General features: G+C 44.7%; 1 protein-coding gene and 1 long non-coding RNA gene across 2 annotated transcripts; both read left to right on the top strand.

Moving 5' to 3' along the window:
• The first annotated feature begins 17,264 nt into the window (after positions 1–17,264).
• Positions 17,265–33,066, top strand: LOC115394592 (uncharacterized). Its single transcript, XR_003932121.1, has 4 exons — positions 17,265–17,326; positions 29,417–29,521; positions 30,442–30,546; positions 33,013–33,066. It is a non-coding gene; the product is annotated as an uncharacterized LOC115394592 (long non-coding RNA).
• Positions 33,067–33,346: 280 nt separating this feature from the next.
• On the top strand, positions 33,347–33,949 carry LOC115394089 (NLR family CARD domain-containing protein 3-like; the record flags this gene model as incomplete). Its single annotated transcript, XM_030099249.1, has 1 exon — positions 33,347–33,949. A coding segment is annotated over one exon (603 nt), but the record flags the coding sequence as incomplete, so codon positions are not given.
• Between the last annotated feature and the right edge of the window lie 38,140 nt (positions 33,950–72,089).

The following is a 72,089-nucleotide window of genomic DNA, read 5'->3' as shown; positions in this document are numbered from 1 at the left end:
GGTCCTACGGAGCGAGCCCGCCAGCGAGCCTCCGCCTCGGAGCGGGCCCGCTCCGGGCGTCGCACCGAGGCGGCCCCCCGGTGCGGCGCGTCACCCCAGCGGCGGGCCCGCCGGCGAGCCTCCGCCTCTCCCGGGCCCAGTTTGACGAGCTTCTGGCCCGCGTCAGCGCTCAGAGTGCTCGTCTGTGATTGGATGACGCTCGGCGTTGACGCTTCCAAAGTTCAATTTTCCCAACTTCAGGCGTTGACGCCTTCAACGCGTGACGCGCATGGCGCGCGTCGGCAACGCTCAAAACGCTCAGAAAGCGACGCTCGAAAAGCGCCTGATGCGCGTTGGGTGCGTTGAAGCTCGTCCACCGTAGACTTTGAATGTAAAAGCGACGCCCGTGACGCCTGCAACGCGTCCGGTGTGAACGTAGCATTAGTAAAGCTCTTCCTGAGGCCCTCAGGGGTCTGGATGGTTCACATTCTGCCAGGAAATCTGACATGGATTTCTTCTACAAACCATTCAAAGCTTTACAGACCAGCAGTCAGATTTTGAAGTCAATCCTTTGACTCACATGCAGCCAGTGCAGAGACTGAAGTTGGTGCTCCACCCTCTTTGTGTTGCTGAGGACTCTGGATGCAGCATTCTGGATGAGCTGCTCCTGTATCACACATTTTTTTACTGAGACCTGTAAACACACCGCTACGATAATCCAGCCTGCTGAAAATGAATCCATGAAGAAGCTTTTCTGAATCCTGTCTGGTAAGAAATCATTTCTTTCTTGTGATATTTTTCATATGGTCATTTGTTAAAGCTAGGGTTGGCGATTTGAATGAGATACCATCCATCCATCCATCCATTTTCTACCGCTTATCCGGGGCCGGGTCGCGGGGGCAGCAGTCTCAGCAGGGATGCCCAGACTTCCCTGTCCCCAGACACTTCCTCCAGCTCCTCTGGGAGGATCCCAAGGCGTTCCCAGGCCAGCCGAGAGACATAGTCTCTCCAGCATGTCCTGGGTCTTCCCCGGGGTCTCCTCCCAGTGGGACATGCCCGGAACACCTCCCTAGGGAGGCGTCCAGGAGGCATCCTAAACAGATGTCCGAGCCACCTCAGCTGGTTCCTCTCGATGTCAGGAGTAGCGGCTCTACTCCGAGCTCCTCCCTGGTGACTGAGCTCCTCACCCTATCTCTAAGGGAGCGCCCAGCCACCCTACGGAGGAAGCTCATTTCGGCCGCTTGTATCCGGGATCTTGTCCTTTCGGTCATGACCCAAAGCTCATGACCATAGGTGAGGGTGGGAACGTAGATTGACCGGTAAATCGAGAGCTTCGCCTTTCGGCTCAGCTCCTTCTTCACCACGACGGACCGATACAACGACCGCATCACTGCAGCCGCTGTACCGATCCGCCTGTCAATCTCACGCTCCATCCGTCCCCCACTCGTGAACAAGACCCCAAGATACTTGAACTCCTCCACTTGGGCTAGGGTCTCTCCACCAACCTGGAGGGGGCAAGCCACCTTCCTCCGGTCGAGGACCATGGCCTCGGATTTGGAGGTGCTAATCCTCATCCCTGCCGCTTCACACTCGGCTGCGAACCGCCCCAGTGCATGCTGTAGGTCCGGGTTCGATGAAGCCAACAGGACAACATCATCTGCAAAAAGCAGAGATGAAATCCTGTGGTTCCCGAACCGGACCCCCTCCGGCCCCCGGCTGCACCTAGAAATTCTGTCCATGAAGATTATGAACAGAACCGGTGACAAAGGGCAGCCCTGCCGGAGTCCAACATGCACCGGGGACAGGTCCGACTTACTGCCGGCAATGCGGACCAGACTCCTACTCCGGTCATACAAAGACCGGACGGCCCTTAACAAGGGGCCCCGGACTCCGTATTCCCGGAGCACCCCCCACAAGACACCACGAGGGACATGGTCGAATGCCTTCTCCAAATCCACAAAACACATGTGGACTGGTTGGGCAAACTCCCACGAACCCTCGAGCACCCTATGGAGGGTATAGAGCTGGTCCACTGTTCCACGGCCAGGACGAAAACCGCGTTGTTCCTCCTGGATCCGAGGTTCGGACTATCGGTCGGATCCTCCTCTCCAGTACCCTGGAATAGACTTTCCCGGGGAGGCTGAGGAGTGTAATCCCCCTATAGTTGGAGCACACCCTCCGGTCCCCCTTTTTAAACATGGGGACCACCACCCCGGTCTGCCAATCCAGAGGCACCGTCCCCGACAGCCACGCGAGTTGCAGAGACGTGTCAACCAAGACAGTCCCTGCACATCCAGAGACTTAAGGTACTCAGGCGAATCTCGTCCACCCCCGGTTGCCTTGCCACCGAGGAGCTTGCCACCACCTCAGTGACTTCAGCTTGGGTGATGGACGAGTCCACCTCTGAGACCTCAGCCTCTGCTTCCTCCACGGAAGACGTGGCGACGGGATTGAGGGGGTCCCGAAGTATTCCTTCCACCGTCCAACAATATCCCCAGTTGAGGTCAGCAGCTCCCCACCTCCACTGTAAACAGTGTTGGCGGAGACCTGCTTTCCCTCCTGAGGCGCCGGACGGTTTGCCAGAATTTCTTCGAGGCCGACCGATAGTCCTCCTCCATGGCCTCCCCGAACTCCTCCAGACCCGAGTTTTTGCCTCCACAACTGCTCGGCTGCAGTTCGCTTGGCCTGCCGGTACCCGTCAGCTGCTTCGGGAGTCCCATGAGCCAGCAAGGCTCGATAGGACTCCTTCTTCAGCTTGACGGCAGCCCTTACTTCCGGTGTCCACCACCGGGTTCGGGGGTTGCCGCCACGACAGGCACCAGAGACCTTACGACCACAGCTCCGAGCAGCTGCTTCGACAATGGAGGTGGAGAACATGGTCCACTCGGACTCAATGACCCCAGCCTCCCTCGGGACATGAGAGAAGCTCTCCCGGAGGTGGGAGTTGAAAGCCATGCCGACAGAGGGTTCCGCCAGACGTTCCCAGCAGACCCTCACAACACGTTTGGGTCTGCCAAGTCTGTCCGGTTTCCTCCTCTGCCAGCGAATCCAACTCACCACCAGGTGGTGATCGGTCGACAGCTCTGCCCCTCTCTTCACCCGAGTGTCCAAAACACGCGGCCGGAGGTCAGATGACACGACAACAAAGTCAATCATCGACCTCCGACCTAGGGTGTCCTGGTGCCAAGTGCACTTATGGACACCCCTGTGCTTGAACATGGTGTTCGTTATGGACAAATTGTGACTAGCACAGAAGTCCAATACAGAACACCACTCGGGTTCAGATCGGGGAGGCCGTGCGATCCAATCACCCCCTTCCAGGTCTCACTGTCACTGCCCACGTGGGCGTTGAAGTCCCCAGTAGAACAATGGAGTCCCCAGTCGGAGCACTGTCCAGCACCCCTCCCAGGGACTCCAAGAAGGCCGGGTACTCTGCACTGCTGTTCGGCCCGTAAGCCGAGACAACAGTGAGGCACCTATCCCCGACCCGAAGGCGCAGGGATGCAACCCTCTCGTTCACTGGGGTGAACTCCAACACATGGCGGCTGAGCTGTGGGGCTACAAGCAAACCCACACCAGCCCGCCGCCTCTCACTGCGGGCAATGCCAGAGAAGTGGAGAGTCCAAGCGCCTTCTCGAGAGGTTGGGTTCCAGAGCCCAGGCTATGTGTGGAGGTGAGCCCGACTATATCTAGCCGGTACCTCTCAACCTCCCCTCACAAGCTCGGGCTCCTTCCGCCAACGAGGTGACATTCCATGTCCTAGAGCCAGTCTCTGTGTCCGGGGATTGGGTCGCCGGGCACCCCTGCCGTTGGCTGCCACCCATCCACACTGCACCCGGCCCCTACGGTTCCCTCGGTGGGTGGTGAGCCCACCGGAGGTCAGGCCCACGTCGTCCCTTCGGGCTGAGCCCGGCCGGGCCCCGTGGGCAAAGACCCGGCCACCAGGCGCCGCTTACGAGCCCCAACCCCAGGCCTGGCTCCCAGGGTGGGGCCCCGGCTGCTCCATACCGGGCGACGTAACGACCTTTGTTCTTTTTCTTCTCATAGGGGGTTTTGAACTGCTCTCAGTCTGGCCCGTCACCCAGGACATGTTTGCCATGGGAGACCCTACTAGGGGCATAAAGCCCCCCGGCAACATAGCTCCTGGGATCATTTGGGCTCTCAAACTCCCCCCACACGTTTAAGGTGGCAGTTCTAGGGGAGTGAGATACATTTTTTTAATACTGGTTAAAATGATTCTTTATGACCGGATGGGAAACAATCATAGCATGTTCTAAGTAGTTTGGAAAATATCCGCTTTCTACAGCAGGAGGTAAAACGGGAAAAACAGCAACCAATCGTCTTGACGGGACACCTTTTTTTAAAACCAATCAAATCCCTTCGCCGTTTGACCTGCCCCCTGCGCGTACATGTCAATGGCGTGCACTGACCCTGATTCAGTGCGTGCGTAGAAGCCGGAGCGTCGTTGCAGAATGGCGGAGAAGAATGTTTGGGGGTTTACTTACCGGTGAAGTGCGCCATACTTGGCATAGTGCAAAATAAAGAAAACGAACACTGAGGACAGGTTACGCCAGGACCGCACTGGACGCGGAAGTGCCCGCGCGCACCGCGCGCGCGGAACGTCTCTGCGTCTCCGCTCCCAACGGAGCTCCTCCAATGGGGTGGGAGCTGGGCGGAGCCTTGGGAGATGCTACATTCGTGCTACCTGCTAGTTTTCCAAGATCGCCAACCCTAGCTTGTAATTTTGTGACTGCCTTTATGTTGGTTTCTGAATTTCAGGTCTGAGTCCATATTACACCCAGATTTTGACTTGTTCTGATGTCCTGAGTGACATGGAGTCAAGAAAGGAAAAAACTTAGTTTTTGTTTCCATTCAACACATGCCTGCTGACATACAATGTCAGAAAACTTGTATGGATTGTTATATGTGTGGAGCATGTCTTTCAACTGATTACATTCTTCAATGTTTGTCATCCATTCCTCAAAACAAAAAGGTTGACACGATCCACGAAAACATGAAAGCAAGATGTTTTGGTGTTCATCCAAACACCTTGATCAGCTGTAATACTGAAAACAGGAGATAGATCCAATGAATGCACCCAGGATGTCACTGAATGTGACCTCACAGAACACATTACATTTCATCCATTCCTCAAATCCAAGTTATTCTGACAGTCAATCTGTCAAAATCAGCATTAAGACAGTTTCGTCCCTGCTGGTAAAAACTGTTACCAAGTGTTAAATGTGCTCTAAACAGGGAGAACTAATTTAATGAGAAAATCAGAGACACATGAAATTTGCAAAAAAATTATTCAGGAATGTTCTTTTCTACCATTATTTTTGAATAACTCTGACATTCTTGAGAAGTTTCAAACTTTAACTTTAGTTAGTTGCTGATGAGTCCCCAAATCACTATGGGCATGTTTCTAGAAAGTCTACAACTGATCAGAAAATCCAGACATTATCTTGATTTCAAAAAATGTAATTACATGTTGATGTCTCACAGATTATGATCATTAAGTTGATAGTTTAATAAAACAACTCGTCAATTGAAAATCGAGCTCCAACCCGGTGCAGCTGAAAGCCTGCAGTTCCCCCTGTGCTCAGTAGGAGTCAGTATGAAGCTGAACACTGTTTGTGAGCCTCCAACACTGGAGGAGCTTTTGCAATACAGTGGGCAGGGAAACGAAAGTTACGTAGGTAACTACGGTTCTATGAATCCCGGATGACCGCCAGAGGCGGTGCATAAAGCACTGAATGATCATCCTTTCGCATACGCAGGTCGAGAATTAATGACAACAAAGTCACACGTGACCTCCCGGTGGCTGACATGAGTCTATATAGCCACGTCACACCGGAAGCTCAGTCCCTTCCACTTCTCGCAAGCAGAAGATTCCGAGGGACCGAACGCTCTGGCGGTCATCCGGGATTCATAGAACCATAGTTACCTACGTAACTTTCGTTCTATTTCATCCCTACTGACCGCCAGAGGCGGTGCATAAAGCACTGGATGACATATACCAGCGAAGTCACGAGGAATCGCCGAACAACAATGACCACCAACCCCACTCACCTCACAGCGTTGATGAGTGCTGTCGGAGAATCCCGTCAAGGGGGTGGGATGTTGCCACATTCACCCTGTAGAACCGTGCGAACGTTGACGCTGATGTCCATGAAGCCGCTTCACAAATAACGTCCAAAGGAACGCCGGTGATCGCGGCCCAGGAGGTGGTCAGACCCCTGGTCGAATGGCACCGCACCCCGTCCGGTGGTGAACGACCCTGGGAGAGATATGCCTGTTTGATAGTATCCACCACCCAGTGGGCCAGTTGCTGTTTTGACAGGGCCTGGCCCATGCGAGGCCCGGCGTGGCAGACAAACAGGCGTTCAGACTGACGGACACCCGTCGTAAGCCCGTATGTACAGTTTAAGTGCCCGAACTGGACACAGCGGTTCGTTTGAAGTCGGAGACCCGAAACGCGCCAGTCGGAGGGGGCGCGTAACCATTGTAGAACCAAGCACTTTGGGGATGAAAGAGGCGTCAGGCCAGAGTGTCACCCCAGAGCCATCGGCATTCCACCTGCAGCCCGCGTCGCCAACCGACAGCGCCTGCAGTTCCCCCACTCGTCTACCTGAGGCCATCGCTAAGAGGAACGCAGTTTTCAGCGACAGCCATTTCAACCCTGCCTGATCCAGGGGCTCGAATGGAGGGGCCCGCAGGGACTCGAGCACCAAAGACAGGTCCCACGTCGGCACCCTTCGTTGACTGAGGGGGCGGAGACGACGCGCACCCTTTAAAAAAGATGAAACCGTCCTTTTTTTTTTTTTTTATTTTTATTTATTTTTTTTTTTTTTGATGAGACCGTCCTGTGGGCCGCACGGTGGCGCAGTGGTTAGCGCTCTTGCCTCACAGCAAGAAGATCCTGGGTTCAAATACCGGCCGGGGCTCGGGGGCCTTTCTGTGTGGAGTTTGCATGTTCTCCCCGTGTGTGTGTGGGTTCCCTCCGGGTACTCCGGCTTCCTCCCACGGTCCAAAAACATGCATGGTAGGTTAATTGATCACCCTAAATTGCCCCTAGGTATGAATGTGTGAGTGAATGGTTGTTTGTCTATATACTGTATGTCAGCCCTGCGACAGACTGGCGAACTGTCCAGGGTGTACCCCGCCTTCGCCCACAGCAGCTGGGATCGGCTCCAGCCACCCGCGACCCCGAAAGGGACCAGCGGCAGAAAATTAATGAATGAATGAATGAGACCGTCCTGTCACTGCCCACAGAACGGCCATCAAAACCCTGGTGCCAGCAGGAAATCGCAGCCGTATACACCTTAAGTGTAGATGGCGAGCGACCCAGGTTGAACAGCTCCTGCAAGAAGTCCAATAAGGACGGCACCGGGCATTGAACCGCAGTCAGACCTCTTTCCTGACACCACCTGTCGAAGAACCTCCACCTGCTGGCGTACAGCTGTCGTGTGGAAGGAGCCTGGGCATTGGCGATGGTGTGGCCTATGTCCCCACTGAACTCGGAGAACGAGACCCCCGGCCCTCCAGCAGCCACACCCATAGCTGGAGGCGGTCTGGACTGGGGTGCAGGATCCTCCCCCGAACTGGGACAGAAGATCCCTCCTGGATGGCAGGCGCCTCGGCGAGCTGCAGCAGAGCCTGCGCAGCAGAGGAAACCAGGTCCTCGCCGGCCAAAAAGTGGCTATCAGGATCAGTTGATGCCCCTCTCGAGAGACCCTGAGTATTGTAGGAAATATCAGGGGAAAAGGTGGGAAGGTGTATAGCAGCGTTTGGGGCCAGTCGTGCGCCAGCGCATCCAGGCCCAGAGAACCCGCGTCGTCCGTTATACTGAACCAGCGGGGACAGTGGGTGGACTCCCTGGACGCGAACAGGTCTACCTCCGCCCTGCCGAAGGTCTGCCAGACCCGGTCCACGACCTCTGGGTGAAGGCGCCACTCCCTTGGTAGCGGTGACTGCCGGGACAGGAAATCCGCTGATGTGTTCAACACTCCCGGAATGTGCAGTGCTCTCAGGCTGGCCAGATGTGGAGCCGCCCAAGTCAGGATTTGAGTGGCCAGCCTTGTCAAAGCCACGGACCGAGTGCCCCCCTGGTGGTTGATGTGAAAAACCACGCTGGTGTTGTCGGTCCTGACCAGCACATGTCGGCCTCGTAGATGCGGGAGAAACTGCTGCAGCGCCAAAAGCACAGCCCTCAATTCGAGGACATTGATGTGCTGCCCTTGTTGCCATGGCAACCATGTCCCCTGCACCATGCGCCCCTGCCATGTTGCTCCCCAACCCCGGAGAGATGCATCCGTATGAACGATCTCCCGACAGCTCGGTAGGGAACCCATAGGAACCCCTTGTGTGATGAAGCGCCTCTCCCACCACTGCGAGAGAGACGTCAGGCACTGAGTCGACACGCGTAGGCGCCTGCGCCTGTGGCTGTGTCGCTCGGGGCTCAGGTGTAGACTGTTCAGCCACATCTGAAGTGGACGAAGAGATAGAAGACCCAGGGGAACCACCGCAGACGCCGCCACCAACTTGCCGAGAAGGCGGAGGTAGAGAACATACGGCGGGGCTCTGCCGCGCCGGAAGTGTGGGAGCATGTCCAAAATGTCCTGAACCCGCCGAGGTGAGGGGCATGCCATCATGGTCCGAGAATTCAGGACCATCCCCAGAAAAGTGGTCACCTGTGTGGGGAGCAGGTTGCTCTTGGCCGTGTTGACATGCAAGCCGAGAGCGGCAGTGTGCTCGAGCACCGCCTGCGTGTCCCGAACGGCGTCCTCGCGAGACGGGGCACAGATCAGCCAATCATCCAGGTAGGGCAAGATCGTCAAGCCCCGAGTCTGCAGGGGGGACAGAGCTGCAGCCACGCACCTGGAAAACACCCAAGGAGACAGGGAAAGCCCGAACGGGAGGACCCTGAACTGATAGTGCCTCCCTTGAAACGCAAACCAAAGGAACCGCCAGTGTGACGGCGCAACAGGGACATGAAAGTAAGCGTCCCTCAAATCGATCACTGTGAACCAGTCCCCCGGCGATATTGTATGGAGAACCTGAGGGATGCGCAGCATCTTGAATGGAATAACTTTTAAAAAGTCGTTTAGACCCCGAAGATCCAGAACGGGGCGCCAGTCGCCTGTCTTCTTCGGTACGAGGAAATACCTTGAATAAAATCCCCCCGGGTCCCGCAGGGGATCGACAGGAACCACAGCACCTTTAGCCAGCAAGGTGTGAATTTCCTCGGACAGTGCTCGTGCCCTGGCCCGGTCGTGGATTACAGTCATTATGACCTGGCCATGCACGGGAGGCCGGCGGCGGAACTGAATGCGATAACCCCGGGACAGTGTGGCCAGCACCCAAGCATCTGGAGCGTGGGTAGCCCAGTGTCTGAGTTGACCCGGGGTAAAAAAAACGACCGCCGGCCGTGGAGTCTCATCTGCGTGCCCCCTGCCCTCTGGAGGGCTTGGGGGGGCGCTGGTGTGGCTGCCCCATCCGTGATGAGCGGGTGGGCAGAGATCCAGGCTGTGGCCTCCGGTCCGGAACCGTTCTGTAATCTTGGCGGTGAGTTTCCGGAAGAGGGTGCGATGGCCCAGCAGAGTACCTCCGTGAAGATGATGAGGCAGACCCTGGACCCACCCGAGGGGGGGACGTCTCTGGAGACCCACCAATTGCTGCCGAGTACGGTTTGCCTGCGCGGTGCGCTCCAGGGCCTCCAGTGCCGCGGACCCAAATAATTCCCCAGGAACCACTGGCACGCTCCGCAGCGTCCCCCTACTGGACTCTAAAAGTGGTGACTGTGCCAACCAAACCTGGCGTCGAGTCTGCACGAGCGTAGACATCAGGCGACCAAGCTCCCTTGACATTAGGGCGAAAGCTTGTAGGGACACGTCCATTAGGCCCTGCGTAGATGGGTCGACAGAAACCTCCTCCAATGTCGACGACAGACCCAGCAGGAGGTGGGAGAGGGAGTTACCAATGCGGCCCATGCGCGCACCGGTGTCATAGGCTTTACAGAGTAGATCGTCCGTGATCCTACACTGCGGTCGCGGGCACCTGGCGTTCGTTCGTAGCGTCTCCTCCGGATGCACAATGAGGGACGCGATAGCCCAATTCCACAGCCGGCATGCGTCCCAGGCCCAACTTATCGGCATCCTGCATCGCTGCTAAGGCCCGCCCATCCGTGGTGGGCCTGGAAAATGCCTTGTTATCCGTCCAACACGCATGCAGCTCCTTAACGTCTCCTCTGATGCCGGGACCGCAAAGGACTCAGCTGCGTCTGGCGTCGGAAGAACGCGCTGGAGCGGACTTGGTTTGACGTGGGGGACATCCAACTGCAGGCGGGTGAGAGCCGTCAAATAGCCACGGCCACAGACACATCTCCAGTGCCCCGGGAGCCCGCAGAGGTGTGGGACCCGGACTCAGAAACTCGGGAGCTCAGCTCATCGAAATCACTCCTAAATTGAGTGTCCGACGCCACCACCGAGATCACGTCCTCGTCTGCGATGCCAAATCATGGTCCTGCTGAACCGTCGCATGGCGTCCTGTGTCGGCCTGAAGGTCCTGGAGCATCGCCTTCATCTGCGCCAATTCCGATGAAAGGTTTTCCACTCTACCAAGACAACCCGTCCCCGGGGTCCTCCTTTCCTGCGCCTCTTCCTCGGACGCGCTAGTGCCTCCGAAGAAGAGTGCGTCCGCATCCGTGACTGTCCAGCAGGCAACACCATAGACGTGGGATCCCCCTCCGGGCGACCCTCAAACTCAGCCAACCATGCAACCTTCACGGAATGCGGCATAATGAAGCAACTCGGGCAGTCTGTGCCCTGGAGGGCCTCCCGTAGGTGGTCCACACCCAGGCAGGGGGGACACAAATCATGGCCATCCTCAGGTTGGAGTGCTGCCAAGCAGAGTCTGCAACACAGCTGCTCCAACATGGCGTCAAAAAGAAAAACCTTCAGCTGTCCTACCCACTAAGAAACTCAGTGTTCAGAAAAGCAACTACAGAGTCAGGTCGAGCAGAGAACGCCACTAGTGACTCCTGAATGTCCGAGCGCGGGGTCACAAACCGGGTCGAGCAGAGAACGCCACGTGCGATTTGCAACAGGCTCACAATGAGGGAAAACAATCCTGCAGTTGGTTTTTCTTCTTTTTTTTTTTTTTTTTGTGTGTTTTTAATTCAGTTATATTTATCCTTCCTTTCAACAACTGAAGAGACAGTATATGAATCATAATCAGACAAACACGAGCTGACAGACAGCCGTCTTCAATAACAACGGGGCAAAGTAACGCCTCCTAATCAACAAATTAACAATTAAGCCGCACAGGCAATAAATCAGAGCAGCGCGCACCACACGGTGGGCTGTTACAACAGAAAAAACCGTCTAAAAGACACGGCGATAAACGATACCCGGTTTTACGGGAAAGAAGAAAAAAGAGGAGATGTGCAGCCCTTAGAGGGCGAGCAAGCTCGCAGCTCTGACTTACCCAAGATCGCAGGGCTATCAGTCACAAACAGAAATCAATCGTAAGTGGAGTTAAGCTCAAATGCTCACCACCAGACCCAACCAACCTGCGCGCGAGAAGTTTAAAGGGACTGAGCTTCGGTGTGACGTTGGCGATATAGACTCACGTCAGCCACCGGGAGGTCACGTGTGACTTTGTTGTCATTAATTCTCGACCTGCGTATGCGAAAGGATGATCATTCAGTGCTTTATGCACCGCCTCTGGCGTCAGTAGGGATGAAATAGAACTCGAGTTGACAGGATATGGACCAATGATAAAGCGAATGAATTGTGTTAAGAAAAGTTTTACTTATCCTGTAATTGATAATGGAGTGATAGTGGCAATGGAGGATCGGCTTATAGCAGTTTAATCGTAGAGGCATTTGCTAGAAATTCATAGTTCAGGAAACTATTAATGAACTCGGCAAGTCTGGGAGGGAATCTACAGTAGATCAATATAGAGAGCTGCTCATGATTGAAGATCAAGATGACTTGCTAAACATGCCTTTTACTAAGCAGAGCTTAATCTTGCCCTAAGAACAGCAAAAAAAATCGGCACCAGGCAAGGATGATGCGAGTTATACTATGTTAGAACATCTCAGTGAGAGTCGAAGAGGGTTTTGCTGGAGCTATATAATAAAGTTTGGAGCGAAGGGAATATTCCAAAGGACTGGAAATCAGCTGTGGTGATTCCTATTTGTAAACCAGGAAAAGATCCCACAAAGCCTGATAGTTATAGGCCAAATGCACTGACTTCTAATGTTTGTAAAGCTATGGAGAAAATGGTGAATAGTAGACTGATGTATTATATGGAAAGTAAAGGATTCCTTGCAAATTACCAGAGTGGATTTAGAAGGGGCAGGACTTCAATGGACCCAGTTGTTTGTCTAGAGCATGAGATCCGTAAAGCGCAAGTCAATAAAGAAACTGTGGTGGCAGTTTTCTTTGATATTGAGAAAGCTTATGATATGATGTGGGTGGATGGACTTCTTATTAAGCTAAGAAAAATGGGAGTATGTGGACGAATGTTCAGATGGATAAGAGATTTTTTAACGGGGAGGAAAATTCAAGTACGAATTGGTGACAAGTATTCTAAAGTATTCGAGGTTGAAAATGGTACCCCTCAGGGAAGTATAGTCAGTCCATTATTGTTTTCAGTCTTAATAAATGATGTTTTTAAGCACCTGGATCATGGTATGGGGTTTTCACTTTTCGCTGATGATGGAGCAATATGGAGTAGGGGGAGGAACATTGATTTTTTGGTAAAGAAACTACAAGGAGCTCTTGATAGGATAGAGGAGTGGTCATACAAATGGGGCTTTAAATTTTCGGTTGAGAAAACCAAAACTATGGTTTTTACAAGGAAAAAAATTGTAGGAGATGTTAAATTAAAACTTTATAATCAAGAGCTGGAAAGAGTAAGCAGTTTTAAGTATTTGGGGGTCTGGTTTGATGAGAGGATAACATGGGTTACTCATATTAAAAAGGTTGTAGATAAGTGTAAAAAAGTTGTTAATGTAATGCAGTGTCTAGCTGGAAATGACTGGGGAGCTGATAGGAAGGCATTAAGTGCAGTTTATACAGGAATGGTTAGGTCCACGCTAGACTATGGGAGTGTTGTATATGGATCTGCGGCTGTTACAAATCTGAAAAAAGTTGGATGTCGTTCAAGCTCGAGCATTGAGATTATGCACAGGGGCTTTTAAGTCTACCCGACGGCAGCACTACAAGTTGAAATGGATCAGTTGCCTCTTGACTTACGAAGGAAACAACTGTCATTAACATATTGGTTTAATTTACAAGGGCAAAAGCGTGATCATCCTACACTCGGGGTTCTTGAGCCGTGTTGGGAGAAAGAGAAGAGTCAGACAAAGAGTTTTGGGTGGAATATCCTGCGGTCTGCTGCAGAATTTCAGGTAGGAGATATCCAGATTAGTCCAGTGTTTCCTTTGCCAACCTTTCCTCCGTGGGTCTGTCCTGAGGCCAATATAGATGATTCTCTGATGGAAAGAAAACATGATAAAGATTTTGTATGTAATAGGCATTCAGTTCAAAAACATATAGGCAGCTACTTGGGGCATGTTCAAATATATACTGATGCTTCCAAAATTGTGAATGGTAAATTGGGAGTGGCTGTTGTAATTCCAGAGTTTAATGTTAAAATTGGGAAAAGGATTAGTGATTTTGTGTCTGTGTACACGGGGGAAATGTTGGCAATTTTGTTAGCAATCGAATGGATTGAGGAGAACCGACCACTGCGAGCAGTAGTATGCACAGATTCAAGTTCAGTATTACTCAGTTTGAAAAGTGGTCATTCAGATAGTAGACCAGATCTTCTAATTGAACTTCGACAGGCATTGTACAGAGTGATCGGGATGGGACTAGTGGTGGTGTTCCCCTGGGTTCCGGCACACATAGGGGTCAGAGGGAATGAGTCTGCGGATAACCATGCAAAGCAATTGGTTAGGAAATCTATGGTGGATGTTGAGATGAACTTGAGTAAGATGGAGGCAAAGTCAATTGCTAAGTTAAAAATTAAGGAGAAGTGGCAGGCTGAATGGGACAGAGAGAGAAGAGGTCGGTGGTTCCACAGGGTTAAGGGGAAGGTGGGGCCAATGAGGAGCACATGTGGAAATAGGAGGTTTGATTCAGTTTGCTCTAGGTTAAGGTTTGGGCATACAGGATTAAATATTTCATTGTTCAAGATTGGAAAACACATTTCAGGCAATTGTGATTATTGTGGACAGCCAGAAACAATAGAACACATATTCATGGAATGTGAGCGATATGATTCTGAACAGAAGAATATGTTAGACAGCATCTGCAATCTCAAAATGGAATTTAATTTAATAGAACTTTTACAACAGCATCCGAGTAACCGTAGTTTTAAAGTTTTATTTCAGTTTTTGATTGATACGGGTTTAGTCCGTCGGATTTAAGTTTATCTTTCCTTATTCAGATTTAGTTTAGCTGTTCCATGTTCACACTCCTTATCAGTTGGTGGGGGCAGTGCACCTCAAAGTTGTTTGCCAACCGCCAGTAAAACTCCACAAGAAGAAGAAGAAGAAGGAGCCTCCGACACATGGAGAGAAGAAGCAGCAGCTCTCTGCTGTGTTGTTGTGTCTCTCAGAGGAAACATTCATCTCCTGCAGCAACAATGACTTCAGTTCAGGCTTTGAGGAGAGTTTATCAACGAGCGACTGACTGCTGCTGCTGGAGAAATATTCACCGTGTTTGAACAAACTATCGTCCAGTTCGAGGAGGAGATTGATCGACAACGCAGACTTTTGGAAACCAGCTTTAAACCTCAGACCAGCTTCAAGAGAGCAGGTATGAAATGAATGAACACGTGAATGTGACTGGTGGAGGATCGATACATTTCTTTTGAAGCTGCAGACAAACTGGTTCTCATTACAGTTTTAACTTCTACTAGTAAAGTATTTGGAGTTATTTTGAAAATATATTATGTAAATTATTGAATGGATTTTTTTCAGTCTGACGTCCTTTGCAGTGGACATCAGGAGCTGGGAGAGTTTCATTAACATGTTTAGTGCCAGAATATAAAGAAACTAAATGCCTGCAAGCTTTTCAGGGGTAAAATATGAGTTACAGTTTATTATTCATGATTATTATGCAGCTCATAAATATATATTTGTGCAAAAAATTTTTGTAGATAAATCTGGTCAGTAGAGTGATTCAAACTTGGCTCCATCACTTCTGCAAATGGGGATCATAGTGAGATCAGAGTGTGTAATTTCTGGACTTCATCAATTAATGCATTTAATTGTATTGTGTTGGTTTTATTCTCCACCTCCCCCTGTCCATGTGCCGAGGTGTCCTTGAGCAAGACAGGTTTCCCTGAACTGTGTTTTTCAGTTTATTCCATCTCTCTTCCTCCACAGACACCATGGAAAGCTCCAAACATAAAGACATAACAAGTCTCTAAAATGAAAGTTCCTGGTTCACCTGCTGAACTATGCAGGCTATTAGTATTTTTCGGCTGTATGTCGCCATGTTAGCGCTCTGCTCTGTACCCATGATGCCTCAGCTGCTGTACTGCTCCATCCATAATGCCACAGGTGTGATGTTTGAACTCTGGTAATGAGGAAGGTCGTATATTTAAATCAGTTTTTAATGACCATGGATTGATAAATTCATGACATTATGAGAAAATGTAAAAATCACATTTCAATTAAATTTCAGAGAAAGTGTCTCTCAGACAGTTACACTGACTGAGACTTAGATTTAGAAAACCTTTCTTGTCATTCCAGTATGCACAGTTGTCTACAGAACGCAATTTTGTTGCAGCAGCTGTTGCAGAACCGAGTTGTCTTTCACCGAATGCTGCAGAACCTCCGTCCAGAGGCCGTCAGGGAGAACAGTCCATGGCGGGGAGTCACTGCTGATGTTTGAGGCTCGGGATATGCATCGCTTCTGTGCGATGTCTTGGATGGAGGAGAGAGAAGTCCCGAGGACTTTTTGTTTTCCTGCTGTCTTCACCACTCTCCCCACATTCCTCCAGTTATGACCCGATGGGAAGATATTCATAGCGTGTTCTTAAAGTAGTTTGTAAAATATCCGCTATCTACAGCAGGAGTAAACGGGAAAAACAGCAACCAGTAGTCTTGAGGGGACACCTTGTTTTAAACCAATAAAATCCCTTCACTGTTCGACCTGCCCCCCTGCGCGTACATGTCAATGGCGTGCACTGACCCTGGTTCAGTGCGCGCGCAGAAGGATGGAGCGTCGTTGCAGAACGGCGGAGACGAATGTTTGGGGGTTTACTTACCGGTGAGTGTGCCATTCCTTGGCGTAGTGCAAATAAAGAAAAACGAAGAAACGAAGTGCTGAGGACAGGTTACGCCAGGAACGCACTGGACGTAGAAGTGACGGCGCGCGCCACGAACGTCTCCGCGTCTCCGCTCCCAACGGAGCTCCTCCAATGGGGTGGGAGCTGGGCGGAGCCTTGGGGAGATGCTGCATGCTAACGCTAGTTTTCCAAGATCGCCAACCCCAGCTTTAAACTTTATGTAAATATATGTTCAGCAAAATCAGTGTTTATTGTCAAGATGATCAACACCTTCATATTGTGATTATAAAAAGGTTTATTCTTCTGTACTGTTCCCATCATGCACTGCTTTCTTATCAGCAGCTGCAGGCCGAGGGCCTGTGAGGTAAAGAAGTTGTCACAGTTATTCTGCTCTTCCACTGCTCAACATGACAACACGATTCTATCAGTTATTGCACAAATTTACCTAAATATTAACAACGTATATCAGATGGAGGCTGAGCTGCACAGACAGGAGACACAGTCTCAACTCTACTTCATTTATTGTCTTTATTGAAAACGATAAAACAATAAAGGAATAAATGGCAACAATAAACCAGGAGCAGAGTCCCCGTTGGTGGAGTTGGACTCTGGAAGTTTTCACAGTTAATGTTTAGCCTTAAAGACCAGCCTCAGTCAGAGAACTGGAGGACACGTCTCAGATTTCCTGTCAGCATAAAGGAGGAGGAGCAGCTGTGTTCAGGTGATCCAGGTACAATTATGTCTCTGAGGACAAGAGTCCAACCAGGAAACCAAGAAGTCCAGAGGACGACTTCCAGTCAGCGGTGTCAGAGGAGGAGAACCAGGTGAGAGTTTGTCCAGTTTTTGTCTTCTAATGTCAAAGAGTGACTGAGTTTTTTCTCCGTGGACGTCAAAAGAAATGATCTGTGCCTCTTGAACAGGTTTGTCCTGATTCTCTCTCAGCCTGACTGAAGATGAGTGATGTGGGTGAAGAGGAGGACAGAGCAGAGTCTGTGGACAGGGACGAGACGCCAGCTGGTCCTGCAGAGTCCAGGTACAGAATCCACAAAGACACCAAACACAAGAAGAGATGCAGCTCTCAGTGTTTCTGTTGGCTCAAAGTGAGCTTCTCTCAGTGTGAACGTCTCCACGCTGCATGATCACCGAGCTCATGGAGCAGGCGTTCATGGTGAGGCTGGTCTGGAACCTTTGAACAGACACAACCATTAAAATGTGCTTCTGGAGGTGAGACTGAGTTCAAAGTTCAGCTGCGTGTTGATAAAGTAAAACGTTTATAACTGCACACTTCTTTATCTGCAGGCCGTAAAACATGGAACAAAAGTTAATCTGTGACTGCAGCAATGAAGATTGAGGAATATTTGGTCCAAAGTGATTCAAAGCTTGAATTTTATGCATGTTTTGTTTGTCAAGTGCGTGTAGGTTTGTGCAGAATCCCCACTTGAAAGGATGTCCCCCAACTGAAGCACGCAGGACTCCACTCGTTGCCGTTTTAGTTTCTTTTATTGCAGTTGCAGCGTTAGTTTTAACGGCAGGGTTAGGCGTTTGGCGTTAGGTGGAAAAACCTCAAAAGAAAACAAAGGGAATACAATATCAATACTTGAATACAGACACAAAATTTATATTTTTAACACAAAATGTTATCATTCTTGTTTTTAGCTTCAATGCATTTTAACAAGTACATTTCAAACCCTTATGTTAATTAACAATATTTTACCAAACCACATTTAGCATTTTAAATGAAATAAATCAAAGTTTTCTATTTCCACTTTTAATACTTCAAAATCTATATTACACCTTAATCTTTATTCCTTCTCGATCAATTCAGAGGGCTTTTAGCAAATAAAATATAAACATTGTTTTAGCGTTTTTAGTAAATAATTATTTCTCTCTTTTTATGAAATAACCAATCCATTAATTTTTTACAAAATAAACACAATCCGCAGCAACTCCAGTGTCCAATCTTCACTGAAGCAATCTCAAAATGTCCCAGCGTGCCGAGACGCTGAATCGCCAGCGCTCCCAGTGCTCCTGAACGCATCACAGAGCCGCACTTCTCCCACAGTAAACAGCGAACAAACATGGCGGCTTACCGGCTGTTCTTCAGGTGTCTTTTTTGACCGTGTTGGGGAGATCGCCTGCACGATCGCTTTGAGGTAAGTACAGAACTCTCCAGGCTATTTTGGCTCGCGCTGCTCGCGCTGTTGAGCCACCCGTGTTCCTTCCTCATCTGGGCTCACCGTGCTCTGCCTAATAAGGTCCAGGTGCGCTCAGGAGGCTCCGCCAGCTGACGTGGTGACTTCGGATAGGATGAGGGAAAGTGGGGTGAAAGGCAGCTCGACTCCAACCAAACACCTCCCACTCGATCTTCACACGATGCACCTTGGGAAGGTCGCCAACACTTGAGAGCTGCATCCGTTCTTCCATCACCCTTGCTCCTCGACAGGCAGAAGGACGACCAACCGCCTGACGTCTCTGTGCAGAGTGGTGGTTTGAGAGTTTGCTGTGGGATTGTTGGATGTTTGTTCTGATCTTGGTTTTGTCGATGGAATCGAGCTTGAGATGACCTTTACATGCACATCCCGTACAACGCCCTTTTTGTCAGGATTTGTTCTTGTGACTCGTCCAAGTTTGAAGTGGCCTCTCAAAGCATTTTGATCACACAGCCAGACGATGTCACCTACTGCGACGTTCCTTTGTGAAGTGTGCCATTTGCTTCTCACAAAGAGGTTAGGACCTGCAAGTTGGCTCCATGATCTCCAGAACTTGTTCACCACAGTTTGCATTTCCTGCAATCTTTTATATGGATACTTTTCAAAACTGAACGTCTTTATGTCACCATCAGGAGAAGCACGTCCTAGCAACAGCGAGTTTGGTGTGACGTATTGGACAACCTCTTCCCGATCCTGTACTCTGGCATCGATTGGGCGCTCATTTGCAAGATTTGCTGCTTGCTGCAAAGTTGTTTGGAATTCACTGTAGGTGAGATTGGTTTCACTGTCCAGTCCTTGTAGTGCCCTTTTCACGATACGAACGGCAGCTTCTGCAGCACCGTTGCGGTGAGGTGAGTCTGCTGGTTGTATTTTCCATTCCCAGATGGTGCTGTTTTTTGCGCAGGTTTCTTCCAGTGCTGATTTGCTCTGCCTTTCCAGGAATTGATACAGGTCTTTTAGAACAGGTTTGGAGCCAATGAAGTTCGTTCCAGGGTCCGACCAAATCCTCTTCGGGTGTCCTCTTATTGCAGTGAAGCGAAGGTATGCCGTGAGGAAGCTTTCTGTGGAGACTGCATTTACAAGGTCGACATGGACTGCTCTGCTCGCCATGCAGCTGAAAACGACTCCCCACGCCTTCATCTTTACTCTCTTTTTCACTTCATCTTTCACCAGATAGGGTCCAAAGAGGTCAACAGCTGTGTATTCAAACGGTGCAGCTGGGCTGGTTCTTTCTAGCGGTAGGCTTGCCATTATTTGTTGACACCTTTTGGCTCTTGCTTTTCTGCAGAAGAGGCAGTTTCCCACCACTTTTTGGACAACTCGTCTCCCTTGGACTACCCAGGCTTTCTTTCGCATCCTCAACATTGTCCCAGCCACTCCTTCATGGCCTTCATCATGCGCTTCACGTGCAAGCAGTGTTGAGATCCATGCATTGTGAGGGAGGAGTGGTACAGCTGCAGAGTCTTCGTCAAAATTTTGGATTCGTCCACCACAAAGCAGTAATCCAGAGTCTGGTGCTTTGTAGACCACCAAACGGTTTGTCGTCGAGGTGGGAAAAGTCACCCCTTCTTGGGCTGCTAGAAATATGTCCCTGAGAGCATCCTGCCGTTCTTCGACCGAGACAACTCCACTGTCCAACACAGCCTCCCACTTTTGTGACTTCAGGGTCTTTGTCGGTCCAGCAAATTTCTTGGCAGCTCTCCACACCATTGCAACTGTTTTTACAAGCCGGGAAAGCTGGCTGAAGCGTCTTTTGTTCACCAAAATTTTGACTGCTGAACCAGCAGGAGGTCTGTGGAGTCTTCGGGTTGAGATCACTGTGCTTTGTTTTGCCTTGGCTCTTGTTAGCACAGACACAAAGGATTTTTTCTGCATCTGGCCAATGTTTTCTCTCTCATTTGCTGACACATCTTTTGCAGACACGATTGGCCATTCAGCCTCCTGGAGACTCAGGAACTCCGGCCCTTGCTGCCACTCAGAACCGACATCTAACTGGTCTGGTCCGGCTCCACGGGTGAGGATGTCTGCAATGTTTAGTGCGCTTGGGATCCACCACCATTCTTCTGGGTTGGTGCTGCTCTGGATTTCTCCAATTCTATTTGCGAAGAATGTCTGGAATCCATAGCTCTCTCGACGTATGGCCCCCAGGATTGTCTGACTGTCGAGGAAATGGTACCATCGCTGTGCTTTGATTTGAGAGTGCTGTTCAAAGTATTTCCTTAGACGACTTGCAAAGACAGCGCCACAGAGTTCAGCTTTGACTGGGTCACCTTTATGGTCGAACGGGGTCAGCTTGGCTTTTGCTTCGACTAGTCTCACAGTAGTGGCAGCTTTGCATGTCCATCGAAGGTACAACACTGCACCATATGAGCTCTCACTGCCGTCTGAGAAGGTGATTGCAATAGGATTAGTAACAGCATCTGTAGGAGTGAGTGATCTTGGAAACATTACTCTGCTGAGTCGGACATAGTCTTCAAAGAGTTCAATAGCACTTTCTCTGAGTCCATCAGACAGAGGCAGATCCCATGTATCTTTCACACCTGCACTCTTTGGCTTTGCCTCTTGGAACGCTTTTCTTACAAGTATTGTTCCCTTTTGTTTTGTAGGTGCTGTTAGTCCAATTGGATCGTAAAGTCCAGCAACTTGGCTCAGCAACTCTCGTCTTGTCAACGGGTCCGGTGTCTCTCTTCTCACATTCTCCAGCGTTAGATCTTGCCCAAGTCTCATCTTCTTTTTCCGTTTTGAGAAGTTGATTCTCACCATCACGTGCAATTTGTCCTCCTGCACCTTATAACCGAGACCGAGAGCTTTGCTGTCTTCGTCTTTCATTTGGTTCGGTAGGATGACAATTTTTGGTGATAACTCCTCGTTTTCCTTTTTCCTCTGGCCAGAAAAGGTCCATGGCTTCAAGGCAAACCCACCAGCTTCCAGGACACGTTCCACATTTGTAGTGATAGTTCGGAGCCGTTCTGAGTCATTGTGAGAAGTTAGGATGTCATCAACATAGGTATGTTCCAGTAGCACCTGACGCTCTTCTTCGAGGTGGTTGAACTGTGGGAGGTTTGCCGTCTCTCTCAAGGCAAGCTGTGCTATACATCCCGCTGGCTTGTCTCCGATGTTGACTCTCGTGATTGCGAACTCTCCAATCTCGTCACTCTCAGAGTCTCTCCAGAGAAACCTATGCAGATGGACTTCACGCTCCTCCAGCCAGACGGAGTTATACATCTTTCTGATGTCTCCCAGCGCAGCATAAGGACCTTGTCGGAACTTGAGCAGAACACCACGTATTGGATTGAGGACGTCAGGGCCTTTTAACAGAAGGTCGTTTAAGCTTTGGCCTTGATACCTTTGACTGCTGTTCCACACAAGTCTGACTGGTGTTGTTACAGAATGGGGGTTTGGAGCAATCAGGTGGCTAATGTACCAAACAGGTCCAGTCCAACTAAGGAGAGCTTCTTCTGACAGTTTCTTTGCAGCATGGCGAGTTACCATCTCGTGGACCTGTGCGCTGTATGCCGCTTTCCATTGTGGGTCCTTGGCTAGCTGCTTCTCTGTCCTGAGGAAGGTTGCTTCCACAGCTCGTCTGTTGTTTGGAAGGGTGGATGGATCCTCACGCCACGGATAGCTTGCATGCCAGTGGGGACTTGCACTGTGTTCGTCAGCACCAGCATATGATAAGCCGTGTTTAACAATCTCCATCTCCCTTTCTTCAGCCAATGTCATGTCTTTACCGCCAGGCTGACAGTTACCGCAGCGGCAGCCCCCGCATTTTGGGTCGCAGGCAGCACCTATGCTGTCCCATTTCCACCAGTCTAAGAAGTCACGAGTAGTGATTGAGGTGTAGGATTGCTGGATTGTGGGTGGAGTGCTTGTACACTCATGATATTTCACAGCTGCAGTTCTCATGGATCTGGCGAAATGCGTGCGGGACATGTGAGCTGAAACAGTGATTTTCTCGAACAGTTCAGGATGAGTCCCTGCCACCGTTTTTCCGAGCGGTCCATCCCACAGCACGAGATCCCCCACACTAGAAACTTTTTGTGGAGCCAACCTGCCTTCTTTATGGCTGATTAGGAGTTGAATTTCTCTTGGCCTTTTGAGATCATGGACTGGAACATCGGGGAAAAATGCTTGAAGTTGCTTTGCAGAAACTGGTTGGTGAATGTCTGCAATGTGTTCAAGTCCATAACAGACTAGCTGGTGTGACTTGAACGTACCTTTCTCTGTCCGAACCCGTATCTTCAGCATGTATCGTTTCGTGTCAACTGTTACTTCCATACCTCCGACTCCATGAACCACAAGCTTTATGGCTTCACTTTTTAGGTTCAGACGTTCGGCAGCCTCGTGAGTTATGTAGTTCGTATCGGATGCCAAGTCTATCAGAGTGCCCACCTTTTGTCCAGCATTTGCCGTAACTTCTAGAAGCATCATAACGACCGGCCACTCCTCCAATCCGTACTCCGACAGTAGGCTCTGCTGACTTGAGATGTGAGATGTTCTTGAAACAGTGTTGGTGAATACATTGCGGCACCGTTCTGCGAGGTCAGGAGGAAGGCTCTTGACAAACTCCTCTTGGGCTTCAGTGTAGCTTCTGCTACCTCCTCCCCCTGTAGTAACCTTGGATTTTGGACACAGGTAGATGTGATGAGCTGGCACTTGACCTTCTTTGCATGCTTGACTTCTGCAGAGAAATTCACTCTTGCAATATCCACCATCCGTATGAACTTCCAAGCACCTTTTACAAGCTCCCAACTTCTTTGCAGCTTCTCTTTTTTCACCTACAGAGAGAGTGCGGAATTTTCTGCAGAAATACAATTTTCTTCTGTGTCCTCTGTCTCCACAGACCACACACCCCGAGAGCTGGATGTTAGGATTTGCTTGCATTGTAGTTTTAGTGCGAGCTTGCCGTTGTTCATACTTGGATCTTGTTGAGTCACCACTGAGTTGTTCCAGCTCTTCATATATGGCTTCTTGACTTTGTAGGAATTGCAGGAGTCGATCAAAGCGCTCTTCTTGGTCTGTGCCCTCCCCCGTTTGAGCTACGTGGAGAAGCCACTCTTTCTTCAACCCATCTGGCAGTTTGGTTTCAATTGCTTTTGTCACCAGTGGGTTCTTTATGGCCCCAGTCCTGCCAAGGTCTTTTAGGTCAGAGAGTGCTTTTTCGACACACCGTATTAGCTCCATGATTTTCTTTGGTTGCTGGTCTCTTATGTTTGGGAGTCTCTGAAGATCTTCGACTATCTCGATAGCAATGTTCGTTTTGTTCCCAAATCGGTTCTCCAGCACTCTGAAAATGTCTGCTGCTGTCTTGTAGCTTGACAGATAAAGTTCTCTGACAGTCTTGTCTTCAATGCTGTCGAGGAGTTGAAACTTCTTTATTTCAGGTGAGCCTGTAGGTTCTCCTTGGAGTTGAAGGGCCTCCCAATCCCTTTTCCATCTGTGGAATTCACGCTTTATTCCTGTGAACTTGGGGAGTGATGCTGGCTTTAATTTAATTTGAGGTGCAGGCACTACGATGTTTGAAGCACTTGCCTGCAGACCCCTGTCAGCATCTTCCTTCACTTTTGCCCGGATACAATCAGCTGTTCTTGCTGTGAGCTTGGGGAGCAGAACTTCAAGATCCCGGATGCGCCCTTTGAAGTCTCGCTGTTCTGCTTGTGGGGCCCAACAGTTCCATTTCAGGAACTGCTTCCTTGCAGTCTTTACGAGGAGGCCAAGGTGTTCCACTAGAAAACTAAATGCTTCTTTGTCTTCACCAGGCTCAATGGAAGCAACACTATCTGCTGCTGATTCTGCATTTTGCAGTGCAGTGGTTAGCTCCTCTTCACCATAGTTGGCCCACAAAGTTTTATGAATCAAGTCCCGAAGCTCATTCAGTTTTGCCTCACAGTCCGCGACGGTTTTGTCTAGGTCAGCCTTTTGCTGTCTACTGAGCTCTTCAGATTCATTGTCAACAATATATTGCGCTGCAACATCCTCATTTGTTTCCATAACTTTACTTGCTTCTAGCGTTAGGCTTTTGAGATTATCCTTGAGCTCATCTTCTGACATTATTGTATGTAGTCGGACTATGTTGTTTGCTAGGCGTGTGAACTGTCTTTTTGCTGCTGTTCGGGCAGTTTTTAATTGGTCCATTGTCACTGAATCCGTCATCTTGACTGTTATGGCACAACCTCCAGTTCCTCACTGTTGCCACTGTGGTGTCTTCGTCCTCTGCGGCGGTTTTTCCACTGTCAAGTGCGTGTAGGTTTGTGCAGAATCCCCACTTGAAAGGATGTCCCCCAACTGAAGCACGCAGGACTCCACTCGTTGCCGTTTTAGTTTCTTTTATTGCAGTTGCAGCGTTAGTTTTAACGGCAGGGTTAGGCGTTTGGCGTTAGGTGGAAAAACCTCAAAAGAAAACAAAGGGAATACAATATCAATACTTGAATACAGACACAAAATTTATATTTTTAACACAAAATGTTATCATTCTTGTTTTTAGCTTCAATGCATTTTAACAAGTACATTTCAAACCCTTATGTTAATTAACAATATTTTACCAAACCACATTTTAGCATTTTAAATGAAATAAATCAAAGTTTTCTATTTCCACTTTTTAATACTTCAAAATCTATATTACACCTTAATCTTTATTCCTTCTCGATCAATTCAGAGGGCTTTTAGCAAATAAAATATAAACATTGTTTTAGCGTTTTTAGTAAATAATTATTTCTCTCTTTTTATGAAATAACCAATCCATTAATTTTTTACAAAATAAACACAATCCGCAGCAACTCCAGTGTCCAATCTTCACTGAAGCAATCTCAAAATGTCCCAGCGTGCCGAGACGCTGAATCGCCAGCGCTCCCAGTGCTCCTGAACGCATCACAGAGCCGCACTTCTCCCACAGTAAACAGCGAACAAACATGGCGGCTTACCGGCTGTTCTTCAGGTGTCTTTTTTGACCGTGTTGGGGAGATCGCCTGCACGATCGCTTTGAGGTAAGTACAGAACTCTCCAGGCTATTTGGCTCGCGCTGCTCGCGCTGTTGAGCCACCCGTGTTCCTTCCTCATCTGGGCTCACCGTGCTCTGCCTAATAAGGTCCAGGTGCGCTCAGGAGGCTCCGCCAGCTGACGTGGTGACTTCGGATAGGATGAGGGAAAGTGGGGTGAAAGGCAGCTCGACTCCAACCAAACATTGTTATTTGCTGAATTTGGTGCAACAGGGTTTAAATTCATGTCAGTTTTAACATTTTCTCAGGGACAGAAACAGTGGCGGTGCCTGAGGGTTTTTTGTTGGAAGATCCGTCTCTCAGTGGAGATGCTGGGGAGTTTAGGGATCTGTGGTTTATTTTCCACTGTAACACTGACAATACGTGTGCACTGCACCGTGCACGTAGCAACCACGCACATACAGGGGAAGTTTTGCAATTTAACAAGACGCCAGAAATTCTACCAAAGTTTTAAAGATGAAGGTTTTACAAGTGTGAAACTCAAACACACCACTGACTGGAACCCTTCAGACATTTTGGTCATTGACAGGGACGAACAGATCAGTTCCAAGCAAAACACACAGCAGGTTTTCATTTCAGCCTCACACACTGAGACCACAAACTCCTGCTGCCAAATACTGAAACCTTCACTGAAAGACAAAGATTTGGTTCAGTCGTTCTAATGACAGATTAATAAACATCACAGAGAGAAAACCAGAGGGAGTCACCATCTGGATCTCAACACTGAATAAACAATAATCATGGACTTACCGTTAGATGTCACAATAAAACGATTCGTCGGTTGTTGTGATTGAGAGTGAAGGCAGAGTTGGGGTTAAATCTCCTTCCTGTTCACTCTGTTTCCAATACGGGGACATTTCAGCTAAAAGCACTTCATGTCTTCTGACTGTAAATAAATAACACTCACCAGAAAAAAGCGCTCTCATGAACAGGAAGTAGCAAGTTCCAAGGCTGATGAACCTTCAGCTCAGTTTGTGTTCTTGTGCTGCCGTGATCAGAGCCTCCATGTTTTCTCAGTCCAGTATTTTCTCTCCATTGGCAGATCTTCTTGATTTCATCCACTTCCTCTATCTGGTGGTGCTACATGCCCTGCAGCACAGCGGCCCCCAAACCTTTTTCCACCACTGACTGCTTTTAAACAACATAGTTTTTCCAAGAACCAGCAGGACAGTGAATAAAAACACTACAATGAGGGTTTAATGATGCAGGGATTTAAAAAAAACTGTCAGGAGTTCAGCACGAAATGAGCTGCAGAAGTGAAGCGTTTTTCAAAATAAAACTCAGTACAGACTCACAGATATTTAAATGAACAATTTCAAAATAAAACTTTATTGTTGCTTGGCAACCGGGAACGAAATGATCCACAGACCGGTGTCGGTCCGCAGCCCAGTGGTTGGGGACCCCTGATGTAGAGGCCTGTCTCTCCATGTTACCTGCTCCTCCTCATTCTCGTCGGGTTTCTGCTGTCTGATTCCTTCACTGAGTTTCTCATCTTTCTTCTTCCTGATGTATTCTTGAATTTTCGATGTTTCATCTTGGATGGAGGCTCTGACTCTCACTAGTCCTCCACCTCCCTCTTTTGAAGAATCCATCAGTCCCCTGTTCTCTGTAAACATCCTGTCTCTCTGGGACTGCTGCTGTTGGAGCATTTCATCATTTCTGTGTTGGAAAAATGATGAGGAGGCATTCATCTGATGTTAGCAGTCAGAGTTAGCAGCTAGCATGATGGGAAGTGTTCAGCAGTGAGCTCCCTGCAGTCTGAACAGCAGAGGACGTGCTGACGTTTCTGCTGCTGCTGGGTAGAGATTCACTCTGGAGCAGATTGAAAATGTAACGTTGATTTAAAATTATCACCTGCTGTGTGCAAATGTTTCTGCATGTTGGTCGTATTTCCTCCATTTGATGAAATATACACTCTGCAAGTGTTGCTTTAATCCATTCTCATGAAATTGATTGATTGAAAAACTTTATTTATCCCTGAGGGGCAATTCATTTGACAAGAGCACATTTGGCAGCATCAGAAATGCGGGGAACAGAACATTTGCTCCAGGTGTTTCTGGATGGTGTGGATGATGAAGGCTTTGGCATCATCATCACCTTTGTGTCTTTGATCAGCAAACTGGAGCGGGTCTGGCTGCCAGTCGGTCATGGAGAGAATGTGTTGTTAGACGAGCCTCTCCATGGCTTTCATCACCTGGGAGGTTAATGCAATGGGCTGGAGGTCATTCAAGGTCATGGGAGGGCTCACCTTGGGAACTGGGATGATGGTGGAGAGTTTCCACCACTTGGGGACAATTCCAGTGGAGATGGAGGCCTGGAACAGGTTCTGGAAAACACCCCCGAGCTGGTCGGCACAGAGTCTGAGAACCAGTCCACTGATGATGTCACCACCAGGTGTACTGTTGACCTTTGACCTCCTCAGGGCCTTCATGATGTCGGCGGTGAGGAAGGCATGAAGACGCAACAGAGTTAACACAGAGACTGAAAAGAGAGTAAATCTTCAGGTCTCTGGGAAGAAAATCTGTTCTGTGAAAAGCAGAAAGTAGTTGGGAGTAACTGGATGTGAGCCGAGGATTGAATATCTTTGTGTCCTGTTCTCCGCTGTGTTTTTACCTGATGGCTGCTCATGTGCTGACAAACCCAGCTTCATCAATGTGCTCTGTTGCTGCAAAGAAATGTCTATGTGGTCAAGATGGTATTGGTTTAGCTGTATTCTGTTTTGGTGTCTGATGCAATTTACTGAAAAATGGGTGAAAAAAACAATTGGAGAAGAATTTGTGTTGAATGTAAGAAGAGAAAACGCTGTTATTTAGTTGTGTGATATTTTAGTGCTGGAGTTTACTGAGCTCACACTCAACACACTGAGCTCTCAGCTCTGCCTCACTGCCTCCGTTCACAAAGCCGCTTAATGGAGTAAAGACTGGACTTACACACGTTTCACCTTTTTTTTTTTTTTTTTTGGGGGGGGGGGGCTTCACTTTCATCCTCATTGTTTCATTGTCAGTCTTTCGCTGCCAGCTGGTTTCAGATCAGCCAAACCCTCAACTTTGATTCATGTTTCAAGATTCAGAATATTTGAGTTCCAGGATTGTTTGAACACTGAAACTATCAAACGAAAGAGTAAACTCTCTTCTTTAGTAATCATCAGGGCCAAACGGTGGTGCAGTGGTTAGCGCTCGTGCCTCACAGCAAGAAGGTTCAAATACTGGCCGGGACTCAGGCCTTTCTGTGTGGTGTTTGCATGTTCTCCCTGTGTGTGCGTGGGTTCTCTCCACGTACTCCGGCTCTCTCCCACGGTCCAAAAACATGCATGTCAGGTTGATTGGTCACCCTAAATTGCCCCTCGGTGTGAGTGAATGGTTGTCTGTCTCTATATGTCAGACCTGTCCAGGGTCTACCCTGCCTTCGCTCACAGCACTTGGGATTGGCTCCAGCCACCCGCAACCCCGAAAGGGAGGAGCGGTAGATAATGAATGAATGAATAGTAATCATCAGTACAACATCGGGTGGTTTCACCAAAAACACGTCTCTCTGAGCAAAAAATGGAGAAAACAAGTTTTTCTGAAAAACACATTTGATATTATATCATATGATATCATATAAAAAAATATTTATTTTTTGATCTCGAGACGCTTCAATCATCTAAACAGTAGTTTCCTTCTGTAAAACAAGGAAAAACCACAGAAAAGGAATTTGACAGCAAAATAATCATTTATTCACAGATATACATGACAAGAAGGTCAGAACTTTTCACAGTTTAGCATTTATGTGTTGGGTTTTACATTTGGTTATTAGTATTACGAAAAGTATGGATTACCACAGGTAATTAATTGCTTTTATTAAATTGTTCATTTGAGAAAATTCTCATTAATGGTTAATAATTACCGTGTGTATGTGTGTATGTGTGTGTGTGTGCAGACCCACAGCAGAGTCTTCAGGATCCAGCAGGTTGTCTCTGAAGAGTGACTGGTCCAAAGGTGATCTGCTGGACTTCAGTGGTGAACCTGGACCTTCAGACACAAAGTAAGAAACTCTGACAGAAAAAGACATGAATGGTCACTAGATCTAAATGAAGAAATTTCTCCGGAAGAATGGAGTACAGTATGCTCTTGGGCCCAATCTGAGACCATTGACACCTGACTACACTTGATACAATACAAATGGATAATGAGATTTTACACTACTCCTGCAAAATTGAACAGATTTAACCCTGGCACTCCAGATCTTTGCTTTAAATGCAGGGAATCTCAAGGCACTCTCTACCACTGTCTGTGGGAGTGTGAGATTATTCAAAGATTTTGGAGTCAGGTGACACAGTGTATCTCACAGATGACCTCTACCTCGATTCTTGTATCTGCTAAATGGTGCGTTCTGGGTATCCATCCTGTTAATTGTTCCCCATCATTTAATGAAAAAAAGATGGTAAGTTTATGTCTACTACAGGCCGCTAGACGTTCAATCACTCTGTGTTGGAAAAATGTAAATGGTCCTACCCTCGGCTTTTGGCTGAGAAATTTAGTTCCAGATCTGGCTTGAGAAAGACTTACCTGTTCTATCAGGAAGAAAACCTCTGAATTTAAAGACATCTGGGAAAGATTTTTAGGTTTTGTCAAGCATGGTGACGTAGAAGATGCTTTGTAAGTGTTATTTTGTGGATGCAGAGTGATGTGAATCTCTGATGTCCCGTGGGATAAAAGAAAATATCTGATGTTGTTTGCTGCCATTTTAAATTGGGGAGGTTTAGGTATTTTACTTTATTTGATCTTTGTTGACTGCCATCCTGATTGTTACTTTTTTTTTTTTATTTGTTGAAAATTCAGTAAAGACAGGCTTAAAAAATGTTAATTTGAGAAAATTGGTTAATAATTACTGTGTGTGTGTGTGTGTGTGTGTGTGTGTGTGTGTGTGCGCGCGTGTGTGCGTGTGTGCGCGTGTGTGCGCAGACCCACAGCAGAGTCTTCAGGATCCAGCAGGTTGTCTCTGAAGAGTAACCGGTCCAAAGGTTATCCACCAGACTTCAGTGTTGAACCTGGACCTTCAGACACAAAGTAAGAAACTCTTTGTTTCCTGTTGTTTCCTCCAAACCAGAGTGAGAGATGTTTTGCTGACGTTCAGATTGAGTTCTTTATTCTGAATCAGTGTGAGAGTTGAAGCTGGATCTTTGTGTCTCTGCTGTGTGTTGCGTTGCTCAGAGTATCATCATTTCCAGACTGGAAAAATGATGAGGAGGCATTCATCTGATGTTAGCAGTCAGAGTTAGCAGCTAGCATGATGGGAAGTGTTCAGCAGTGAGTTTCCTGACGTTTCTGCTGCTGCTGGGTTGAGATTCACTCTGGAGCAGATTGAAAATGTAACATTGATTTAAAGCGATACTTCAACATTTTGGCAAATTGACCCATTTAGCGCAATTCCTGAGTCATCTCGAACAGCATACTTACATTTTTTGTGAGGACGAGCTGTTGTTTATTCAGAGGTGAGTCGGGGAAGGTTTTTGGGACGGACACAATGGAAGTGAACGGTATTTTTGTTCCCCCTCGTCAAACTCATCAAATACACAATCCAACAACCCCAAAACACTTTGGTGGACACGTTATAATCCGCACATTCACTACACTCTGGAACACCAACAAATACCGTATTGGCCCGAATATAAGATGAGGTTTTTTTTCCAGAAATTGCATCCTCAAAAGTGGGGTCGTGTTATATTCGCGGACTTACGGTAGATGGTCAATACGCATCCGCGCAGCTAGATGGAGCCAAAGTATCACTGACCAGAGAGCGAGTGAAGTGATGAAATGAGATCAGATGATCTAATGAAAAATGGCGGATCATCTGGAACAAAGAGGCTCGAACGCTGGACAGCTGAGCAAACAACAGAGGCGAAGTTATGATACCAACTTTAAACTGATGGTGATCAACGCAGCAGAGTCATCAAACTACTGCCAAGCTGCAGGAGATCTGGTGGAGCAGAGCCTCGTTCTTATTGGAGAGCAGAGAAAAAACGCCTACAGATGCTAACACTATGAGAAAAGCTTTCCGTGGTCCTGAGAGCGACGCTTCAGAGAGACTGATAGAAGGGTGAGTGAAGACGTCTCTGGAAAACGGAAAGACAGAATGTCCACCACCAGAGCCTGATTCAGCTGAAGGACCTGGAAAGTTATTTACATCATTTATAAAGTTTTGACCCCTTGAGGTTCTTATTTGTTGGTTATTGTTTCTTATTTTGAGAAAGAGAATATATTTTTTATTCAATACTGTAGTAATATTTTTTCATTTTATATCTCATGAAATGTTATCTCAGTTGTGGGTTTTTGAGTTGATAATAATTGTATAATAAAAAAGTTGTTTTAAGAGTGACCTTATTGTCGTCAGCATTTTTTTTTCCCCACAGAATGATCTTTGAAAAATAGGGGTCGTGTTATAATCGGAGTCGTCTTATATTCGGGCCAATATGGTAATATTGTAGCGTTACGACACTGAAGCAAATACTGGGAACTTCTTTTTCTTTTGAAATCACTACGCCCAGACGCCGCATTTAGTAAGTAGTTCCGTCTTAGCAATCTTCGCAAAAACAACTCAATCTGGTAATTTTGCATTATTTCACAGCGTAGTGAATGTGCGGATTATAACGTGTCCACCAAAGTGTTTTGGGGTTGTTGGATTGTGTATTTGATGAGTTTGAAGAGGGGGAACAAAAATACCATCCACCTCCATTGTGTCCATCCCGAAAACTTTCCCCGACTCACCTCTGAATAAACAACAGCTCGCCCTCACAAAAAAAGTAAGTATGCTGTTCGAAATGACTAAGAAATTGCGCTAAATGGGCCAATTTGCCAAAATGTTGAAGTATTGCTTTAAAGTTTTCACCTGCTGTGTGCAAATGTTTCTGCATGTTGGTCGTATTTCCTCCATTTGATGAAATATACACCCTGCAAGTGTTGTTTTAATCCATTCTGGTGAAATTGATTGATTGAAAAACTTTATTTGTCTTCCAGAGGCAATTTATTTGGCAAGAGCAGCACATTTGGCAGCCTCAGAAATGCAGGAAACAGAATTTTTGTCGGGTCTCTGAGGAGTTTTACATTTGGTTATTAGTATTAAATTACTGAAAGTGTAGATTACTGCAGGTAGTTAATTACTTTTAGAGATTTTCTTAATTTGTTAATTTCAGTAAAATGTTATTTAATGGTTAATAATTAGTGTTTGTTTGTTTTGTTTGTTTGTTTGTTTACAGGAGCAGACCCACAGCAGAGTCTTCAGGATCCAGCAGGTTGTCTCTGAAGAGTGACTGGTCCAAAGGTTATCCACCAGACTTCAGTGTTGAACCTGGACCTTCAGACACAAAGTAAGAAACTCTTCGTTTCCTGTTGTTTCCTCCAAACCAGAGTGAGAGATGTTTTGCTGACGTTCAGATTCAGTTCTTTATTCTGAATCAGTGTGAGAGTTGAAGCTGGATCTTTGTGTCTCTGCTGTGTGTTGCGTTGCTCAGAGTAAATGTTTCTTGGTGTCCACAGAGAGAAGAAGAGCAGTGATGTCTGTGAGGAGCAGCAGGACCAGGGTTCTTCATCAGGACTGCAGCAGCTTCTAGAAGAACATAAGAAGAGTCTGAGGAGGAGATGTGAACGTGTGACTGAAGGAAGTGATGAAGCAGGAGGAGGAAGCCTCCTCAACAGGATCTACACTGAGCTCCACATCACAGAGGGACTCAGTGAGGAGCTTCAGAGGGAACCTGAGCTGAAGCAGCTGGAGACAGCTTCCAGGAAGGAGAGCCTCCATCACACTGCCATCAGGGTTCAGGACATCTTCAAAGCCTCGGCCCAGCAGCTCAGACACATCCGAGTGGTTGTGACCAGCGGCGTGGCCGGCAGCGGAAAAACCTTCTCGGTGCACAAGTTCACTCTGGACTGGGCCGAGGGCCTGGAGAACCAGGATGTCAGTGTGCTGGTTGTTCTCTCCTTCAGGGAGCTGAACCTGATCAGAGAGCGGCCGTACAGTCTTCTCACGCTGCTCCATGTTTTCCATCCGGCGCTCCAGAAGGTGACGGCAGAGGAGCTGGCTGTCTGCAAGCTGCTGTTCATCTTTGACGGTCTGGATGAAAGCAGACTTTCTCTGGACTTCAGCAGCAATCAGCGGCTGGTTGACGTCTCCCAGCAGTCTTCAGTCAGCGAGCTGCTCACTAACCTCATCCGGGGGGATCTGCTGCCCTCGGCTCGGGTCTGGATCACTTCCAGACCTGCAGCAGCCAATCAGATCCCTCCATCCTGTGTGGACAGACTGACAGAAGTGCGAGGCTTCACTGACGCCCAGAAGGAGGAGTACTTCAGGAGGAGGCTGAGTGATGAGGAGCTGAGCAGCAGAATCATCTCCCACATCCAGACCTCCAGGAGCCTCCACATCATGTGTGGAATCCCAGTCTTCTGCTGGATCACTGCTACAGTTCTGGAGCACATGTTGAGCAGCGAGCAGAGAGGAGAGCTGCCCCAGACCCTGACTGACATGTACTCCCACTTTGTGCTGGTTCAGACACACAGGAAGAAGCTCAAGTACCATGAAGGACCTGAGACGGGTCCACAGGGGCTGACAGAGGCTGACAGGGAGCTTCTTCTGAAGCTGGGCAGGATGGCCTTGGAACATCTGCAGAAAGGAAACATCCTGTTCTACCAAGAAGACCTGGAGCAGTGTGGTCTGGATGTGACTGAGGCCTCGCTGTTCTCTGGAGTTTGTACTCAGATCTTGAAAAGAGAGTCTGTGATCTTCCAGAAAGCCGTCTACAGCTTCGTCCATCTGAGTGTTCAGGAGTTTCTGGCTGCAGTCTTCATGTTCCACTGTTTCACCAACAGGAAGACAAACAAACTGAAGACCTTCCTCAGAGAGGACTGGGAGCAGGACTGGGAAACAACGACTTTCTGTGGAAAAGTGTTCAAGGTCTTTGGATTTGGTGGTTCTTTCCCATCTCTGGAGGAGTTCCTGAAGAAAGTCCTGCAGAAATCCCTCAGAAGTCAGAACGGCCACCTGGACCTGTTTGTCCGCTTCCTTCATGGCCTCTCTCTGAAATCCAACCAGAGACTCTTAGAAGGTCTGCTGGGTCAGACAGAGATCAGTCCAGAAACCATCCAGAGAGTCATCCAGAACCTGAAGAAGATCAGCAGTAGAGGGGTGTCTCCTGACAGAAGCATCAACATCTTCCACTGTCTGATGGAGATGAAGGACCTCTCAGTCCATCAGGACATCCAGAAGCTCCTGATTTCAGTGAACAGATCAGAGAAACTCTCTGAGATCCACTGCTCAGCTCTGGCCTACATGCTGCAGATGTCAGACCAGGTCCTGGAGGAGTTGGACCTGAAGAAGTACAAGACATCAAAGGAGGGACGACGGAGACTGATCCCAGCTGTGAGGAACTGCAGGAAGGCTGAGTGAGTCCACATGTCATCATGATCAATGTCTCAGTGATGTTTGTAGAAAGTAGTTCCTGTAGTTCCTCTGTGGAGATGTTCCTCAATCAGGGCTCCATATTCAGGCCTGTCTGATCGTCCTGGAGAACAAAATATGTCGATCAGCTTGTTCAACCAGAGAAGTTGATCGTGCTGCAGAAGCTCCTGATGCTGTTTGGTTCAATAAGACCAGAAGACAAGCTGAATGTGCTGCCATGTCTTCTTCATTTATTTCTGTGGTAGAGTTACAGCGCCCCTAAAGGCCTGGTGTAAGTACTGCATTGTTTTTAGTTTTCATGATGTCCTGTGGATGAAGATACATGTAACCCCAACATTGTTCATCCTGCAGGCTAATTTTGGATGAAAGTTACTTTTATTCAACCAGCAAGTGTCTTTTTTTCCTGACTAGAAATGACTCAGGCTTCTTCCAGAAGTTAATAAGATGATGTACAAGATGCTCTGTGGTGGAAAAAATATTCCTCAACTTTTACTTGGATTTGAACAAAAAGTGGCATGTCCAAAATTATTCATCCTCTTCTCAATAATCATTATAAAATCCTTTCTTTGCTATTACAGCAATCAAACTCTTCCTGGAATTGCTGAGCAGCTTGTTGCATGTCTCCACTGGGTTTTTTCCTCCATTCATTTTCAGCAGTGAGCTCCAACTCTTTCTGTTTGGAGGGTCTTTCCATCACTCTGATCTTTAGCTTCTTCACAGAATCTCAGTTAGATTCCAGTCAGGACTCTGGTGGGCCGCTGCAAAACCTTCATGTTTTGGTCCTCTCACCATTTATTCACCACTTTTTACTGAGATTTCTGGGTTGTTTTTGTGTTGAAATGTCCACTGGAGCCCATGGCCAGGTTCCTCTGCAGACTGTCTGATGTTGTTGTTCAGAATCTTGATGTGTTGCTCTTTTTTCATGGTGCAGTTCACTGTGATCAGGTTCCCTGGTCCACTGGCTGAACCCCCCCCCAGAGCATTCAGTTCCCTCCACCATGTTTATCAGTGAGGAAGGTGTTCTTTGGGTTGAAAGTTTCTCCTTTTTCCACCAAATGAAAGATAACTCATTGTGGCCAAACGATTTTGTTCACACAGGAGTTTCTGGCAGAAGAAAGTTTGCGACCCCGGCACCCTCGTCGGGCGCTAACTTTCTTCGGCTGGCTGGCCTGCAAAGTCTTCTGTGATTGGTCAGATTTCCCTGGTTTACCTCGGCATTCCCAGGTAAACCAGAGGTCAGCAGAGGTCAGTCAAATGGAGCTGACTGAAGAGACCGTGCTTTATTAAATGAAGCACAGAGCTGCACAGTTTTCCAACAATCACTCATAAAGTCACCTGAATTCTTCTTCATGATTATTTAACTGTCCATGTGTCGATTTGTAAATACTCATGACATTCATTTCATTCATGAATTCACATTTGTCAGCATTATTTATGAATTAATTTCTTGTACCTCTTTTGTTTCACCAAATGTCATTAATGTTCAATAGAGAAGAGCCTCTTTTGGTTATTTATACTTTGAAAATTCATTCTGGATTTGGATCGTGTTTGCAGACTGATTTTCTTTCATGGCTTTGATAACGATGTTTTTCAAAGAAATTGGCTCTATTATATATTGCCATAGATACCACAAACACTTTATATTGCCTGGAAAAAAATTTAATAATACTAATACTACTACTACTAATAATAATAATAAATGTTATTTGTCATGCGCTTTACATTTCACATGAAATCTCAAAGCGCTAGATACATAAATACAGTTGTCAAATCTCGTCCTCACATCTGTCAAAGAAATGAATGAACCAGAATTAACTACTGAACAACTACTTGAACAGAGAGGGGAAGCCTGGTGGAGGAGAAGCCATTTATGTGGACACTAAACTAAAACTAGAAGAATTTGCAGTTCCTGAAGAAACTGCAAGTGTGAATGCTGAGCTGAAAATGTTAAACTGTAATGCAGAAAAAGCTCAATAAGCAAAGTTGAAAAACCCTGAAATAAAGTTTAAAATGCTTGAAAAAGTTTGAAAACACTACAAAAAAGTTGTAAGAGGTTGAAAAGGGTTGAAAAGACTGCAGCAAGTTGAAAAAAAAGTTGAAAAAGGGTTGAAAAAGTTTGAAAAGACTGCAAAAACTTGAAAAAAGTTGAAAACGGTTGAAAAAGTTAAAAAACACTGCAAGAAGTTGAAAAAAGTTGAAAAAGGTTGAAAATGCTTCAAAAAGTTTAAAAAACCTGAAAAAGTTTGAAAACGCTGCAAAAACTTGAAAAATGTTGAAAAAGGTTCAAACCGTTGAAAACACTGCAAAAATGTTGAAAAAGGTTGAAAACACTGTAAAAAGTTTTAAAAAGTTGAAAAAGTTTGAAAGCACTGCAGAAGTTGAAAAAAATTGAAAAAGTTTGAAAAATGCTGCAAAAACTTGAAAAAGGTTGAAAACGCTGCACAAAGTTGAAAATGGTTGAACAAGTATATAAACACTGTAAAAAGTTGAAAAAAGTTGAAAACGCTGCAAAAAGTTGAAAAAGGTTGAAAAAGTTTGAAAAAACTGCAAAAAGTTGAAAAAGTTTGAAAAGGCTCCAAAAACTTGAAAAAGGTTGAAAAGGTTTGAAAACACTGCAAAAAGTTTAAAAAGGTTGAAAAAGTTTGAAAACACTGCAAAAAGTTGAAAAAGGTTTATAAAGGTTGAAAACATTGCAAAAAGTTGAAAAAAGTTGATAGAGGTAGAAGGAGCAGTAGAGTCAGTGTCAGAGTAACAGAGGATCAATAGAGCTCCAGTCTTAAAGGAAAAATCCAGACTAATCAAGCCGCAGTCAGCACAACAGGTGTGTCTGTTGCTATGGAGACCAGCTGCACAGCAGCCATGACAGTGAATCAGCACTTTTTAATGGAGTGTGCATGGTTGAAGAAATGGCATTTCTCGGGGACCAAGATGTGAAATTGAAAAAGATTTTCACACAGTCAGATTCAGAAGCCTTTCATGAATTTAATGGTGCAGGAATCATGTCTGTAGGATCTTCCATTCAGCCATACCGATTGTGCGAACACGAGTGAAGTTTTGGATTCAGGCGTCTCGAAAATGCATTGGAGCGGATGGGAGAAAATTCTGCACTCTCCTCAAACAAATGCCTCTGGAGAGAGAACCGTTTGAGATAGAGACAAAGTGACTCAATTGTACGGGTCACAAGAGAAATTCCTAAGTTTTGAGGGGTTATTGTGCAGATTGAGCCAGAAATGTGGCCAGGTGGACGAGAAAAAAATTTTTTTTTGGTTAAAATTCAGAGCCTCCCGCACTCTAACTGCCACTCTCCCACTCTAGCTTTTCCATTACACACCCATTGTAAACTACAAAAGCGACTGAAATTCTCTCTGTACTTGAAGGCCCACAGTTTAAATTTGGAAGAAGATCTGGAAATGATGTTACATACGTGAATAGAGGACAAAAATGCCTACGTTTTAAAAGTAAAATGACTTGTCTACGTGAAAGTATGACAAAGTCGTAAGGGTTCAAAGTTGAAGGAGTTGAAAGGTCAGTTGAAGGGGTTTCCCATCCACTTCAATGTTAAAAATAATTTTAAAAAGTTGAAATATTTCAAAAAGCTTAAAAAAGTTTAAAAAGTTTAAAAAGGTTTAAGAAAGGGTTTAAAAAGTTGAATAGTTTAAAAGTTGAATGGTTAAAATCGGTTAAGATTTGAAGGAGTTAAAGGGTTATAAAGTTTAAAAATTTCTCCATCCGTTAACATGGGGTAAAAAGCTGCACAAAAGTTGAAATATTTCAAAAAGTTTAAAAGATATTAAAAAGCCAGAACATAGCAGGAATGTCCTTAAAACGCTGCACATTTTGATATCTGAATGGTTCAAATCGGACAAAATTTGTAGGAGGAGAAGTGTGCCAAAAAACGGCGGAAGAAGTCAGAGGAGGAATGTAATTGTGTGAATGCCTTCAGCATTCACACAAAATGAATGCCTTCAGCATTCACACAAAAATAAAGATACGGAATGTAATAGTGTGAATGCCTTCAGCATTCACACAATAAAGATTTGGAATGTAAAGGTGTGAATGCCTTCAGCATTCACACAATAAAGATTTGAAAAACAAAGGTGTGAATGCCTTCAGCATTCACACAATAAAGATTTGGAATGTAAAGGTGTGAATGCCTCAGCATTCACACAATTAAAATTTTCAATTATCGGTGGAAATCTGAAACCATATTTAAAAAATGAAAAAAAGCAATAAAAAGCTTGAAAAGTGTGACAAAGTTGAAACCAAGACAAACTAAGTTATTGAAAAAGTTAGTTAGTTAGTTAGATAGATAGATAGATAGATAGATAGATAGATAGATAGATAGATAGATAGATAGATAGACAGACAGACATGGGCAAAGACACCTGCAGCAGAGCGCTCTGTCCGGGCAGCCGCTGCGGGTGTCTCTGCTCCCGGTGAGCCAGGACGCAGCGCTCTGCTGTAATAAAAGTCGTAATAAAAATGGTCTCTGCTCCAGGTGAGTTCGGGACGGAGCGGGTGTCTCACCGGGAGCAGACACCCGAAGCAGCGCTCTCTCTCTCACACACACGCGCACACGAGCGCTGTCTGTAGTGCTGAATTCCCCGTTTAATGGTTTTAGGAGTGTGTGTACACTGCAAAAACTGCAAAAATTCAAAATCTTACCAAGTTCAAAAGTCTTGTTTTCAGTCAAAATGTCTCATCTCACTTGATTTAAGATATATTTAAGATACAGAGACTTATTTCTTGGTTTAATATTCTTATATCAAGGTCTGATTTTGAGTAAAATTCACTTGCTGCATGGACAGATAATTTCACTAGCTTTAAGAGTAATTTTCTTTAATTAAGTGTTGACATCTTGTATTTAGGTTATCCTTTTTTGCAGTGTAAAAGTATGCGACTGCTAATGCTAGCTTAAGAACTAAACTAAACTAAACCCATTCATGAAAACTCTAGCATGTTGAGTCCAGTGACGTCACCCCCTTCTCTTACGATCATATTCGCGGGCAAAGTGCCAAGCCCGAGCTCGTGAGGATTTGGGAAGCGAGTTGCCATAGCAACACAGGACCCTCGGCGCCATTGTTTCGCTGAGAGTTCAAGGAGCCACGTAAGTTGTTTTTTTTCCTGTCTTTTCACATTAAATTAAGTCAAATTAACTGGTTTATTAGCTGGTCTTCGTGATGTTTTGCTGTTTCCAAATAAATACTGCTCTCGTGGAGCTGTTAAAACTCTGTTTGAAAATTTATGAATGACTTTTTTGTGGCTTACGGCAGCAGTTGTGGGAAAAGGGATGTGTGTGAAGATATGATATGAAATGACAATTCAGAAAACAGTCGGTGGTTCTGCAGTGTTCGAAATTAAGTTTTCTTTAATGATAATTTCAGAGCGAGGAGTAAATTGGATAACAGTAAATCTAGTATTAGAGCGTTCACTAATCTGTCTTCGTTTTATCATTGCAGGATGTCAATGGAAAAAGTACTTTTCGGCCCACTGGCCACCCCACCACCACCACTGAAAATTTTTGTGGTGGCAGCGGAGAGGAGGGTGGTGACCCTCACTTGGGAAGCGACAAAAGAAGGCATTTTGCCGAGAATTAAAAAAGAAAATAAAGTTGCCACAATCACAGACGGTGATTCAGCAGCAAAAATCACCGTGTTCGAAAAATATGCCGGGAAAATAAAAGAGGGGGAGACCTACATTATGAGGGGGTACACCCTCAGCGGGGGGGCTCCCCCACGCAACATCCGTGTAGGTGAGGGCACCAAATTCTTCTCGACTGTGCCCCTGACACCGAGCAGTGCGGTTGTGGAGGAGGCCAAAGCCCTGCTGCGTCCTCCGTCGACTGAGACCGCACTGTCCGAGTGCCAAGAGCACATTGGACTCGTGACGGTGGAGGGGGAGGTTGAGGACGTAAGTATTTCCTCATGTGGCAGCTTCAGCCCCCACATAGGACACAAAACAGAGACCTCTGACAATCCTCCTCTCTTTCTTCAGATCCTGGCACCCATGTTGTGCAAAAAGGTTGGAGGAGCGGTCCCCCTCCGCAGACTCACCCTCCGAAAGGTGAGTTCCACACATGATTCCTTTTGAATTCATACTGACTACATGAGTGTGGGAGGTGTGGGAGACAGAGAGACAGACAGGAAGGACAGAAGACAATCACACACACAAGGAAGGATGGACAGACACACACACACACACACACACACACACGCACACACAGACATAGACTGATACACGCACACACTGATGGAGACACACAAAGACAGACAGCAGACACGAGTGGACAGAGACACCCTGACACTGTGAGACAGACGTCTTCTATGTCCATGCCTCATGTTTGTTCTGTCCACAGGATGAAACTCAGCTCCCAGTGGTTTTGTGGAGGGAGGCCGCCCTCCAGCCTCTGCAGCTGGGGGCTATAGTCAAAATCAGCCACCTGAGGTGCATCAGGAACGACTATGGCTTCCAGCTGCAGTCCACCAATTACACCGGCATCCAGGTACTTCTGTCTGATTCCTTTCTGCTGGGATCTGCCTTTCCTTTCAAAGCTGATTCTACTTTCTGCTGTCTTTGTCTCACAGGAGTTGGAGGAGGACACCCAGCTGGTGACAGTGGTCGGGGCAACAGTCCAGGAGGAGCTGGAGGGGTTGGTGGAGCTCCTCCTGGACTCCGATGAGGTGAAGACCATCGCCCAAGACCTGTGGAGGCCTTTTGAGGGCCAAATCACCAAATCTTCAGTGCAAATCAAAGTAGTGATGAAGGGAGATCGTATTATTAAAATCATCTTTTAAAAAAATGGTTTTGGTCATTGTTTGTCTTCATGTTCACAAATCACTCCATCATCTTTTCTTCCCGAGCCAAATCTTACTGTCTGATCTTAAACTAAAATGAAAGAAACTAATTCTGCTGGAGATAATTTTGTTCATATACAAGTTAAATTAACATGTGAAATTTGAATTAAAAAAGTAACATTTTTCATTAAAATTAAAATGATGAATTTAATACATCCTTCTACTTACCTTGAAAAACTTTCAACTCTGAACAAGTGCCACCAAGACAGACAGACAGACAGACAGACAGACAGACAGACAGACAGACAGACAGACAGACAGACAGACAGACAGATAGATAGATAGATAGATAGATAGATAGATAGATAGATAGATAGATAGATAGATAGATAGATAGAAAGAAAGACAGAGAGACAGATAGACAGACAGACAGACAGACCCGATGTGTTTCAAGAATAAGTAACTGGACCCAACGCGCTGAAGGGAATCGTCTTTATTAAATAGACCCTCCAGAAAAACGCGATTATGCGATTGCATGAATTCAAGCATAAATCACCGTTTTGCCGCTGATTATGCAGGGGCCACATATTTTCCAAAAGGGCGCATAATTCCCGCAATAATGTCACATTTACCGCAAAAAAAAGAAATGGTCTTGCTTGAAGTGCTGTGACGTTCAATGAACAAGTCGTTGGTTTGAACGGCTATTTTAAGTGAATGACGAGAGCCGGTTCACAGCTGTCTGAAAGCCGTTCCTTTGTGCAAATTGTCCACGCTTCCTTCACGTGTCTCCTGAGTGTCTCCTGAGTGTCTCCTGAGTCCAGCTGTCACCGCTGCCTTCATGTGAACGGCAGAGTTTCAGTTATCCGCAGCAGCTCCAGTCACCTGAACGCAGCAGCGAGCTAGCGGAGAAGAAGTGTCCAGAAACCGGAGCGGAGCCGGTGTTTTGGAATCACTGGTTTCCCTATTAACTACCGCCTGGGTTTCTTTCACGTCCCTTGTTGCTGATAGATGTTAAAAACCACACAAAAAGCCGTTCAGACCTTTAATGAGTCTGATTTCAACACCCGCTGCTGCTAGCAGCAACAGCAGGAAGTGCTAAAGGAAGTCAGTCACCAGTTAGCAAGGAAACCAGTTCATTTGAAACACCGTATGGAACGGTTTATTCACAGGTTTTAGCAATTGCACAAACACACAGTGTGTGTGTGTGTGTGTGTGTGTGTGTGTGTGTGTGTGTGTGTGTGTGTGTGTGTGTGTGCAATTGCTAAAACCTGTGATAGTGTGTGTGTGTTCCATTGATGAGCGTTGGTGAGTAACAATTTAAGATAAATAACGAACTAATATAAAATGAATGTGATGGAGTGGTGTGTGTGTGTGTGTGTGTGTGTGTGTGTGTGTGTGTGTGTGTGTGTGTGTGCGAGCGTGCGAGCGAGAGTGTGTGGGTGACCTACATATCTGGCATCTTTTCGCATATTTCACAGCATACTTCACAACTGTCCGCAATTTTACCGCATAAAATACCAAAAAAAACCCCGCATATTCATTTGCATAATCAGGCATTTTAGCTCGCATAATCTGGGATTTAAGTACGCATAATCAAGAATTTTTGCTCGCGTTTTTCTGGAGGGTCTAATTAAAGCGTTTAGTTCAGTTTAGTTTCGCAGCGAGCATTAGCAGGGTCCTACTTTCAGACACACCGCTCAAACCATAACATGGGGAATCCAGCACCACAGCCAGCTGATGAGTGTGTGTGTGTGTGTGTGTGTGTGTGTGTGTGTGTGTGTGTGTGTGTGTGTGTGTGTGTGTGTGTGTGTGAGAGAGAGAGAGAGAGAGAGCGAGAGAGAGAGAGAGAGAAAGAGAGAGCAAGAGAATCAGAGGAGTTCAGCACCACGGACAGTGCGCGAGCGTGTGTATGTGACAGAGAGCGAGAGAGAGAGAGTGAGAGAGAGAGAGAGAGTGAGAGAGAGAGAGAGACAGAGAGAGAGAGAGAGAGAGAGAGAGAGAGCTGCATCGTGCTTGGAGAAGTCTGATAGTTGAGTTGATATTTCTACACATTAATGCTGGCTGTTTTTCCACTGTCTGGGTTCTTTGTTTTAGACATGACATAAAAGTCTTAACTAAAATTTTCAATTATCCATGAAAATTTGAAATCATAGTAAAAAAAATGAAAAAGAAATAAAAAGCTTGAAAAGTGTGATTGTCAAAACAAAGTTCAAATAAGTTGAAAAATTTGACAAAGTTGAAAAAAGCTGGAGAGAGATTACAAGGGTTAGAAACGCAGAACACAACTTAAAAACTTCAAAAATAGTTTTAGATAATCAAACACGTGAAAACAGCTTAAAAAAGTGTAAAAATTTAAGAAAGGTCCAAGAAGTTCAATAAGTTAAACAAAGCAGAAAAAAAGTTGAAAATGAAGGAAGAAAAGACATTAAAAGTTATAAAAATCTGGAAAACCTGAATAACTTGACAAAAAGATAACAGCACAAAAAATTCCTAAATAGAATAAAAATCCTAAATATTTAAAAATGTTGAATATTTCAAATTATTGAAATGAAGAAGGCAATGAGATGAAAAAGTGTAAAATAAAAAAAGAAAAAAACAGCCAAAGTTGGAAGTCTTAAAAGTTTAAATGAAAAAGTAAAAAAGTCAAAAGATGCTGAAAAATTAAGATGTAACAGTTAAAAATTTAAAAAAAAATTGAAAAAAGCATTGAAATCAGTTATAAGGTTGAATGAAAGCTTTTTCAAAAAAGGAGGAATAGGTTGAAAAAGTTGTTAAACAGTTGAAAACGCTTAATAGTTGAAAAGTACAACAGAGCAGTAAACACCAGTAGAGTGAGTGTTAGAGTAACAGAGGATCAATAGAGATCCAGTCTTAATGGAAAGATCCAGACTAATCAAGGAGCAGATTAGATTTGCAATGGGCAAAAAAGTTGAAAAACTTGAAAAAGGTTGAAAAAGTTGAGAAAAGCTGAAAAAAATGGAAAAAGTTCGAAAAAGCTGAAGAAAGGTTGAAAAGTTGAAAAAAAATCTGATAAAAGTTGAAAAAACTAGAAACATGTTGAAAACGTTGAAAAAAGTTGGAAAAAGTTGAAAAAAGGTTGAAAAGGTCAAAAATAGTTGAAAAAATCATGAAACATTTTAACAATCTTATAAGTTGACATAGTAGAGGAGAGCAGTAAACAGCAGGAGAGTCAGTGTCAGAGTAACAGAGGATCAATAGAGCTCCAGTCTTAATGGAAAAATCCAGACTAATCAAGCAGCAGCAGCACAACAGGTGTGTCTGTTTCTATGGAGACCAGCTGCACAGCAGCCATGACAGTGAATCAGCACTTTTTAATGGAGTGCGGATGGTTGAAGAAATGGCATTTCTCGGGGACCGAAAGGCGAAAATGAAAAAGATTTTCACACAGTCAGATTCAGAAGCCTTTCATGAATTTAATGGTGCAGGAATCATGTCTGTAGGATCATCCATTCAGCCACGGCGATTGTGCGAACACGACTGAAGTTTTGGATTCAGGCGTCTCGAAAATGCATTGGAGCGGATGGGAGAAAATTCTGCACTCTCCTCAAACAAATGCCTCTGGAGAGAGAACCATTTGAGATAGAGACAAAGTGACTCAATTGTACGGGTCACAAGAAAAATTCCTACGTTTTGAGGGGTTTTTGTGCAGATTGAGCCAGAAATGTGGCCGTACAGACGAGAAAAGAATTTTTTTTTGGGTTCAAATCGAGAGTCTCTCACACTCTACCTGCCACTCTCCCACTCTAGCCTCTCCAATACACACCCATTGTAAACTCCAAAAACGGCTGAAATTCTGTCCGTGCTTGAAGGCTCACAGTTTAAATTTGGTAAAACTTCTTGAAATAATATTACATACCCGAATAAAGGACAAAAATGCCTACGTTTTAAAAGTAAAATGACTTGTCTATGTCAAAGTATGACAAAGTTGTAAGGGTTCAAAGTTGAAGGAGTTGAAAGGTCAGTTGAAGGGTTTTCCCATCCACTTCAATGTTAAAAATAATTTTAAAAAGTTGAAATATTTCAAAAAGTTGAAGAAAGTTGAAAAAGTTTAAAAAGGTTGAAGAAAGGGTTTAAAAAGTTGAATATTTTAAAAGTTGAATGGTTAAAATCTTCAAGCTTCAAGCAAGGTTGAAAACACTGTAAAAAGTTGAAAAAAGTTGGAAAAGTTTGAAAAATGTTGAAAACGGTTGAAAAAGGTTGAAAACGCTGCAAAAAGTTGAAAAAGGTAGAGGGAGCAGTAGAGTCAGTGTCAGATGTCAGTGTCCAGTCTTAATGGAAAAATCCAGACTAATCAAGCCGCAGCAGCACAACAGGTGTGTCTGTTGCTATGGAGACCAGCTGCACAGCAGCCATGACAGTGAATCAGCACTTTTTAATGGAGTGTGCATGGTTGAGAAAATGTCATTCCTCAAGAACCCAGAGGTGAAATTGAAAAAGATTTTTTCACAATCAGATTTAGAAGTCTTTCATGAATTTAATGGTGCAGGAATCATGTCTGTAGGATCATCTGTTCAGCCACTGCGAGGGTGCGAACATGAGTGAAGTTTTGGATTTGAGCGAGAAAATCTCTCTCCAAAATGCATTGGAGCGGATGGGAGAAAATCCTGCGCTCTCCTCACAGAAATGCAGCTGGAGAGAGAACCGTTTGAGATAGAGACAAAGTGACTCAATTGTATGGGTCACAACAAAAATGGCTACGTTTTCAGAGGTTTTCGTGCAGATTTAGCTAGAGATGTGGCCAGGGGGACGAGAAAAGAATTATTTTTTTGGTTTAAATCCAGAGCCTCCCGCACTCTAAATTCCTTTCTCCCACTCTAGCCTCTCCAATACACACCCATTGTAAACTCCAAAAACGGCTGAAATGCTCTCCGTACTTGAAGGCTCACAGTTTGAATTTGGTAAAACATCTGGACATGATATAACATACCTGAATAGAGGACAAAAATTCCTACATTTTGCAAGTAAAATGACTTGTCTACGTCAAAGTATGACAAAGTTGTAAGGGGTCAAAGTTGAAGGAGTTGAAAGGTCCATTGAAGGGTTTTCCCATCCACTTCAATGTTAAAAATAATTTTAAAAAATGGAAATATTTCAAAAAGTTGAACAAAGGTGAAAAACTTTAAAAAGGTTGAAGAAAGGGTTTAAAAAGTTGAATATTTCAAAAGTTGAATGGTGAAAATCGGTTAAGATTTGAAGAAGTTATAAGGTTCCAAAGTTTGAAAAAATCTCCATCTGTTAACATGGGGAAAAAAGTTGCACAAAAGTTGAAATATTTCAAAAAGTTTAAGAGATATTAAAAAGCCAGAACATAGCCGGAATGTCCTTAAAAAGCTGCACATTTTGATATTTGAATGGCTCAAATCGGACAAAATTTGTAGGAGGAGAAGCGTGCCAAAAAACGGCGGAAGAAGTCAGAAGAGGAATGTAATCGTGTGAATGCCTCAGGCATTCACACAACTAATGCATAAAGTGGTGCGAAAAATCACAACAGCAAGGAAGTGTGTGAATGCATAACAGTTGAAATCTACATGGTAAAGAAAAGAATGTGACAGTGAGCTGCATTTATGGATCACCAGGTTCTAATATATATAAATGACGTCTTCAAGATCTCCACAACACTTCATTGTGTGAATGCTGAAGGCATTCACACAAATACATTCCTCTTCTGACTTCTTCCGCCATTTTTTGGCACGCTTCTCCTCCTACAAATTTTGTCCGATTTGAACCATTCAGATATCAAAATGTGCAGCTTTTTAAGGACATTCTGGCTATGTTCTGGCTTTTTAATATCTTTTAAACTTTTTTAAATATTTCAACTTTTGTGCAACTTTTTACCCCATGTTAACGGATGGAGATTTTTTCAAACTTTGGAACCTTATAACTTCTTCAAATCTTAACCGATTTTCACCATTCAACTTTTAAAATATTAAACTTTTTAAAACCTTTCTTCAACCTTTTTAAACTTTTTCAACTTTGTTCAACTTTTTGAAATATTTCAACTTTTTAAAATTATTTTTAACATTGAAGTGGATGGGAAAACCCTTCAACTGACCTTTGAACTGTTTCAACTTTGACCCCTTACAACTTTGTCATACTTTGACGTAGACAAGTCATTTTACTTGCAAAATGTAGGCATTTTTGTTCTCTATTCAGGTATGTTATATCATGTCCAGATATTTTACCAAATTTAAACTGTGAGCCTTCAAGTACGGAGAGAATTTCAGCCGTATTTGGAGTTTACAATGGGTGTGTATTGGAGAAGCTAGAGTGGGAGAGTGGCAGTTAGAGTGGGGGAAGCTCTCGATTTTAACCAAAAAAAAAAAATTCTTTTCTCGTCCGTACGGCCACATTTCTGGCTCAATCTGCACAATAACCCCTCAAAACGTAGGCATTTTTGTTGTAACCCGTACAATTGAGTCACTTTGTCTCTATCTCAAACGGTTCTCTCTCCAGCTGCATTTGTTTGAGGAGAGTGCAGAATTTTCTCCCATCCGCTCCAATGCATTTTGGAGAGAGATTTTCTCGCTCAAATCCAAAACTTCACTCATGTTCGCACCATCGCTGTGGCTGAATGGATGATCCTACAGACATGATTCCTGCACCATTAAATTCATGAAAGACTTCTGAATCTGATTGTGTGAAAATCTTTTTCAATTTCACCTCTGGGTTCTCCAGGCACGACATTTTCTTCAACCATGCGCCCTCCGTAAGAACTGCTGATTCACTGTCATGGCTGCTGTGCAGCTGGTCTCCATGGCAACAGACACACCTGTTGTGCTGACTGCTGCTTGATTAGTCTGGATTTTTCCATTAAGACTTGAGCTCTATTGATCCTCTGTTACTCTGACAGTAGGCGTGTTTACATGGACCAAAATTGATCAGATTAATTGCTGACCCGATTAAATTTTCACCATATAAACACTTTGATCCGATCATATTTGCCCGGTCCGATTAAAATTTTGATCGGATCAAAGGGGGTGGTTTAAACACAGCCATCGGCTTAATCCCAGCAGTTGGAGCTTTCTGCGCATGTCTGTGACGTCAGCTCACCCGACGTCATGACGTTGCCGGTACCGACGTCTGTGTTTTGAACAAGATGGCGGTAAGGGTGAACTGGAGTGTCGAAGAAACGGATACGCTTTTAAACATTTTAAAAGAATTGAAAATAGTCGAAAGGCTGGACGGTCGGAAAGTCCGAAATAGTGAACTGTTTAATGAGGTTCATGAGAAGCTGGGAGAGTGTGGAGTCAGCAGGTCAGTAGACCAAATAAAAAACCGTTGGAAGGCACTGAAGAGCGCTTTCTATCAGGCGAAGCTAAAGACAAGCCGAAGCGGAGCAGCAGCCCCAACCAACTTTCGTTTTTATAATTTAATGAACGAGATCATTGGAGGTCGGCCGCTGTCGAATTTGGATGACACTGGGGTGGATGTGGGGTTTCCAGACGACAGCTCTCCTGAGACGCCCGAAAGCGCATGTGGTAAGTTCTGATGAAACTGCTGTCGTCTCTTTTTCCGTAGTTCACTGTTTACTTCAGGTTGATGTAGTGAAGGCCTGCTAGTTTAACCAGGGCTTCCAGATAATCGTCCAGCCACAGAGTGAAAAACACATTTTCCTCCTTGAAATGATGCTACCACGATAACGACTCTTTTCATATTTAGATGATACAAACAGCGCTTTTGAGGAGCTGGAAGACTGTAACTCTCCTCAGCCTGAACAGGACAGAAGGGAGGACATCGCCTCTGAAGCTCCAGCAAGAAAAAGTAAGTGAGCAAAACTGTCACATCATAAAAAAATTGAAGTCTTTGGCATTACTTTTGTATGCTGCATAAAAACGAAAAAAGCCATTGGACACGTATTTTGTTTTTATTTCAACAAATACATCTTTTTTAATTCTGACTGAAGTGTCCAAACACAGAACATGAATCTGTGCTCACAAAATTTTTTTTAAAATTTAAATAAATGCAAACTAACTATATACAAAAAGCCCATACATTCTGTTCACTTTCATTGACTGTACTGGCACATGTGAATGTAAAATTTGAAGGTTTTTTTTCTTTTCTTTCTTACAAGTTTGCTCTGAAAACATAAATACAGGAGTTGGTTATAAGTTATTTACATGACTGTTAAATAATAAAGGATTGACCTTTGAAACTTATGGTTTTACAAACTAAAAATATTTTCACAGAACGAAAGTCATCATCTGGCTATGCAACACTTCTGAACGACTGGTCAGCTCAGCAGAAAGCCTTCCTGGACAGGATGGAACAACAGCATGAAAGAAACTTGGAAAGAGAGGAGAGAATGTTGTCACACTTCCTGGAGGAAAGCACCCGCTCAACGGAACGTCTTATGGGGCAAATGTTGGATGGTCTGAGACTTCTCCTTCCTCAACCCTACTCAGCACCTCCATCAGGACACGGCCCACCAGTCCACCATCATCCACAGTCCTTCACTCAAACTTCCAGCTCTGGAGTTCACATGCCACCTTACTACCCTGAGAACAGTACAAACTATGATTACAATCTACACAATTTATAGAATTCAATATTACTGTTGCAAATTGTTGATGAAATGACATTTTAGTTGTTGCTGGGTTTAAAAATAAGTTTTGGTTATGTTCTGACACCCCAATTATATTTTCACTGTACTTGTTTTGATTGTTAAGCAGATTTGTATATAGTGTATGTACATATATTGTATATAGTTGGTATACTTTTGAGTGTATATATTGTATGTAGCTGGTATACTTGAGTGTAACAGTTTACAAATTTACATTTGCACCTTTTCTTTTCTTTTTTTTTTACAACTAATGTTTACCTGCTGTCGTACGATGTTCTGTTTTTGAAATCATACTTGTTTGCTGTTTTAGTTTGAGGGAGAAGTCTGTCGTGGAAAAATAAAAAAAAATTGTTCCTGTTTGTCAGATTACTTGTTAATGGATGTGACCAGTACGCAGAGGAAAGTGGGTGGACATATAGGTCTTCAGTGCCATCCTTGTACTGTTGCCAATGGAGCTGCTCTGCAGAGTCACTGCTGGTCTGGGCTGAGGGTAGACAGCGTCAAAATCTCCAGCACCCTCCATCCAGCTGCTGTTAATATTGTCTTGCTCATTTTGGCAAAAGTTATGGAGTGCACAGCAGGCTGCAATCACGGTTGGTGAGAAGGTAAAGTGAAAATCACTTCGTTTCAGCAGCACTCTCCACCTTGACTTCAAAATCCCAAACGTGTTCTCCACAGCAACACGAAGGGAGCTCAAGTAAACATTGAAGGACTGTTCCTCCGGGGTCAAATGTGGAGAATTTGTGTAGCCTTTCAGTAACCAGTCAAGAAGTGGATAGGCAGGATCTCCAACAATTTGGAGCCGTACCTCTTCTCCCTCAATGTTTTTTACACCCTAAAAAAGGAAAAGGTTTAGTGTTTTCTGAAACAATGTAGTCAAATATTGAGTGATTTCTTTATTCTCACAGTAAAAGGTTGGACACTACCTTTGGCAGCAGGTGAGCTCTTTTAAATAGATCTGAATGACGCAAAACATTAGCATCATGGGCACTTCCTGGCACTCTGCAGCTGATGCTCCGAAACCTGAAACATGCAACTTCATATATGTAAATTTGTCAGTTTGTTTTAAATAGAAATAGCTGAAACAAAATAGGAGTTTTCATTTCATATTTCTGAAACAGTTTTATTGACATCTTTTACAGTAATTAATAACAATGTTAGATTTTAAAAAAAGTAAAACCTAAATATTTAAAAATTCTTTAACAATTTACTAATCAAGCAAACCTGTATTTGTGGTCAACTACAGCCTGGAGCACATAGGAAGACCAGCCTTTTCTGTTTACAAAGTCCTTGTAGCCATCTGAAGGAGGGAGGATAGGAATATGTGTGCCATCAATTAGTCCCATAATTTGGGGGACATGATGGGACTCCTCAAAGCTCCTGGCGATCTCCAGAGCGTCGTCCTCATTTGGCATACAGATCAGCTGTTTAATAGGTCCTTTAATCATGGCTTTGCAGAATAAATATACAAACTTTTTTACCGTGCTTTTGTGGACACCGAACTGATTAGAAATGACACGGTACTCTGCACAACTCCCGAGTTTATAGAGTACAATTGCAACACGCATCATCAGCGGGACAGGAGCCCTGACAGCAGCGTCATTTGGTGCCATGTCATGTTCCATCATTGTGCAGAGTTTGATGAAAGACTGTCTCTTCATGCGGAATTTTTCTTTCCATTCCACGTCTGTGAACTCCAGTAACACAACCTTATCCCACCATTCCCGGCTTCGGACTTTCATCCACAGATGTCTCGTCTTAGGGGGCGGGGCAGGTAGCAGAGTAATCCGTGCCACATCACGTAAAAAAGCGTCCCGTGCGCGTCTCTTCCTAACTATAGTTTGTGCTAAGAGAAGGCATCTTTGATGCTGTAGTCTCAAAAAATAGAAAGAATAAAGGCGACAAACGTAATAACTCGGGTGAATTCCATTTTAAATGTTCGCGGGCTTCCGGGTAAAAGCCGGTTCCGGGAGCCAGTGCGCATGCGCAAAGCGGTGACGTCACAGTGCAAAGCATTCTGGGATTAATCCACGGAAATTAATCAGATCACATTTTGGAACATATAAACAGTCACGATATTCCGATCAATTTATTAAGTGTTCATATAAACGGGCTAATCGGATCTCCTGATTGGAATTAATTTGATCTGATCAACAAAAAAGTGACCATGTAAACGCACCTAGTGACTCTACTGCTTCTTCCAACTTTTTCAACCTTTTTCAACTTTTTTCAACTTTTAGCAGTGTTTTCAAACTTTTTCAACTGAAGTGTTTTCAAACTTTTTCAACCTTTTTCAACTTTTTGCAACTTTTTGCAGTGTTTTCAAAATTGTATAACTTTTTTCAACTTTTTGCAGCGTTTTCAAACTATTTCAACCTTTTTCAATTTTTTTCAACTTTTTGCAGTGTTTTCAACCTTTTTTCAACTTTTTTCAGTGTTTTTAAAATTTTTCAACCTTTTTCAATTTTTTCAACTTTTTGCAGTGTTTTCAAACTTTGTCAACCTTTTTCAACTTTTTTCAACTTTTTGAAGTGTTTTCAAACTTTTTCAACTTTTTACAACTTTTTGCAGTGTTTTCAAACTATTTCAACCTTTTTCAATGCTTTTCAACTTTTTGCAGTGTTATCAAACTTTGTCAACCTTTTCAATTTTTGTCAACTTTTTGCAGTGTTTTCAAACGTTGTCAACCCTTTCAACTTTTTTCAACTTTTTGCAGTGTTTTCAAACTTTGTCAACCTTTTTACAGTGTTTTCAAACTTTTTCAACTTTTTACAACTTTTTGCAGTTTTTTCAAACTATTTCAACCTTTTTCAGTGTTTTTGAACTTTTTGCAGTGTTATCAAACTTTGTCAACCTTTTCAATTTTTTTCAATTTTTTGCAGTGTTTTCAAACATTGTCAACCCTTTTCAACTTTTTTCAACTTTTTGCAGTGTTTTCAAACTTTTAAACCTTTTTCAACTTTATTTCAGGGTTTTTCAACTTTGCTTATTGAGCTTTTTCTGCATTACAGTTTAACATTTTCAGCTCAGCATTCACACTTTCAGTTTCTTTAGGAACTGCAATTTTTTTCTAGTTTTGATTTATTTGCTGATGATACAAATATATTTTGAACAGAGGAGAACCTGGAACAACTCACAAAGGAAATGTCAGAATTAGATCAGTTGAAAAAATGGTTTGATACAAATAAACTCATTAACTATTTTCATTTTGTTTGGTTCCTGTAAAGGGAAAAAGGAAATTCAAGTTATAATAGAGGATGTAAAAGTGGAGAGGGTGAAGGAAATTACATTTTTCGGGGTGATAATCGACCAAAGCATTGGCTCTAAACCTCACCTCTGCCAAGTTCAGTCAGCAAGGAGCTGAAAATGTTCCTGTCAAGTCCTGTCAATGATCTGTCCTGAAGAAACGTGGCTCAGCACTGTGTGTCAGGCTCTGGATGCACTGATCATACTTGTGATGAAGATCAGAGCTCAGTGACGGTTTATATCTCTTCATGAGGTCTGATTATTAGAAGAATCCAGAAAATGACCACAGATGATCATTTTGATTGAAGACTTTTGATTTGAACATTTTTAAACCAGAGAAAGAAACTCAGAACGCTGTGAACAAAGATCAGTTCAGTCAGAATATTACACACACACACACACACACACACACACACACACACACACACACACACACACACACACACAGTATTAGATTCAAACCCACAACCTTCCTGCTCTGAGGCACTAACCTCTGCTCCACCTGCGGCCCGTCAGTCTTCACTGCTCCATGACTCCAGAACTCCATGTTCTCTCCTTCATGTCCACATGAAGCCAAAGTCAAACCAGAGAAGAAGATCTGAAGCTCTGATGTCAAACAGTCCAACAAAGTGTCCTCTCTCATAACGTCCTGTCCTCTCTGTGTCTCATTACAGACTTTCTTCCTGTGGACTCTCTGATTCTCACTGTGAAGTGATCTCCTCAGCTCTGAAGTCTGACCCCTCCCATCTGAAACATCTGGACCTGAGTTACAACAAGCTGCAGGATTCATCAGTGAAGATTCTGTGTTCTGGACTGGAGAGTCCAAACTGTAACCTGGAGGCTCTGAGGTCAGTTCACTGTCTGAAGTTAGAATCTGTTGAAGTCAAATGACTGAGAGGAGTTTAGGAGGATTCCAGATGTTGGAGGGACAGAGAGTGGACTGAGCTCTGCAGCATGTTAGTGATCAGCATGTTGATGAGAGCTCTTCTCCTCCTGGAGGCTTCAGCTGTTTGGACTTTACATTTCTAAACTCTTCCAGTCTGAACCTTCTTCAGCTCTCAATGACTTCAACATCAGACTTTGTCTCTAATCTCACTTCTTTCTCTCTTTATTCAGGTTGGAGAAATGCAGTTTGTCAAAGATCAGCTGTTCTTCTCTGATCTCAGCTCTGAAGTCCAACCCCTCCCTCCTGAAACATCTGAAACATCTGGACCTGAGTGAGAACCAGCTGCAGGATTCAGGAGTTGAGCAGCTGTGTGGTTTTCTGGAGAGTCCACTCTGCAGTCTGGAGGCTCTGAGGTCAGACTCAATGTTTGAGTTTGTGTTTTGTGAAAGTTGTGTTGACACTGATCAAATCAGTCACAATAATTTAGTTTCATCTATTTTAATGAGTAAGTTCACAAAAACATTCTGGCACTTACAAGAAATCACATCTGTACACATCTTTTTTTTAGTTTTATATATTGAGCAAATTAAAGACGAATAAAATAAAACACAAACAAAAAATGTGCGAAACAAAGTGTCAAACATGGCCCTCGGAAGAAAATCTGTAAAATAACATACAATAATGAATAATTGCAGTGTGGGGGAATGAAGCCTAAATATTAGCATAAAGTCAATGAATAGTTGACATTTCTTGTTACATTTGTTCAGCTCGCTCTGCCTGGAGAATCTCATTTTTTCTACTTTTTCAAAAACATCACCTCGTTGGTCCAAAGTGTATTGGATGGAGCGTTTTGGGATTTCCAGTGGAGGAGGAGATGGCGTCTCGCTATCAGAGAAGTGAACATTAAAACCTCTAACTGCTCAGATGAGAAGTGAGAATGTTCTTCAGGAAACCCAAAGACAGCCATATGAGGAGAAATGTCAGTTGTTCTGAAAGTATCTGAGACATGATGTCAAAGTAAGACGTCCTAATCCTGAATCAATCAGGGCTGGTTCCTCTACCAACCCTCCCGACCCGTCTTTAATGTGAGGTATTGATCGTGAGGCTGCTTGGCGACATAACAGGTGAGCTGATAACCTTCCAGGATTTTCCCCAGATTCATAATATCTAGAAGGAGAGTGTAGTGAGAGACGTTCTGCCTGGTTGGTTGTAATCAGGTCCAGCTCTGTTTTTAAAGCCACACGTCACTTTAACAAGTCTGGAGAAGGAGTGTCGGCCAGCCGTTGATCTACAGATTCTAGATCAGCTGAGAGCTTTTGAGTGTTTGAAAGATGAATATTTTCACATGTGAAGAATAATAAATAATGTGACCCTGTAAATAAACCTTTAAAGACTCCAACAAGAGCACAGTTGAAACAGGCTCAGACTCAGATTGGTTCAAAGAGATTAAATCTTCAGCAGAGTTTATAATAAACTTATGAAATTGATCATCAGATAAAAGTGAAATGTTAAATCTCCACTGAGTGGGATGTCGAGATTCAGGTGAAACTTGAATGTCCAGGGATGAAGGAGCCTGATCTGAAACCAGAATAGGATGAAATACAATATCAGTCACTTTGAGCATCAGTCTGGTGTCAATAAAACAATAATCTATACAGGAAAATGTTTGGTGGCCATGTGAATAAAGGAATATTGCCTCTCAGTAGAGTTACTAAACCTCCAGGGGTCGATGTAGCCATGATTAGACATAGAACTGCAGAGAGCTTCAGCCATTTGGGACTGGATTAATCCAGGTTTGGAAGAATCCAGTTCAAAATTCAGAGCACAGTTCATGTCCCCGCCAAAAATAAAGAATGTTTCATTTAGAGATGGTCAGTTTTCAAACAGCTCGTTCATAAAAATATGGTTATCAAAATTTGGTGCATAAACATTGACAAGTAAAACTGGAAGAGGGAATATAGTCCCTAAAAGAATCCAATACCTGCCGTCCTGATCAGAAAGGATTTCAGTTTCTACAACTGGAAGTGATTTATAAATCAAGATTTAATTTATATTAGAACAAGAACTGCAACCACATTTTTGGATGAAAAAAAGAAGAGAAGAAAAACACTGACTGCAGAGTTGATCAGCAGCAAGAATACCCAGATCCCCCCTCAGCGACCACAACCCCGTCCCCAAACAACAGGATACCAGAGCAGACTCCACTGGGAGCCAAGAACCAACTAACTTTCATGCTCCAAAGCAGCAGGAGCTCCTGCAACACAGACTGAATGTAGACAGAAACTACAGGATGTTCATTCAGCAGATCAGTCCAACCTGAACATGTTATTAACTTGTTAGAGGATTAAAATATTCGTCCCACTGCCATTCATATATCAAACATTACATCAACACCACAGTAAAACTGTTTAAATGTTTAAAGTCATTTTGTAGGCAGCTGGCTCTTAAATCAGATCTCCAAGGTCCATTTAAACGCCTCATCTTCCTGTTTTTCTTCCTCTCCTCCCAACAGCCACACCTGCTAACTCACAGCGCCCCCCCACGGCCATTTCTGAACATAGACATGCTGGATGTCAACCCACAGCATGAACAACACTTCAACACACCTGAAACCTGATATCTGTGTCAACTGAACTTTAGCATTTGCATCCTCATTTTCATTCTTACAATATCCTGATTATTCTGATGTTATTTCTGTGAGATCTCCAGTGTTGGGAAGTTACTTTATAAAAGTAATTAGTTATAGTTTCAAGTTACTTCTTAGAAAAAGTAACTGAGTAACATTTTAAAAGTAACTAATGACCAGGCAACGTCACTGTTGTGTTACCTTGAATAAAACATGTTTAAATATGTCAATTTGGATTCCCTCTCAATGAAACTTTAAGTTCAATTATTTCTTCTAAAACTGAATCTATGATGAATGAAATAAATGGACACTTGACAGAATAAATTACAAACAGGAAACACTACATTAATCTAAATTATTCAAAAGTTGCTGTGTGATAATATGAGACAAGACACCAATCAAATGTGATTAGTAACTGCAGATAGCATTTCTACATTTCTAAAGAATAATCAAACACAGTAGATGTGTGTCAACAGATGTCTGTCCTTCCATTAAAAGCTGCCTCTGAATGATCGGGGCTCTCTGGCTGTATCTCTGTCTGCTCTGCCCTGTCATGTCCGTGCCTCACTGAGGAGCTGTTTGTGTGTTAACATCCGTCCAGGTCTTCCTCTGGTTGGTTTACGATCACAGCGACTATCGTCTGATCTGGCTCCGACCTTCGGGGACCACGCCATCTTTAGCTCATGAGAAAGATTTATTTTCACTCTCCTGAACGCCAAAAGTTCTCCAGGTGAAATCGGCACTGTGACACATTCTGAGCGTCATGAGATGAGTGACATGAGTCGTGGCTCGGTCGTCACGTGACGCACTTTGCACCAATACTGTTCCTTCTTTCTGGACATGAACTTCATGCTCCGCACGTTTGTTGGAACAGCTGGACTCAGGAGGAGAAAACCAAGTTAAACACAGTGAATTATAGTAACGGACCCACGCAGCTGTTTATTGTCAGGAACAGAAACGCCGTTGTAATGCTGGAAAAAGTAATTAGATTACTTCTTATTAAAAATCGTAACACTGTTTATTTTCAGGCGGTTATTCCCGTCACTGGAGATCTCCCCTCTAAATCTTCATTTTTATTCTCAAGAGCTGAAACCTGAGCAGAAAGTTTCTCCTCTTTCTTCTGGAGCTCCACCACATCATGTGTCCAGGTTGATAGTGATCCCTCCGTCTCAGTCACAGTGGCCTTCAGCTCACTCAGTCTGACTCGCTAGCCGCTACGCTAACTGTCAGTTCTGTCTTCACGCTTTACTGTTCTGACTTTAAAAGGAAGTGTGTGTGTGTGTGTGTGTGTGTGTGTGTGTGTGTGTGTGTGTGTGTGTGTGTGTGTGTGTGTGTTCTCGTATTTCTATCCTTGTTGGGGCCAAATGTCCCCACATGGATAGCAAAACGTGGAACGACGTGCCTTGTGGGGACCTTTTTCCGGTCCTCAGTAGGAGAAACAGTGTTTTCTTGACCATGTTGTTGTTACTGAAAAAAGTAAAAGTGCAAAAACATTTCTTTAGGGTTAGGCTTTGTTGTGGTGTGGGTTAGGGTTAGGGTAAGGGTCAGGGTTAGGGGCTAGACATGAATGGGAGTCAATGGACGGTCCCCACAAGGATAGAAATACGAGACCGTGCGTGTGTCTGTGTGTGTGTGTGTGTGTGTGTGTGTGGACTGAGCTCTGCAGCATGTTAGTGATCAGCATGTTGATGAGAGCTCTTCTCCTCCTGGAGGCTTCAGCTGTTTGGACTTTACATTTCTAAACTCTTCCAGTCTGAACCTTCTTCAGCTCTCAATGACTTCAACATCAGACTTTGTCCTCTAATCTCACTTCTTTCTCTCTTTATTCAGGTTGAGGAGATGCAGTTTGTCAGAGATCAGCTGTTCTTCTCTGGCCTCAGCTCTGAAGTCCAACCCCTCCCTCCTGAAACATCTGAAACAGCTGAACCTGAGTAGGAACCGTCTGCAGGATTCAGGAGTTGAGCAGCTGTGTGGTTTTCTGGAGAGTCCACTCTGCAGTCTGGAGACTCTGGGGTCAGTTGACTGTCTGTTACTGTTGTAGAAGGAGAAATGTTTGTCAGCAGCTGTGATCTGAGACTCTGATCCTGCAGTGAGAGAGTGGACTGAGCTCAGCAGCAGGTTCCTGATGTGTGTGTGAACATGAGGAGGTGTGTGACTGTTGTGTTGACGCCGATCAGTCAAAATTTATTATCAAACACTTTTCATACTTTTAGCAGCACAAAGTGCTGAAAACAAGCTCCAACCATGACGAGACGACAACTAAACAAAGGAAAACCGAAACAGAGAACCCATCCCTTCAGCACTCCATATGCAGACACACGCAATTACACACACACACACACACACACACACACACACACACACACACACACACACACACACACACACACACAAACACACACACACACAGTAAGGAGATATGGCATGGCACTGAAGATCCTGGAAAAAGCTACGGTTTGGGGTCGTCCTCACTGGGAGGGGTCACAGGTCATGACTGTTGGAGGCGTCTGCACCCGAGGTGGGGAGCCCCCCAACCAGCCGGGCCAAAGGGCCCCATGGACAGAACCCCCAGCAGCAGAGCTGATACAGCCACCAGTGTGGAGGACCTCCTGAGGAAACACTGGGGTTAAAAAAGTATAAAAGGGATGAAAAAAAAGGATGAAGGGCCAAAACTAGGATAAATAAAATAATGGGAGTATTGAAAAGAGTAAAAATACATCAATCAAATAGATACGATGTAAAACCTGAAATAGTAAAATGACCTAAAATTGACATTAAAAAAATACATCAAAATAAGCAGCAACAACAAAAAATCGGAAGAATTTAAAAGGTCAATTAAAAGCCTGTTTAAAAGGTGAATCTTTAACCTTCTGTTAAAACTCCCAGCAGTCTCTGCAGTCCTGAGCTTCTCCAGCAGGCTGTTCCACAGATGGAGGCCATCGTGGCTAAAAGCTGCCTCACTGTGAGTTTTTGTTCTTCTTCTGATGTGGATCAGAGGAGCTGCTGGAGGAGCTCAGGATCCACGAGGGTCGATGTGGTCAAAGCTGATCAGATCAATAAGATGGAGCAAGGCCGTTAAGACATTTAAAAAGTAGTTAAAGAAGCTTAAAATCCACCCTGAAGCAGACAGGGAGCCAATGCTACGACTTTAAAGCTGGTGTCATGTGGACCCGCCCTCTGGTCCTCATCAGCAGGTGTGGCTGAGTTTTGCATGAGGATGATGTGAGTGATGAAGATCCACAACAACAGAACAGCTCATTGATCAGGACACAGTAATGTGGAGCTGCTCATTTCTCCATCAACACATCTGGTTGGTTCCTCCTCATTGATTCTGCTGCTTTCTCTCTTTATTCAGGTTGATGGACTGCAGTTTGTCAGAGATCAGCTGTTCTTCTCTGGCCTCAGCTCTGAAGTCCAACCCCTCCCTCCTGAAACATCTGAAACATCTGGACCTGAGTGAGAACCAGCTGCAGGATTCAGGAGTTGAGCAGCTGTGTGGTTTTCTGGAGAGTCCACTCTGCAGTCTGGAGGATCTGAGGTCAGACTCCATGTTTAGTTTGTGTTGTGTGAAAGTTGTGTTGACACTGAGGTTCAGACATCAGGCTGATGTGAGAGTGATCCACTCTGAGGATCTCCATGAGAAACTGAATCTTCTTCTCAGAGCTTCAGTCCTGTGACTGTGGCAGAGCCGTGTGCAGCTCCACATTTCAAACCTTGGTAGAACAAGAAAGGAGCTGCAGTGGATCATTGACTGAACCTCTGACACGCTCCATGTTGACCTTCAGCTTTCAAAGCAGGCTGATCTCTCCTGGATCAAACTGTCACTGATCTCCCAACTGGAGCTCCAAAAGCTCACAAACTGCAAACTCTTGACTTGTTGGCTTTGTGTCCAGTCACCTCGGCTGTTGACACGTCCTCCACTGGACTCTGCTTCTGTGTGGTGTTCACATCAGTTCAGCTCTCCAAAAGAACAAAGATCAAATCAGTCAGAATCATTTTGTTTCATCTATTTTTATTGGTAAGCTCACTAAAATATGAGAATACAATAGAATGGTCTTTAGAAATTTCACAGCACATAGATTTACAGGTGCTCGTAGGACAGAGGGCTTTGCAAAAAGTGATGAGAGGTGTAAATAACAAATAAGAATAAGTAACAGTGCAAATCGTCAGAACAAAAGAAAATTAAAAAAAGAAAAGATCTAACTTTACTGACAACATAAATCTTAAAATATAACAGGAACTATAAAATATACTAACACAACAATTATGTTTTTCTTGCAGCAGAATGAGTGGTGTAATAGTGTCAGTGATTTCTTATGGGGGTTATAAAGTCACGCTGACTGCAGGATATTAAAATGTCCAGGATTGTTGCACATATTCTACACAGTGGAGTTTTCCAGTCTGACAGCGGTGGGGATGAAGGACCTGCTCTTTCCTGCACTGAGGGTGTCTCAGTCGGCCGCTGGAGGAGCCGCTGAGCTCCTCTACCGTCCGGTGCAGTGCATTATGGCACTGACATGAAATCACATCTGTACACCTGTCCTTTTTCAAGTTTTATATATCGAGCAAATTGAAATTGAATAAACTCAAAATAAAACACAAACAAAAAATGTGCAATAAAAAGTGTCAAACATGGCCATAAGAACAAAACCTGTAAGATAACATACAATAATAAATAATTGCAGGAGTGTGGGGTAGGGCTGAACGATATGGGCAAAATTTCATATCTCGATATCCATGCCAGATATCTCGATATCGATACGATATATTACAATGAATTCAGTGAAAGTTAAGCATTTTTCAGAAAAATAAAAACATCATAATACAGGGCATGAAATTCGTCAACATTTTAACAGGCCCTCCAAGTTTTTTCAGCAGGTCCTCAGAAAATTTTAACAGTTCCTCACAAGTTTTAACAGGTCCTTAATTTTCAATGTTGTAAAATGCTGATCAAAAACAGGATCCAACAATAATTTTTAAATTAAACTGTTGTATTTTGTTGTACTTGTTTAGTTCTGTTTATATCTATTTGCTGCTCTGTGTCTGGGATGGTATATCTTCTTATGCTATATGGCCCACCCCAAGTTGCAAATTTATAAAATGATTTTTATTTATTTTGTTGTAGGTATGCATGTTGCTAATTGCTGATTGAAGCATCCCAGCTTTGACAAGTTCCTTTGGTGGTGGCGGCACATTAACCCGAGAATCCATACCAGCACAAATCACATTTCATACAATGTAGTTGCTCCCAATTGGAACAAAGTATTTTAGCTGAGATCCTGCTGATGGCTGTGAATGTTAGTGTAGATTCTGATTCTATTCAGTTCTTAATCTGACCAGGTTTTGTCTGTGTATGTATCAGACCCTAGAGGACCTCTCTCACTGATGTTCATTGATGTTCTGTATTTGCGCCCATGCCTGCAGCTGTGACTTCCTCATTCAGGAGTGGAGAACTGTAGTATCGCAGTAAATCATTAACTGTTTTGGCAGATTTGCATATTTACAGTTACTACTGTTTACACCCATTGCTGTCATTGTGTTCTTAAGTATTTGTTGTTTGGAGTTCAAAGCAGCGCCGGAATCAAGCAGTACCTCCTTCAATCCAGCAGAGGGCGCATTGTGATTGTTAGATGCATAGTGCAGTGTGAAGCACAGAGAAGAAGAATGTAAAAATGGAATCCCAGAGTTACGAGGCGTGTTGGTTATGATTGATTCATTAAAAGAGAAGCGACGCAATTTCATGATTAAAAAAAAGCCAACAGGCGGTAAGGACCTACTGATATGGCGCCTAAACCGGCGGAGATTCGATCTCAATTGGTCCCCACCGCCATTTTATAGGGAATTTTGCGCCCTGATAATACAAAAGGATGTAAAAAAGAAAAAAAAGCTGTTGTTTTTATGAGACCTCACTGCCACTACCACCAAATTCGTTTGTGCAGATTCTGCAACCGCGCTCTCTTCAGCTCTCATGTTGTTGTTTTGCTTTCTCCTCTGCGTGTAGCACATGCGAGTGTGCCTCTCCATCTCCCTCCTGCCCCTCCCTCTGATGTTTCTCATTGGCTGCCATCATCTGTCAACCAGTAAACGAAGTTTGTGGTTGGCTGGCCTGACCTGTGCACCGGCAAGCTTACATGCAGGGCAAGCAGGGGAAATCTTGATATCGTCGATTTTGACAAACTAATGTCCTGAATGTTCATATCCCGATATCGATATGATAACGATATATCGTTCAGCCCTAGTGTGGGGGAATGAAGCCTAAGTATTAGCATAAAGTCAATAAATAGTTGCCGTTTCTTGTTATATTTGTTCAGCTCGCCCTGCCTGGAGAATCTCATTTTTTCTGAGAGTCTGGCAGGAGAAAAACATGTGAGTGAGGTTACAGGGTGAACCAGAACATCTGTCACAGACGTCGACTTTGTCAGGAGACATCTGAGCAAAGCCAGTTTTGGAATAAAGACCTCTAAACACAACCTTCACCTGTATCAATGTCAGAGGAGCACAGATGGAAGTCTGATGAAAAACACTCCGAGCAGATTCCCACCATCGTTCCTCAAAGACCAAACCCATCTCACACTGCCAGCCTCCTTTGTTCTGGTAGTTCAATAACCATCATATGACTGAATGATTCTATACATGTTTAAATGAAAGATCTTTGCAGGGGATTGAATTGTGGAGGTTCCTCCTCATCTGCTCAGGTGGGAGTTTTGGAAAATGAGGAAATCAGACTTTTACCCAGTTCCTCACCTGGAGAAACCTAAAGAGATGGGAGGTTGAACTCAGTGGCCAAAGCAGCAAAAGAAGAGAAAATCCCATCTTTATAAAGATCCCTAAAACATTTCAGTCCTTTATTGATCCATGAGGTGAAGGTGGGATCAGTAAACTCAGGTTGAAACACAGGATTTCCCAGCAGTGGAGCTGATATGGTGGAAAATCTAAATGTAAACTGCTTTCTAAACTGAAACCAAATCTTTCATGTGGAAATGAGCAGCAGGTTTCCAGTAAAGCCAGAGGGGTTGACCAAGATTGATCCAGTTCATGAGGCCTGGAGGACGAGGGACAGGACTGAACACTGACTGATGCTTGTCTCAATGTCAGAGGAAGAAAGTCATTTGACAGAGATTCAACATGAACAGAATACAGTCTGGGAACCAGTTGGTGGCAAAATGCCTGAAAAAAAATCCTCTGGGAACCCATCTGGTCCCAGATCCTGATGACTCAGTGTGTTTTGTGGAGTCAGTTTAAGTTGAATTGAAGGTTCAGTGAAAAATCTCAGCAACCAGGGACGCCTCAGTCTAACTTGATCGTTGTTTCTCATGTGAGTCTCCTGCAAAAAGACAATTTCAGGCTTGAACTGCTTTAAATGAGAAAACACCCGACAGCGTTTAATCGCACTGCCCAAACTGTTCATAATCCAAATGACAAATCTGACATCTGGAGCTCTGATACCAGTCAGATTTAATTTACATTCAAACGGGAACTGCAACCAAATTTTTGGATGAAAAAAAAGAAGAGAGAAAAAACACTGACTGCAGAGTTGATCAGCAGCAAGAATACCCAGATCCCCCCTCAGCGACCACAACCCCGTCCCCAAACAGCAGGATACCAGAGCAGACTCCACTAGGAGCCAAGAACCAACTAACTTTCATGCTCCAAACGCAGCAGGAGCTCCTGCAACACAGACTGAATGTAGACAGAAACTACAGGATGTACATTCAGCAGATCAGTCCAACCTGAACATGTTATTAACTTGTTAGAGGATTAAAATATTCGTCCCACTGCCATTCATATATCAAACATTACATCAACACCACAGTGAAACTGTTTCAGTGTTTAAAGTCATTTTGTAGGCAGCTGGGTTGACATGCTGGATGTCAACCCACAGCATGAACAACACTTCAACACACCTGAAACTGATGTTTGTGTCAGTGGTGTATCCAGGACATTTTTACTGGAGTGGCCAGGATGAGACGCAAAGCTAGTCTGGGGTGGCCATGGCATCATGAAATTATATGCTCGCTCTCTCTCTGTCTCCCTCTCTCTCTCTCTCACACACACACACACACCCACATTATATGTATGCATATTAGGGGTGTAACGGTACACAAAAGCCACGGTACGGTATGTACCTCGGTGTAAGGGTCACGGTTCGGTACGTTTTTCGGTACAGTGGGGAAAAAGTAAAAAAAGCTCACAAATGCACCAGAACATTTTTCCCAAACTTTCCCATGCGACACATTATTGGCCCAGTTTACATGGTGTTTTTTCAATCCGATTGTAAACAATAGTATTAAACGCGAGTGTATTCATGTACAGCATACAAAGCGATCCACGATGAATCCTCGTTTACAAGGACCCTGTGACATGCGCACAAAGTCTCACGAGGAACTTGCAGGTCTTCCTCTCTGCAGCAGCAGTCCTCAGCGCCAAGCAGAGAGTATTTATCTGCTGATATCTGCTCAAATAATGTCCCAAAATCTCCATGATACGCTGCTGAAGCAGCGGCTGCTCCCCTGACCGCAGCACCGCCGTGCGGAGCAGCACGTCTCGGTGTGAGCTCTGCGCAGCATGCCGATGTTTCGAATTAACTGGTGCCCGTGTTAACTTGTGACCAATAATGACTGAAACATCTAGTCGTTCTGGCGAACGTCGGTTATCGACAGTTACAGTGAGTGTATACGTTTAAAGTCTTTTGTGAGTCTTACTTTAACAACTGCTGTAATCAGCATGTGTTTACACAGACCTCCGCTGTCATTCGTTAACACGGGAACCAGTTAATCCATAACACCAGCCGGCGATCGCTAGTATTCTGCTATGGAGCTCTTTATACAACTCGCTGCTGCGCGATTTGGTTCCATCTCGCCTCTCCAATGTTTTTTATGTCGGGGTTTTGTATTAAAAAAGTGTTTTTCCACCACCGTGGCGTTCTCTGCTGGTTTTTTGACTGTGCTGCTTCCCGTTTACTGGCACGTCACACGTCACTCCGTATGAGGGAACGCACGCGGAACAAATACTCTCCCGTTTAATCCGCTCTGCCACACGCTGCAGCTCTCATTCCGCTTGTACTTTCTTCTTTGTTTGTTCATGTTTGGACCTGCTTGTTCTACTTCTTCTTCTTCTGTGATAATGGTGGTTGCCGGCAGCTTTTAGGCTCATTACCGCCATCTAAGGTTGGAATTTTTTTTTTTTTACTGGTGTATTCGTCGTGTGATTGTGTGTGCCGAACCGTGACGGTACGGGACGAATACAAATACCGTTACACTCCTAATGCATATATGTTTATATATATATATATATATATATATTCATTCATTTTCTGCCGCTGGTCCCTTTCGGGGTCGCGGGTGGCTGGAGCCCATCCCAGCTGCTGTGGGCGAAGGCGGGGTACACCCTGGACAGGTCGCCAGTCTGTCGCAGGGCTGACATATATAGAGACAGACAACCATTCACTCACGCATTCATACCTAGGGGCAATTTAGGGTGACCAATTAACCTACCATGCATGTTTTTGGACCGTGGGAGGAAGCCGGAGTACCCCGAGGGAACCCACGCACACACGGGGAGAACATGCAAACTCCACACAGAAAGGCCCCGAGCCCCGGCCGGTATTTGAACCCAGGACCTTCTTGCTGTGAGGCAAGAGCGCTAAATATATATATATATATATATATATATATATATATATATATATATATATATATATATATATATATATATATATATATACATATATATATATATGTACACACAATATGTGTGTGTTTGTAGGGAGAGAAAGAGAGATAAGGGCAGTCAGTCATTGTACAGAGTAATCAGTCAGCTGTCACTTGTATTGTTACCTGGGTTTCATTACCAATGGAGGGGCCACCTTGTGGTTAAATAAAAACAGCAATGCAGGTCACAGAACAAATACTGAAAGATAGACCTTCTTAAAAACTTCCAGTAAAAGGTAAACTAAGCTTTACATGTTTAGTATGTTATCATTTATATTAACTATTGATTTTTAAAATATGTTCTTTACCATTTCTGGTTAAATAAAAACATACTGGCAAAAATACAAAAAAAAAAATCATAGTACAGTATGTTATGGTTTGTGTACATGCACAAAATGTAGTTTTCAATCCAAACAGTATTCATGTTCACAGCCCTGATGAAGGCACACGTTGAAACTCGGCTTTGATTCAGCATACAACAACTTTATTTCAGTTAAATTGTTAAAGTCCGAGTTAACCAAAATCAGCCATTTTCTTCTAAACACCTTAAATAAGTCATAAATGTGTTTCTTTACAACATATAAAAGCCATTCCTCCATTAATGATTTAATTTTGGATGTAGACTTCACAGACTTTTTTCACCGCTTCTGTGTTCAGGATTTAATGGGCGGGTCAGAAATGAGGGCCGCGTTACGTAACGCGGCCCTCATTGGCATAAACCCGCCCCCCGGATACTGAGGATATAAAAACATCTAGCGCGTTAGCATCGGTGGTTTTCCCGCTAGCTTTCGAGTCTCGGATAGCATCTCGTACGACAGTTTGCAGCTAGCTAACCAGTCAGCCAGTCAGCTAACCAGGCATGTCTCCTCCACGTCGCTCCTGCATCTTTCCTGGTGCCACAGTGTGCAGGGTGACGATGCCGTTAGCTAAATAAACACGCCCGGCCCGCCTCGCGGGTTGCCCTCGTCCCTGGGGGGCGTCGGCTCACCCCGGCCCCGCCACCGCACCGCGAGGCGCGGCCGGGTCCGGGAGGCCTTCTCCCCGGGGGTCGCGGGGGTTCCTCCGCGGGGCGGTGTCCGAAGCCGCCGCGGAAGGCGGGTCGGTTTCGGAGGGGGTCGGGTCGGCAGTCGGCGGCGGCGACTCTGGACGCGCGCCGGGCCCTTCCCGCGAATCTCCCCCGCCGCGGACCCACGGCTCCCCCGTTCGGAGCCGCGGGTCGACTCGGCTGGCGCCTAGCAGCTGGCTTAGAACTGGTGCGGACCGGGGGAATCCCACTATTTAATTAAAACAAATAAATGACCATTCTGATGGAGACTGTGAGGAACGAGGCTGAGCACTCTCAGCATCTGACTCAGTCAGTTTTGGCTCTGATGGCTCAAATTGGTATGGCTAACAAGCTAGCGCTAACAGCCTCATGAGAGGACCCAGCTGGAAGCGGCTCCCCTCCAGTGTTGCCAGATCCTCATGGTAGTTTCCAGCCCAAGCACAACTGAAAACCCGCCCATTTTTATAAAAACCAGCCCAATTCGGCCAAACCCATGAGATAGCGCCAAAACATTACACACACAACAGAAAACACTTCCTAAGCATACAAACCTTCACATAGTGACCATAACGAGGATAAACAACTGTATAAGACAACGCAAGTAACACCTCTCTGTTGCCACAATAAAATTATTCAGCAAAAACAATGCATTTCAAAACCAGCAGCTGCTCTTTCTCATCTGCACAGCACGGTTCTCACATGCACGCACGCACACACACGCGGACAAACGCGGACACACACATGCACATCGTAATGAAATTATCTTACCTTCATGGAGAATCGGGCAAAAGTTCAATTTCTTTTTCTTTTTTATTACTTTGAACTTTGAACTCGCCAATTAATAGGGAAACCAGTTCTTCCAAAACCCCGGCTCCACTCCAGGTTCTGGACGCTTCTCCTCTGCTAGTTAGCTGCTGCGTTCAGGTGACTGGAGCTGCTGCGGAAAACTGAAACTCGGTCGTTCACATGAAGGCAGCAGTGACAGCTGGACTCAGGAGACACGTGAAGGAAGCATGGACAATTTGCACAAAGGAACGGCTCTCAGACAGCTGTGAACCGGCTCTCATCGTTCACTTAAAAGAGCCGTTCAAGTAACAGTCTGTGGAGGATGACAATGGTTGCTGCAGACTACTGGTTTTCCGTATCTGCCGCCTTGCAGTCGTCTCAGCGCGGTACACAGTGGAGGGGGGCGTGTCGCGTTTCTGCACCGGCCGCGGAAGAGCGGACAGACGTGATTTCCGTGAAAAATTCTGCTATTGCGGAACTTGGGCTCCCGCCCAAGTCTGATTTTTCCAGCCCAAGGAGTTAAAACCAGCCCAATTTTACATGCCCGCCCAAGGCTCTTTTTCCCAGCCCAATGACTTTTAAAGTAGCCCAATTGGGCGGGAACCCGCCCAATCTGGCAACACTGCTCCCCTCCCGCGTGTGGGCGTGGTTCCAGAGCTTCTAGCTGACACGCCCCCAGGTTTCCCAGCAGAGAGAAGTGCTTGTTTTTACATGATTTTGAGACCTTATTTTATATACTTGGCAATTTTTTTAATCATTCAAATTTGGCTCAGTGGTTAATGACACATGTTTATGCAGTGTGACAAACTCATAACACAAATTTATTTCTGCTTAACTCGGACTTTAAGACTGCACCAAACAGACAGACAGACTATATACAGTTAAAGCTGGTGTCCAGACTTTCCGTTCATTTCCAGTGTATGAATCATTTCTTAACAGAGCTTAAATGTGTCAGTCTGGTTCGATACTATCATATAATATTAGCAAAAAGCAATATAAAAATGTATTTATGAGCCCCGCCCTCGTCTCATAGACCCCCATCTTATCCAAAAAAGTGCCGGTCAGCTTCAGCCAATAGATGTCGAGCTTCTGCTTTGTCATGCTGTCAATCAACGTGTGGAGCAGCCAGAGAGCACGGCCGCTCGCCCAGCAGAGGAGAGTTAGCTACGCAGCAGCCGCCCCGCTCACCTCGGATATATCCACTGTCTGCTGAACATCCACCGTAAACAGCTCAACATGGAGGATGCTGTAGGACTCGGAGGCTCTCATTTTCACTTCACGGGTAACGCACGTGCACAGTTAAAGGGGCGTGGCTTGGTCGCTCAAGAAAGCGGAGGGAGGGGGAACCTTGAGATGTTGAATTAAAAAAAAAACTCATTCTTTCAAAACTCCGGACACAAGCTTTAAGAAATGCAAATTTAGAACACATCATAAATTTTGTGTTTATCCATCTTACATCAGATGAATTCTCCTGTTTTGATGGTTGGTAGAAAAAAACTTTCATAATCTTCTCCATGTCAAGTGACTTTGCTCTTCCCACCCAGGACACCCAGGCTGTCAATCTGTCATCAGTCATTGTGCACAAACGGGTCTTGATGAGTTTCGGAGCAGAGAAGCTCGCTCACATGCTGCACTGCTTACTGGGAAGGCTCTGGCTCTCCTGCACAGACGGAAAAGCTCCTGAAAAACATATTGAGCCACTTATTTTAATTGATTTTGTATTGAGACTTGCTTTGTTTGGGTCTGGGGTTTTCTATGTATTCACATATAAATATCTCATGTTACACAGTTGGAAATAAGGGGCCAACTTATCCTCCGTGGAACATATTTATTTTGCAAAAACCCTGCAAAACAGGAAAAGATTTATTAGGAGTGCACTCGGTTCTTGATCTCACAGACTGCAGCATCAGACTGACTTCTTCTCCACCAGCTCCAGAAAAATCAGAATGCAATGTACTTAATACTATAAAACAAAAACAACAGCAATCATGACACTCTTCTTCTAACAATAACTCTCGAGTCACATCTGATCACATATTTTACAGTCCTGAACTATCAAAATCACAATATACCCCTTTTATCAATAACAAAAACTCTTACTCAGCTCAAGTTACACTTTTACAGTGCTTTTAACCCTTATTCCTATTTAGCATTTTATTCTCTTACCTCTATCATTCCTATGAACTCTATTTCTATACTAAATCTATTTCAAATCAATTCTCCTAACTGTAACCCTGTTCTTACTGTAGATGAAATAAACACAGATCATGCTAACACTCTCTTATCACTGATGAAATACAAATGCTTCTTCAGAGCTTTCATCTCAGTTTAACCATTGAATCAGCATCAATATTGAATCACAGAGATACTTTCAACACAGCTTTCCCACTGCAACAACTCATTCTACAAACACTTCACATGAAATGACACACTTATTCCACTCCATACCCGTTCTGATCATAAAATCATGCCCAAGCCACAGTTATGTGCATCTTTCATAAACTCACGTGTCAGCTAAACCTGAAATAAACATGAAACAGTTCTATGGCTCATTACAACACTTTGCAAGGACTACATGTCCGCCATCTTGCATGAAAACGTGGTGAGCTGCCTTTGCCAACTAAATTGTGTTAAATCTGGCTTCCAACTCAACATCAACAACATTCCAGGGCACCCAAGATCACCCCCGACTGCTGTGTGTCATTTGTTTAAAGTTTAAAGGAGCTATATCATGCAAAATCCACTTTTTTTAAGGTTTTCAGCATGCCACAAAGTTGATTTCCCTTTTAAACCACCCCCAAAACGTTATTTGCCTTCATCCACGCATGTCTGAGTAATCTCTTTCAGTCTGCTGCTCTCTACAGCAGCCCCTCCCTTCGGGTAGAAAACAGCTCGTTTGAAACTCTTCAAACTTATGTATGTCACAAAAGTTGAACTCCCCCCCCCCCCCCCCCCCCCCCCCCCCCCCCCCCCTGCAATCAGCGTTGCCGCTTTTTGTATCTCTACCATCGTCTGAAAGCCACAATCAAGCAGGAGCAAGAGTCTGAAGGGTCTGCGCTCGGTGAGTTTCTAACAGGAAAAGATGTTTTCTCGTGTCTTTGCGTGTAGAGAAGCTAGAGCTAAAGAGCTAAAGCTAACCCTTAGAGACGCTAACGCATGACGTATTTGTTTTGAAGCTCCGATTGGTTGAAGCACGCTGTCAGTCAAAGTCCACAGGGGGGGAGGCGGGATTTTCAGTGAAACAGAGGCTGTGTTCGAAACCGCATACTTACCTACTACTCATACTAACTTACTGAGTATGCAGTGCGTTCACACTGGCAGTATGCGATTTTGAGTATGCGAGAAGTTCCCGGATGCATACTGCATTCGCCAGAAATGTTGAGTATACATCGTGTGTTCACTACTCATACTGAAATTACCCAAGATGCAACGCAACGGACAGCGGTTGCGCCAGACAGAGCTTGCGCCACCTGGCGGCCGGCGGGTGT

The sequence above is a fragment of the Salarias fasciatus genome, chromosome 9 (genome assembly GCF_902148845.1).
Source record: "Salarias fasciatus chromosome 9, fSalaFa1.1, whole genome shotgun sequence".
NCBI classification, from domain to species: Eukaryota; Metazoa; Chordata; class Actinopteri; order Blenniiformes; family Blenniidae; genus Salarias; species Salarias fasciatus.
Note: the sequence above shows the minus strand (reverse complement) of the source record. Positions and strands in the feature narration are given on the sequence as shown.